This window comes from Neltuma alba, unplaced genomic scaffold (genome assembly GCF_004799145.2).
Source record: "Neltuma alba isolate B1F8T4 unplaced genomic scaffold, ASM479914v2 tig00008021_pilon, whole genome shotgun sequence".
NCBI classification, from domain to species: domain Eukaryota; kingdom Viridiplantae; phylum Streptophyta; class Magnoliopsida; order Fabales; family Fabaceae; genus Neltuma; species Neltuma alba.
Genome location: NW_021634927.1, coordinates 1 through 69,818, shown reverse-complemented (window position 1 = coordinate 69,818; position 69,818 = coordinate 1). Strand labels below are relative to the sequence as shown.

The following is a 69,818-nucleotide window of genomic DNA, read 5'->3' as shown; positions in this document are numbered from 1 at the left end:
GGTCATGAGTCCATATCACAACTAGTTAGGTAGGCATAAAAGCAGAAGAAACAGATTACCTTTTCCCCCTTTAAATACCTCGACCAAAGGGACAAAGAGTTTAAAAAAGTCCGTTAATTATTGATTATTAGCATAACTACCAATCATTGCTTGCATATTAGATATTGTTTTATGTGTCATTGAAACAGAGCACGGATCATCATCATCGTCATATTTTGTATGTATTTGATACTATTAAAATCTTATTTAATTCGATTGAGAGTAGCTTTTTCAATGAGATTTTTTTATCTATAAAGTTTGAAACCGAGACCCTATTTACAAGAATTTGAGTCTTCTTCACTCAATCCAACCATCGTTGGTTTATATATACACAAGTAAGCGTATATCTACTAACTAATTTTTAGCTGATACAATATCCAATCAAGTAGGATTTTTTAACATATCGTGTAATTAATTTTAATTGTGTAGGAGGATTGAGATAGAATTGAATTCGATTAGTTTTCATGGATGCCATTATTGGACATGTAGTTTGTGATTGTGATGGCTCATCAGAATTCTCTTTAGTGACTATTCCAGCCTGGTAGGGCCTATATGTCACGTAATTAATGTTATATACATTATAAATATATATTTATTATTTATAGGTGGCCGTTGATAATTTGATTGGGTCACGAGTAACACAGTGAACTTTTTACGCCCCCAGCTTCATATTATAGCCAACAATAAATTATATAAAAATTTATCCCTTTTGTTGTTTTTTGAAGTTACCGCTAGACATTAACAACTCAAGGTTACAAATGGGATTAAATTTAGGATTTTTCTTTTATAAAAGAGCTTTCACGTCATTAAGTTACGAGACGATTGACCTTGGGATTTAATGATTTTAAGTTGCGTTGATTAAATTTTTACGGTGTGATGGGTTAATAAAATGCAGGAGTATAATGTGAAGGTGATGATGAGTCGCAACGTATTTCTGGTGGACCTGGTTGAGGAAAGTATTGGTCGAGTATTGAAAGTGGATTCCATTGAATCAGGCAATAAAGATTGGAAAGGCATTGATGTTTTGATTTTTGATTCTTGGCATTGGTGGCTTCATACCGGAAGGAAGCAGCCGTAAGTCTATACAAAACCCTATTTTTACTATGGTTGATTTGATTGAAAAAGAAAAAAGAACTCGATACCCTTTTTAAACCTTGTAGATGAAAAGGAAAAATATTAAGATCCGACAATGTTTGAATATAACCTGATAGAATCAAATACCAGATATAGTCACTTGTAACAAAGAGACGATCTCTTCCTTTATTTTATTTTTTTTGGTTTTTTTTTGCTACGTTGGCTTGGCGTAATTATAAATTGTTAATTACTTTTTAAATGTATTTGTGTTGTCATGTGGTGTGTGTGTGTGAAGGTGGGATTTCATTCAAGAGGGGAATAAAACGTACAAGGATATGGATCGGTTGGTGGCATATGAGAAGGCATTGAAAACATGGGCCAATTGGGTCGACAGCAACGTTGATCCTTCAAAAACTAAGGTTTTCTTTCAAGGCGTGTCTCCGGATCATATGAAGTAAGCAAGAAATTATATACTTATTCGGTCCTTAATACATGACCCACTTTATAGTATAAATTGTATTATAAAATGGGTCTTTTATTAAGAACCGGGATGAATACATATGTTTTCTCCTTATTATTATACATGTTATTATGCATCAATCAATTCATTTAATTTACCATTGAATGAGCCTCTGCTAGACTCGTTAAAAATATAAGAACAATTATTATTGGTTTGAGATTACAAGCGAAACCGCTAATTCTTATACAAGAAAGCTAACTTTCATGCCATTAAATAATAAGGACATTTACTTCCGTGATACTACCTCTCATCCTTAATATAAGAGCTGGTTGACTAATTTGAATAGATTAAGAAAATTAGTTAAGCTAGTAATTTATAATAATTAAATAAGTGTTGTTTTTTCTAAAATATTCTTGCTAATCAAGTGTATTGGCTAGAATTACCATTATTATAAGGATTGTCTCGATAAAAAATAGATAAATATGAGAAAAAAAGTAGATTGAAATTTTATAATTAGAATAAAAAAAAAATTAAACTAATTCTCATATTAAAGATAAGAGGTAGCATTATTTAATTACATTCTATGCATGCATTTTACGTTTAGCACGATCAACACTTTAGAATTTTTTTTAACAAAAGAAAAATAAAAATTAAAGAGGGAGTCCCGTGATTATGGCCCAATAAAAATTATGGGCCCCTTATTTGCATGTACATGTGGGGTGCATATATATTCCTTTTGCAAAATAAAATGACATTCACACACACACACACACACACACACAACTTTACCAGGTTCGATTTCTCAAATTATTTTTGTCTAAAGTGAAAAGGGATATAAACATACCTTTGGGCCCCGCTTTTATGAGATTCACTAGGTAAAAAAGTGAGGCCTATTATTATGCTGCGTTTATGTCTCTCTTTTTTGCTTAATTACATTATGATAACGTTGTAATTGAATTTTAGCGGAAAGGAATGGGGAGAAGCAAGAGCAAAGTCATGTGCAAATGAAGAGAGGCCACTGGAAGGACACAAGAAGTATCCAGGAGGAAGCCACCCAGCAGAGTTAGTGGTAGAGAGAGTTCTGAAAGAAATGTCAAACCCTAATTTAGTTTATCTACTCAACATCACCGCTCTCTCTCAGCTCCGAAAAGACGGCCACCCTTCCGTCTATGGCCACGGTGGCCACCGTGACATGGACTGTACCCATTGGTGCCTCCCCGGTGTTCCTGATACTTGGAATCAACTCTTGTATGCTGCTCTCGTCTACCAAAATTATCATTATTTAATATAATTCATTCATATTTCTATCTATATATCAAAAGAAATTTTTACACACATATATTTTTCTGATTGTATTTTTCTCCTTTTTTTTTTTTAATATTCTTCATTGAATTCGTGTGTTTGTCCGACTTAATAATTTAATTCTGAAGGTGAAGTTGCTCGACTTTAATTTTCTTTAATTTCTCTTTGAATAATCCCTTTCTCGTCAAATTAATGTTATTGCCTTTTGAATTTAGTCTTCTAATCAAAATAATCTCTTGAAAGAGAGAATGCATAAATTGTTGATGCTTCGTAATAGAATAATTTCAATCGGAACAAAATGTTGAGATCAAATTGCGACGTTTTATCACAAATGCTTTAATTTGATTTGCTTATTTTTATAATTATTTCTTAATTTTTATAATTAGCGGACATATATTCCATGACATAGACATCTCAGAAGTCAGTTTCAATGCTTTCTTAACTAAATCCAAAACCTTTTTACCTTTATCAAAAGGTGAACGGGACAACTTATCCGATGATCACCGCAAAACTCTGAATAATAGTGCATAATTTTCTTTTATTTATTGTATCAGATCGAATACCATAGATCCAAAAAACAAGTTTAACAAAACCCAGAAAAAGCCCAAAAAAAAAAAACCAAAACAGAACAAACTTGAGGCTTTTTTTTTTTCTTTCCCTTTTTTAACCTTTTCCTTTCCCAGTGATTCTACAGAGCACGCACTTTTGGATCAACCAGTAGAGAAGGAGGAGAATTATGAAGAGACTCACCGCAATATCCTTCAAGTATATCACCTTCTTCATTGGTAAACCCTAGAGAGCTCATAATATTAGGCCAGCAATCCTGCCCTAACACCTTCTTAATGGCTTGGCAGCATCCATGCCCTAAGTACGTCTCACCACTGAGGAAGAACGTTATAACCTCCCCACTACAAGCTTGCAGCTCAAAAAGTGAGTCCCAACAGGTCGACGGCCCGGCCTCCAGCTTCAGCCGTGCGGCAAGGCTAGCCGCTGGGGAGGCAGCCGACGGATCCGAGAGTGTTCGGGCCTCGCCCATTGCTGATGTTATGAGAAGAGCAATGAGGATGAAGAAGCTGTAGGTGGAAGCGGCCATTGGAGAAATTGAAGCTGTAGTGTGTGGATGGTTCTGTGAAACCAGCTAGCTAGGTTTTGGGGCTTATATGTAGCGGACGATAATGAATATAATTAATTTACAGTTACTTAAGATAGAAGAAGAAGGGGCTCCAAGTTAATTGTGATAACTAGTGGTTTCGATGATGGCTAATTATTAGTTACTTTAAATATGGATTGATGTGTTAATGAATAAGGAATGTTAAAAGCCGCTGTGTGTATTTGCAGTGAAGTTAATCTGACATAAATTTTGTTGCTTATGTTAATTTTTTTAAAGTTTTTATTAGGGGACAACGTACCTACACAAGGCGAGGGATATGGTATCATGTATTTGATGATTATTAGAATTATAAAAATAGATAGATTAATTGCTTCATGGCAATTTAGCATAAACAAAATCATAATACTACCTTGGATCCTTAATATAAGGGTTGGTTTGACTTTCAATTTGGAGACTCCAATCCATTTTGTTTATCATATTTATCTATTTTTTTCAAAATAGTTATTGTTGTAGTTGCATATATTAAAAATTTAATGAAATAGTTGTTTTAGCTAATACATGATTAGTAACGATATTTTAAAGAAGACAATACATAACTCAACAAACTTTTTTAATCTACTCAAATTAGTTAATTAGCACTTATATTTAAAAATAATAATAAAATACTATCTCCAGTCCTTAATATATATAAGGTTTAGTTTGATATTTAATTTTGTTCTAAATATAATATCTAATCTATCTATGTCTGAGGTTTGCCCACAAATCCCATATGACAAAGTAGCAGTAAAAATGATATATAGAGACCAAAGGAAAAAAAAAAAAAACAAATAGTATTTCTTGAATTATGAAACTAAGTTTATTGGTGAGTATTTTCTCAGTAAATAAGGTAATATTTTCTCATTTTATAAGAATAATGAAATAAAATATTCAATCATTCAATTCATTCAAGTTTTTATTAGGGGACAACGCATCTACACAAGGCGAGGTATATCGTATCATGCATTTGATGATTATTAGAATTATAAAAATAGATTAATTACTTCATGGCAATCTAGCATAATCAAAATCATAATACTACCTCCAGTTTTTAATATAAGAGCTAGTTTGACTTTCAATTTTGTCTTAAAGATAAGATCCCAATTTATTTTGTTTCTCATATTTATCTATTTTTTTAAGTAGTTATTGTAGTAGTTGTGCATGTTAAAAGTTCAACCAAATAATAATTTTAGCTAATATATGATTAATAAGGATATTTTAGAAAAGATAATACATAATTATTACAAATAATTAACTCAACAAATTTTTTTAATTTAATCAAATTAGTCAATTAGTTCTTATACTAAAGATCAGAGGTAATATTTTATTACCTTTGATCTTTAATATAAGAATTAGTTTGATATTCAATTTGATTCTAAATATAAGACTCTAATATACTTTATCTTTAATATTTATCAAGAAATCTCATATGACAAAGTCGCAGTAAGAATGATATATATATAGACGACAAGGAGAAAAGAAAAAAAGTATTTCTTGAAATGTGAAACTAAGTTCATTGGTGAGTATTTTCTCAGTAAATAAGGTAATATTTTCTCACTTCATAACAATAATAAAATAAAATATTCAATCATTCGACTCATTCAAGTTTCAACGTAAAACTGCATGACCGTAAGCGCACGTAACGGTTTATAACGGTGCAGGTATAGAAAACGAATCTACATCGTCTTCTCTTTTCCTGGTATTTAGGTTAAGACAGAAATTGGACTTGATTACCAAAAGCGGTAAGAATTCTGACTGTTTTATAACCTTACTATTTTTTAAAAGAAAAAGCTATCGTAATTATATATTGATGACTTCATTTACATTTTCTATTTTAAAATAATTGTCACTTTGCATTAAAAAAATAATAGTCACTTTAAAATTTTAGTTTCCTTAAAATAATTTTTACTTTAGAATTTTAGTAAAACACTGATTATTTTTTTAATCACTTTACTACTTCATCAATAAAAGTAATGGTCAGTGAAGTTTAGTAGATAGGTATATACATCAACATTTTAATACAATAACATTTCCTTCATACACTCACACACACACACATATTAGATTTTGGTATAAATAACTTGGGCAATTCATAATGAAAATCCCCGATTGTATATATGATTCAAAGTCATAGAAGGTCAACACCAGTTATAATTATTCAACCAAAAATTGTTGTATTATGAAAAGAGCCAAATAAACGTTTCGTGTTTTGCGCAACGATTGTTTGAATATTGATTATTTTATAGATATATTGCATGTATTGATATTGATTAGTATAAAGTTTTGGGAGAATCCATGAAAAGATACTTAAATATCCCAAATTCTTATTTAGATTATCAAATTTGTCAAACTTCTAATTAAGTCACATAATCTAAAGAAGGATTTTGAAATCTTATGAAATGATTCTAATGCTACTTTCAATAGAAATCAAAAGAAAAAAAGGTTTAAATTAACATATTTTATTTCACAATTAACACGTTTTAGTTTTAAATTAACAATTTTCTCTTTTCATAATACTCTTGCCTAAGTATTTAAATAAAACTTGATTGCAATACAACATTAAGAGTTAATAAGTTTAATTACATGATTAACAAGTTTCATTTATAAACTAACAGCTTTATATCTCTAAAACATTTACAATAAATCTCTAAATAAAACTTAATCATAATACAGTCTTAAAATTTAATATGTTCCAATAATAGTAACACATTTCAATTCTAAATTTACAATTGTTTTGTCTCCATAACACCCTTGTGATAAGTTTTGAATAAAACTTGATCATAATATAATATTAAAGATTAACATATTTTATTTCATATTTAAATACATTTCAATTCTGAATTCACAACTTTTTGTCTCCGTAACACATTTACAATAAATCTTTAAATAAATCTTAATCACAATATAATTTTAAAAATTAATATATTTCATTTTATGGTTAAATACGTTTCAATTCTAAATTAATAATTTTTTATCTCCATAACACTTTTAAACATAAAACTGCATGACCGTAAGCGTACGTAACGGTTTATAACGTTGCAGGTATAGAAAACGAATCTACATTGCCTTCTTTTTTCCTGGTAATTAAGTTAAGACAGAAAATAAACTTGGCTACCAAAAGTGGCTAGAATTCTGGCTATTTTATCAACTTACTTTTTTCTTTTTCAAAAGAAAAATCGATTGTAATTATATATTGACTTCATTTACATTTTCTATTTTAAAATAATTGTCACTTTGCAGGAAAAAAAATTGTCACCTTAAAATTTTAGTTTCCTTAATAATTTTTACTTTAGAATTTTAGTGAAACACTAGAGTAATCGTAAGTGAAGTTTAGTAAATAGGTATATATATATATATATATATATATTACTCCCCCAGTCCTAAATATAAAGGTCTTATATTTAGGACCATTATATATTACTCCTCCAGTCCTAAATATAAGGGTCTTATATTTAGGACCGGAGGAGTAACATTTTAATACAAAAGCATTTCATTCATATATATATATGTATATATATTAGATTTTGGTATAAATAGCTTAGGCAATTCATAATGAAAATCCCGATTGTGGATTCAAAGTCATAGAAGGCCAACACCAGTTATAATTATTCAACCAAAAATTCTTGTATTATAAAAAAAAAATCATATAAACGTTTCGTGTTTTGCACAACGATTGTTTGAATATTGATTATTTTATAGATATATTACATGCATTGATACTGATTAGTACTATAATTTTTTTATATTATATTGTAACACATGCAAATGAAAACATTATAATAGTTTGTTTTCCTTCATTAATTTAATTTTAACAATAATAATTGCAATGGAATCATAACAGTAGTATTTTTTTTTTTTGGTGAGTGGAAATGGTCTAATATTGTTTTTTCTTCACGCGCGGACCTGGCGGGTTCGACGAACTTTCGAAGGTGGTTAAAAACTTAAAACCGGCTCGGTCAAGGCATGCATGTGGTCAAACTTTTCATTTAACGCGTTGACATTCAAACGTCACAATTTTTTTTAATTTGAACTAATACATAATTTTAAGCTAACTATATATTTATTTTTAATGGAATATTTCTGAAAGAAAATTCTATATCTAAAAAATCACATTTTAGATCATAATTGAAAAATGTTTGTGCTAAGTTATTTAAAATTTGAATTTATGTTACAGGTTCAGGGGATAAAATGCTTGTTCACTTTAAACAACGCAAAGTAGAATGCGGTTATGACAGTGGAGATAAATTTTAAACATCTAAAAATATATGAGGTTTTGAACTACAATGGAAAAAATAAATTAGGAGTAAATTAAAATTTTAGATAAAAATAAGTATTTAATTATTTCTTTTAAATTTTACTTGCGAAATGATTTAATTTTTTGAGTACTAAATAAATTTTCATAAATAAAATTACTTAGCTATATCTTTTCTGAATTTCTCAATTAGAATTAGAAAATCTAATTTTTTAATATATGCTAATCAAATTAAGTATTAAAGTAAATTATACATTTGACAAATAATTCTGACCTTTGTTGAATATAATTCGATTCTTTATTCTTAAATTTTGTCCATAATTTTGAATAAAATAAAAACAAAAGTACCGTTTACTTAAAAGTCTCTAAAGTTAAGAGCACTAACGTATGTGTCACTGCTTTACTTGGACCAAAGTCCAACCAAAAAATATAAAGAATAGACTTAGACCAAAGTGACCAATGGCCAATAGTTTAATTTGAAACAATGCCTTGTATGATTGTAACTTTTGACCATTCTTTTAATCCAGCATTTTGTATATGTTCTCTTTAAAATATGAGTTAATTAAGATGTTTGTTTTGATAATAGATATAAAAGTTTAATTTATTTTATCTCTCAAATTTATAATTTTTTTCTTAACTATGCCTAAAAATTACATTTATTAAAGGGATTTCTAAAAATAGAAATAATGATTAAATGAGATATTATAAGTAAACATATACATATTTATTATAAATAAATAATCTAACAAATTTTTTTAATATTTATAAATTAGTTATTTAACTTTTATATTTAAGATCTGAAAATGATGTCTCATCCAAATTTTGTTTACACTAGAGTTAAATTTCTTCTAAAAACATCAATTGTTTTAAGTTGAACTATCCGTTTAGATATAATTTTTATGATATAAACATTTTTGTCTACTACTCTTTCCACCCTAATAATTTTATAATGGCCTCTCAAATTTTAAGTTATCATTTGTCACGTAACAATCATGTTTTTTATGTTAGAAAATAACGTAAAGATATTGACATTTTCAAATGGCTTCAATTAATTAATTAATTAAAAAAAGTTAGAGGAAAGTATGGATTAAAAAAAAATATAAAAAGAAAACGAGTCATTTCATGCGTTCATATTTTTCTTTCGTTAATGTAATTGTAATATAAATAGCCTTCCTCTCTTCGCTCTGCTTTTACAAGAGCTTCCTTAAGCTCAGAAAACTACCTCATGGACCTCAATTTGAGATGTACCAAGCTGTTCGTTATTCTTCTCTTAATGGCTTCCACTTCACAGCTCTTATTCTCATTATTTGCCTTCGCAGACACTGGCATTCACGACAATGAAGAAGGTAAACGCGTATGGATCAGAAAACCAGAGCTTGTTTGTTGTTATGTTTGATCATGCTTGATCAGTTTTTTTTCCCCCTTGACCGTATGGTGGTATGCGTATTGTATCATGTTTAGAACATGTTGAAGCTCACCTGCTTGGTTTTTGGTAACTAACGATAACGAAAGTAAAACTAGAAATTTTGGAATATCTGGTATTAGCAAAACCTGAGAAGATTAGTTTAGCAGTTAGTAAGTTTCTTGGGATCGTTAAAGATACAAAAATGAGGCTGAATAATTGATGTGCCTTGCTTTGAGGTCGAAATATTTGTCAAGATTATATGCTCTGTAATAGTTACTATTCCTTTTTGGGGATTTCTATTTTCATCTTGATGAATTCGTCTGAATTATGCATAATGCAGCCAACACATTGAAAGAGATAGCGAGGAAAATAGGGAAGAATGACTGGAACTTCGAAAAATATGATCCTTGCAGTGGGAAAGGGCAGTGGAATGCGTCTGATGAGAGCGCACATTTTGAGAGCATTGAGGTCTGTAAATGTAACGAGTCTTCTTGCCATGTTGTAAGCATGTACTGTTCTCTTACCATCACACGATCCTTTCTTTCTTCCTTTCTTTCTTTCTGTTTGGACCAATAATTTGAGTTCAGTTCTTTCTGCCACGAGAGAGAAAGTGAAGACAAACTGCGGAGTCTATGAATGCGTGGGAGTTGGGAGGAGAACAGGCCAGAAGGAATCCAAGAAAAATGGAAGGGGAGAGAGAGAAGACAAATGAGTGGCCAAAAGATCATTTTCCTTCCCCTGTTTTGGTGGGGAAATATCTTGATTCTTTTAAATTGAGAGAACTTAAAGTTATAAAAGAGGGAATACTTAGGATGATTTTGGAACTATGAAAGAAAAACTTTCATTATGCTTTTCTCCTGACTGATTCTTTGAAATTATGAAAAGCTTTCAATTAAACTTTCGCTTCTCCTGTACTATCCTCCACCAAACACACTCGAATATCATTGGTATACTTTATAAATTTTTATTTAATTTTAGTACTCTTTTTGGTTATTTACTACCGATGCTTACACTTGAGAATGTACAACTCGGTAAAGTTCAATGTTTGTCAAATATAAGAATATACATTTAAAGCTATCTGGACATATTATAGCAGAATTTAGGTTTAATCTTTTTCTGTTTTCGTCTTCTGTAAATTTTATAAAGCTGTTTGGTTACTAAGATAAAAGGTTGCAAAACGTTCATTTGGAACACATTATGTTATTTTAATATTTTTCTTTGCAATGGTATTTCCCACCGATATAGTTTACCACCTTGACAATAATTTTTATCCCGTCAAAAATATTTCGTAGTCTTATGGAAAGAATACTTATTTCGGTTATTGATAAAAACAACTAATAATGCTTTGTATTCTTCAAAACTTTATACAATCAGCTAATCCTGAACAAAAAATTTGGTCAAATTACCTATAAAGAATCTGGTTAGAACTACACTTTGCCAGATTATTGTTAATTTTTAACATCACTTGACGCTTGAGTTCCATCAGAGCCTAAGGGTGTGTTTGATATGAGGGATTTGGGAGGGATGGGAGGGAATGGGAGGGATTTTAATCATTTTCCCTTGTTTGGCAACACACAAATTTTCCCTCCCCTCCCCTCCTCAACCTCACCTCCAAAATTGGGAGGATTTGGAGGGGAAGGGCAATATTTTGTCATATTGTGACCATTATACTTATATTTTATCATGTTATGATCATTATGTCCATATTTTGTCATGTTGTGACCATTATGCCCATATCTTAAATAAAATAAGAACAAAATTATCCACATTAAAATATTTTTCCCTCCCCTCCCCTCTTGTTTATAAATTCAAACAAAATAATATTAAAATCCTTCCACTCTCCTCCCCTCCCCTTCCTTTCATTAAAACCCCTCCCCTCCCCTTCTCTCACTGAGCCAAACATACCCTAATAGCACAGATACAGAAAATCATAGTCAAGTTCTCTGCATTTTATAAGGTCTATGGAAGCCTCAAGCCTGCTAAATTATCTTGTCTTGTGCTCTAAACAGGACAGAGTCCTAACATTCTCAATGGTTCCATACCTGACCAATGGGCTAGCATGCAATTGGTTGACCTGTGAGAACTTTCTGCCATGCACTCTCTGCTTTCATCAACTCTCCTCTTGAATAGCTCATTTTTCAACTGCATTTATCAATTTTTGTTAATTTAATATGCAGCTCGATTATGGGAAACAGATTGTCAGGCCCTTTCCCTACAGTTCTCACGAACATCACGACTCTCCTGAGCCTGTATGTTGGAATCATTCCAGAATTTCTATGCTCATGTCTATATGCAAACAAATTTATTTAGAATTCTCATGTTTGCGAATCCATTATTGTCAAAAGAAAGTGAACAGAAAACGTATATTTGACTTAGGTTAGTCTTCCCTCTACTATCATTATTAGTATTATCATTAATTTTTTCATAAAATGGGGTACTGTGGGCGTCGGCGTCATCATTATTATTATCTTTTAACTTATTACCATCAAAACAGTATCCCCTAATTTTCTTTATGTCCGGACTTGCAACTTCTATACCTACTTCTATACCTACCTAGAGGCAACTGGGCATGATTTGTCAGCATTGCCAACTAAGACTGACTTCAAATTGGTTTATTTGTCTGATTAAATATTTGCACAAATGTCATAGGACTATTGAAGGAAATCTATTTTCGGGTCTCATTCCACCAGATATTGGAAAGTTGATCAAGTTAGAAAAACTGCAATTTCTCTCACTTATTTTCTTTTCTTTATCCGAATATGTTGACACATATCTGCTGCTGCTGCTTCCCTGATATCCTGCACTGCGCTGTTTAACATGAATAACGTTTTGTGTCTTAGCCATCTGTCGTCAAACGCATTCACTGGAGAATAGCCAGTTGAACTTTCCAAGTTGAAGAATTTGACTGACTTGCAAGCCTTTGCTTCCTTGTCAAGCTAGTTTATTCCTAGTCCATATCAGTTAAACTAGTTTATGAAGGGTGGCAAAGTTATATGAACTCTGGGGGCCAAACGCTAGCAACTAAATTGAAGTTGTCCAGAGGCCATGCAAACCTCATAGAATTAAACTTTAAAACTTGGAAGTGTAAAATTTGTGCAAGACAAAGCTGGAATTTTTGTTTGTCAAAAGAAATATGCAACAGAGTTGCTGAGAAGGTTTAATATGCTTAATTGCACTGTAAAAGCTACTCCAATGAATCTGAAACAAAAGTTGCAGCAAGAAAATGGAGCCGAAAAAGTGAACTAGAAGCTGTACAGAAGCTTAGTTGGTGGTTTAATGTACCTAACACACACAAGACCGGATATATCTTTTTCGGTAGGTGTTGTGTCAAGGTTCATGTGCAATCCATCAAAGGAGCACTATGGTGTGGCAAAACAAATTCTGAGATATATTGCTGGAACAGTAGGCTATGGAATCTAGTACACTCCTGTAACTCATTTTAAGTAGACTGGATTTAGTGACAGTGACTGGGCAAGCTCTTTAGATGACAGGAAGAGCACATATGGAAATATTTTTAACTTGGGTTCAGGAGCAATCACGTGGATGTCAAAAAAACAAGCTACTGTAGCTCTATGAACGGCAGAGGCAGAGTATATATCAGCAACTACCGCGGCAAGTCAATGCATTTGGCTCAGAAAAATGTTAGATGATTTGCAACAAAAGCAAGAAGAAGGAACTGAGTTGTTCTGTGACAACAAATCAGCTATAGCAATGACAAAAAATCCAGTGTTTCATGGAAGAACCAAGCACATAGATCTGAGGTTTCATTACATCCGTGAGTTGGTTGCAAAAGGTGAACTAATTATGAAATATTGCAGCACTGAAGTTCAATTTTCAGATATCCTCACTAAAGCTCTATCGACTCAGAGACATGTGTATCTTAGAAGCTTACTTGGAGTCAGCGATTTTGAATCAAGGAGGAGTGTTGGAGATGTGATTCAAAACGTACTGGAGGGGATTTCAGAAGCAACTCCCACAAATCTCTGAAACTGATTCAACCTCTTGCAAGAGTGGGCCACCGGAAGCCAGGAACGTGATATGCTAAAATCTCGAACTCAACGATCTGAAGGAAAATGGGATTATGGGTAGCTGAAAATTAGGAATGGATTTGATTACTAATTGTTTCTGTTAATTTATTTTTCAGAAAAGCTGGTTATTTTTTTGTCCTTAAATTCCAGTGTAATTAGTATTATTTTCAAGTAATAGAAATTGAAGAAAAGCACATTACCTCTTCACCTTCTCGTCTTCCCTGTTTGCTTTGTATATTTTTACTGTTTCTCACACTTAAACCAGCAGAAACTCCACCAAAAAAATGCTTTTCATAGAAAGCACAATATAATATGAAGTGTTCATTTTCATACATGTAATAAAAGATGAAAGGAGACTAGTCTAATTTCTGTGGTATCAGCATAGGCATTGATTTTTGGGAAAATTACACTCAGGTCCCATAGAGCATAATTAATATCAAAAAGGTCCCTCAAAATCACGAAATGATTCTGAAGTCCCCAGGGACCTATGTGTAATTAATTCTAATTGTGAAATTACGTAGTTACCCCTGTTAATTTGAACCTATTTACAACCTCAACAGTGACTGTTAACAACCCGAGAAGAGGTGGTTAACAACCTCAACAACGCCCCTGGTGTTCTACAGAGTGAGTTGTCATAAGCACTGCCGAGGTTGTCAATCACGTCTTCTTGGGTTGTTAACAGCCACTGTTGAGATTGTAAACGAATTGCTGCAATAAAATTAGAACATATTTACAACATCAATAGTGGCTGTTAACAACCCGAGAAGAGGTGGTTAACAACCTCAACAACGCCCCTGGCATTCCACAAAGTGAGTTGTCATGAGCACTGCCGAGGTTGTCAATCACGTCTTCTCGGGTTGTTAACAGCCACTGTTGAGATTGTAAACGAATTGTTACAATAAAATTAATAGGGGTAAGTAGGTAATTTCACAATTAGAATTAATTACACATAGGTCCCTGGGGACTTCAGAATTATTTTGCGATTTCGTGGGACCTTTTTTATATTAATTGTACTCTGTGGGACCTGGGTGTAATTTTCCCTTGATTTTTCTCCAGAAGTAAAATTGCTTGGATTGGGAGCATTGTGGTAGACGACAGTAGCCACAGGATGTGGTTTGTGAATATTAGGCACTAAACATCTTACATCACCTATTAAAACTCAATCGGTAATCCTAGACAGTTTAAGGAACCTATGCCTCCATTCGACTTTAGATGGATTCACATTAAATTGGTTAAACTACAAAGCATCATTCCCATCCACCGTCACATGATTCTGGTATTTTATTTTCTTTCAGATAAGCAATTTAGAATTTGAAGCCCAGAATAAAAATCAATTTTTCATAGAACTACACAGTTGGAAACCATATGGGCATACGTAAATGGGTCAACTAATTGACAGTGACACTGAACAATGTTTAAATTCACAGTTGGAAACCATATGGGCATACATAAATGGATCAACTAATTGGCAGTAACACTAAACAATGTTTAAATTTACTTTAGAATTAAGAACTCGGCAAAGTTTTGGCTAATCCCAGCATGACAAGAAAGTGCTATTCCTCAAACCACATGGGCCACTAAAATTTCTATCACATAACATGAGTCTAGCTTTTGTATAGAATCAACAACCATTTAGGTGCTAAATGATTGATAGTTTGCCGACAATGTTGTATTTTAGGAATGGTCAGACTTCATAATATAGAATTTAATTTCCTCAATGTATCTTAGAGATGTAATTCCTGTGAAGAGCGCCTATTATATGATCGAAGGGAACAATTCCACTACCTGCAGACATGTGTATAAAGCAATTTGGAAATGGCAAGGAGTTGAGCGCATCAGGATTTTCTTATGGATAGCTTTCCAGAATAAACTTTCGACTAATGAATGGAGGAACAAATGGTTCGCTTGTTCAGCTATTTGTCCCCATTGCAATGCTGATGTGGAGAGCACGTTACATATTTTAAGAGATTGTATCTATGCAAAGCAATTATGGAGGCGGCTTATTAAACCAAGGTACTATGCTCAATTTTTCAGTTCTTCATTGAAAGACTGGTTTGCATTGAATCTGAAAAGAGACTTGGGGTTAAATAGGAAAGATAGTTGGGAATTAAAATGGGCAGTTACTATCTGGAAGCTTTGGCTTTGGAGAAATGAGATGATTTTTAACACTGAATTTCAGAAACCATGTGAACCGTATGCTGTAATTGAGAATGGGTGGAGAAATTATGTAATATTGCAGGATGATAATAAAGTTGCAAAGACTATGGCAACTGCGATTTCTTAGAGTCCCCCAATTGCCGGATGGATAAAGGTTAATGTGGACAGTGCCATGACTGCAAATTTGAGAAAAGCTGGGTGTGGTGGAGTCCTAAGAGATAGTAATGGTACATGGATAGTAGGTTTTACTCATTTCATTGGTTTTTGCACTGCTATGGAGGCTAAACAATGGGCTATCTTTAAGGGGCTTAAATTAGCCTGGGATCTTGGTTTCAAGAAGGTGATTTTGGAATCTGATTCCAAAATATCAATTGATTTGTTGAAGAAAAAAGGCATCAATACGGAGAGCCTACTTTGTCTCCAAATAAGAGAGTTCATGAAGAATGACTGGGATCTGGAAATACGGAACATCCCAAGGGAGCAAAATCAACTTGCAGATTCGTTGGCAAAAGGAGGCTTATCTAACTCCTCTCTTTTTGATTCGTGTCCTCCTCATCTGAGGACCTTGTTTGAAGCTGAGTGTTTGGGATATAATCCCCATTAGTTTGCTGTTTTAGTTTTTGGGCTCCTGCCCTCTTGTTTACCAAAAAAAAATTCCTCGTAACTGAATATTCAATTTTGATCCCTAACATTCACAGAGGTCACAAAAACAGAAAGAACAATTACAAATATCAAAAGACTATAAACTCACCTGCAAGCAAAAGCAAATAGGAGGAGAAAACTTGGAGCAGCAGATTTACACTGCAAGAAAGAAAATAAAATAGAGGTAAATAGAGAGAATAAGGATAGTTACTTCCTCAGGACAAGAAAAGCATAAAGAAAGAAAGAAAATGTAGTCTTCAGTAACAATACAAAATAAAATAGATATTATTTGATGTTTCCCTCCGGATGAACAACAAGAAGAGAAATGTCACTAGCTATTGTAGCAAAAGTGATAGAGATGAAAGCAAGAGAAGCATTACTGAAGTTAATATCCAATGCTATCCCTAGAGCAGTTAGTACAACTGTGAAAGGCAAATTCCATCTGTGGCATTAGTTGATAGAAAAGTCAATAAAGCAAGCGGTTATAAATTTACAACAAAAGTACCGAAACGTGGAGAAGGGGGAAATTTAAAAAAAAAAGTTATACCATTGTCCATAACAAATATTCTTGGACCATTTCATGTTCGAAGCATATGTGTGCATTCAATGAAGAGGATGATAATCTGAAAGGCAAAACAATTACAAGAATCCATTCATGTGTGTGCGCACACACACACACAAAGCAATAAGATTATGATGTGATGTAAATTATGGGGATATTAGGAAAGATGAGCACAAAAGAGATATTGTTGTAGAAAATAGTTGTCAGTATTACCAAAAAAAAAAAAAAGAAACTTCCACCAAAATTCTGTTTAAAATAGGACATTTCCAATAGAATAAAGGTGTGTTTGGATGAAACCAAACCATGGTTTGGAGAATAGCTTCTGGAAAATAGATTCTGGAAAAAATAGATTTTGTGAAGAATAGATTTTATGAAAAAGTGATTCTGAGAAGTGAGAGTGTTTGGATAGTTATTATCAGGAGCACTTTTTATATATGAAAATTACCAAAAAGGGTATAAGTTCATAGAATAATTGTATAAGGGATATTTTTATAATATATTTTGATTTGAAGAAATAAAATTGTTAATGAAATAATTTTGACTCACATAATTAATAATTTATAAGATAATATAATTAATAAATAATTAATATAAAGGTGAATCCCGGTGGTTAACTATTGCAGAAGCATGGGTAATTTGTCCTTTTACCAGCAAAAGGAATATAAAGGCGGCTGCATGCCCATTCGTTTCTCTTTTCAAATCCTCTTTTTGTTTCTTTGGTGATAAAAGTGAGTAACAACCCACACGTGCTTTTACCCTGTCGTCCTCCTTTCTTCGTCCCAACCTGTTAAATGCTAAGCCCTGGTTTGCATCTCCATCACGGAATGAAGTGCCAGAACCAGAAGTCTTTACAGAGCGACAGCGAAATTCCTCGCACCAACGACAAGAGCGAAGCGGTGAGCAGAGAGACGCGAGCTGAGTGACTGAAATGCGCGAGCAGAGTGAAGAGAACCAGTCAAAAGTGTCGGCCAAGAAGGGTATTTTGGGTCAATGCTTTATGCCTTCAATTATTTCTGCCAGAAGCGAAAAATTGTTGCTTCTTATGAAACTATGGTTTCACCGGTGGAAACCATGGTTTCAACCTGGACCAAGGTTTCACCTAAAGCATTGCCTGTTTGGATGATTTTAGGTGCAAACCATGGTTTAACCTTCCAAACCATGGTTTCCCTTGTCATCCAAACAGGCCCTAAGATTAAACGCAATGGCATAGAACAACTGAAAAAGTTCTTGTAGGGCTGTAATAATGACATCAATGGATTGTAATTCATAATAATTCAATTTTCTCAATAAAAATACAATAACTTTAGTAGAGCCAAAAAAGCTTTGAAAGTACAAAGACATGGAGATCAATCATCAAACATAATTCTGGAAGTAGATAGAAGATAATTGAGGATTAATGTGCCAATTTCAGTTAATTCTCTAGTAGGGGTCAAACAAGACATTGGGGATGAACAGAGCATCTTTGTCTTCTCTATCAAAGACCCAGTCAATGCCCAATACAAAGTTATTCGGCTAGAGTTTATTAACTCTATTTTGGCAGAAATATTACCGTCTACTCAAAATCTACAAGTTATCGATTCCAATTTCTGTGATTGTCATCAATTTAAGACAATATTGTTTCAAGTTTTGGATGACATATATTTATACTTGAAGAAAGAAGGCAAAAGAAAAGAATGAATAAAAAATATACCCAAATTACACATTTACCTCGCCACAAGTAATCCCTCCAAGACACAAACACTTATTTGGAATCTATGAGACCAAAACGAAGTGATAAAGTTTGCAAACACAGCGTGCATTGCAAAGTGGATAATATTCATTAGGAAAGGACCTGGAAACTTTCCCATAGTGTCACCTAACAGACTTTTATTGTACTTGTTTACAAGTCCAGCATAAGAAAACTACAAGAAAGTAAAAAAAAAAAAAAAATCAAAAGATGAATTTATACATCGTTTGCTTGCAGAAGGAACTTACAAGGTCAAAAACAGGCTGAAAATGTACCATAAAGATGTTTTAAGAAAATAAATTGCATCTTTTCCCTCTCTCCTCTCATTTTCTCTGTACTAAACTAAACGGACCCTAAATGTCATTTTCATCAGACAAAAAAATTGTCATTTTCCTAGACCTAGGGGGTGTTTGGGTAAACTAATAAGTACTTTTCTGCAAATCGAGACAAACTCCTCCATATATTTACTTTATATGCTGTAAAAATACTTTTGAAACCATAATTTTACTCTTATCTAAACACTCTCTTAATATATTTTTTTGATTCAATTTGCTTGCTATGGCCTACATGCCATTTCTGCAATATCGAGATGTCCAAGCCAAGCGGATTTGAGTTATTTTATTTTATTATTGTTTGGCCATTTCTTTGGTGTACAAGTCTTCGTTAGTCATAAGCAGGGCGATCCGGCCATGTGAATGCGATAAAGAAGAAAATTACGTGTCAAAGAATCATTAACAAATGAAGAATAAGACAAGATGGTCCCTCCTCAACTTGAAGACTCGCTTTTTGTTTACCGGTCTTCACGCGGCTCCACTTTTCTAGCTCTATCTTTTATTGCTAATGGACTCTATCTTCACGCGACTATTTTCTATTGTTATTTTTCCAGGAAGTATCCAAGTCACTTTTCCCCTTCATTTATTGAATAGGACTGAATGGGTATTTCTCTTACGTCTTTTTTCTTTCAAGTCACTTGTGATATGTTTCATCAGAATAAAAAAAAAATCTGGTATATTAAAATTTAACAATTTTGTGATTTTGTTTCTATATTTAATATCCCCCTCCGATCTTTAATTAAAACTTAATTAGAAAGTTAATATTAATCATATATATAAAACTTATTTCATATGTTTATTAATTTTTTTCAAATTAACCTTATTGATATTCCCTCAATAATAATCAAATAGTAAAGGAAATGAGGGAATTAAAAAAAAGACACTTATGGTGTTTTAAAAAAATATATCAGGTTAACTAATTTAATTAATATTCTTAATTCATTCAAATTATTTAATTACATCTTATACTAAGGTCAGAAAAAATATATACTTTTTAAGAAAACAATAATCTAACTATGACAAAAGAATCATTAAAAAAATTAACATGATTAGTCTTTGTTTACTTACCTTCGGTCGTTTGAGCTTTTCTTCTTTCTGGTACAAAAAAAAAAGCGTTTCTTCTTTGAAAGGTCCTTAAATTATTGCTAGGAAACAAACCACAAATATGACAAAATATTTATTATTTAAATATAAAAAAATAACTCATCAGTGACTAGCATGCGGACCGACCATATCAAAATAATCATAACGGCTATTCTATAAATATGACAAGAAAAAAATGTGAATTTGAGTCCATTATTTGGTGCTCCAGAATATCCTCCTCTAAGTTGAAATTGAAAAAAAAAAATCCACCTTAAATTTAATCAAATTTTAAATAAATCTCATGGATTTAAAAATCAACCTCTTAAATTTACAAATAATTCTCCTAAGATATAACTATTTTAATGGTGGCAAAAAAATTTGCTTATTTACAAGTAAACCTCTCACATTGACAAAGTCATCACTTTAACTTATTCTTTTTACTTTTTGGCGTTTACTAAATTAGATTCAGTCCTTTTCTTGTGCTTTGCTTCATTCTTCCACGTCTCGAAAATTTATCGCCATAATTTTCATCACTTATGTATTACAGATAAATAATAGTACTATATAGCATATAAATTATTTATAAAGTTAGTTAGTTAATTAATTAAACTGCGATGTGAACTTTTATAAATTGTTTTAATACAACATGTGAGAAATATATTTATAATTAAAGCGAATGATTTGTTCATTCAATCTCAAATTTATACAGATTGTACGTGCGTGTCATGCTTGCGACATTATTCCGAATTTGGAATTATTCTAAATATAGCTTAATTGTTTTGGTCTTGAATTAAATGTAGCTTACTTTGAACTTTAGAATTGGTGTCTCCATAGTTGAAGAGCTCAAGTCAAGGAGCAGGTGTAGTCATCAACTCTCTGCTATGACGACCTGCCCTTCCTACCCCATTTTACACGACGGCTATCCCCTCTTCCTCTTATCTTATCTTATCTTCTTCGCATAATCCCTTCAAGGTCTCTGCTTCCTCTTTCCAGATCTGCAAGGACCCAACCATTTCCAGACTCAGCTTCGCAAGAGCGCCTGCCACAGCGTTCGCTTCTCGCCTAATCCACTCTGCTCTGACTTCCCACCTTCGATCCATTAAGTCAGCAATCTCCTTCCATAAACAACAGGTAACGCTTCCTTCTTTTTCCTTCCCCCTCAACCTTCTAAGGGCTTCTCTCGCATCAACCTCCAATATCACCTTTTTGATCCCCAAATTCCAAGCTACTTCCAGACCCCTCCTTGTACCCCAAGCTTCTGCCTCTTCTGGTGTGCAGCGCCCCCCTTTCGCTTATCAACTCTCTGCTTGGCTGCCCATTAGTTCTAATTACATTCAATCGTTTTTTCTTTTTTTCACATGACAAAGAAAGTTTTTTGTCTTATATATTTGTTACGTCATTAAGTTAAATTTTTAACATAACTATATTATTTTATTTTTTATTTATTCCTGGGCAGATTGTTATTTTCTTAATAAACGTATATATTAAACAGGAGAAAGTATATACTGAACCGGAAAAAAGTTGTCAAAATTTGAGGTAGATTTAATGAAATGTTGGATGTTATTTTGTATTTTTGTGTATTACATTGAATTTATATTAATTTAAATTTCATACTGAATTTGATGGAATGCCTATTTTCGAAAATATATTTTTGTTAAAGAAGTCAGATTATTTTAAGTCATGTTTTTCATTATATTGAATTTATGTTATCTAAAAAACAACTGATAGTTATTAAAAGCTTAGTTTTGTTTTACATCATGACTAGATGAAAATAAAATTTAAAAATAGAATAAAATTTAATTTGGACGGTTGTTGTTTGATATATATATATATATATATATATATATATATTCATAGTAACTCATGGAAATTTGAAATATTCATCAAAAAAGAAAAAATAAATCGGGAATATCATCAACCTGAATACTCTTTCAATAAATGCCATTTTCTGAATGTACATGAGCTTTTTTTTTTGTCCTTCTTTCGGGTCGTCAATAATTATACAATAATGAATTTCAAGACTTTAAATTCTTTGAAAATTAATATATATATATATATATATATATCTCTTATGTTTGTACTAATTGGGTGAATTAGTGTTTGCTATTTGTGTGTAGTTGGGTATAATCTCTTAATTTGATTTGAGTCACTCCGGAGGACGTTTCTGCGTTATTTGTTTAATTTCATCATCTAACTGATTTATTTATTTATTTACTTTTTTTGTTCTTTTTTTCTTTTTTTACTTAGCTTGATGAAGGACTTCTTTTTTCACTTTTTTTGTGATCCAAGGATACCCTTACCTTCCTTATCATCTCGCTACTTTATATGTCTATCATAGTCTTTGATTATCATTTGAACTCAATATTCAGATTCTTAAATAACGAATAATTTTATTACAAACTCAAGTCTCACCTAATCTTTTTGCATATGCAAAGTATTTGTTTTTCAATCAAAGGAACTAGTATTTGTACATTAAATAATGGATTTCTTAGATGGGTTTCTTATAGTTTTCTGAAATTAACTTGATTTAATTTTTTTATAAGTAATCATATATTTTTAATTTAAGTCAATAAAATTTATTAATATGATTATTAAAAGCTTTAGTATTTCTATTAAAATAAAAGTATATAATGATTTTTAGATATGCGTGTACTTTGGCCAGTCACAAAAAAGGCATTCAATTTTGGCTTGGACGACTTTTTCTCTCCTTGTTGACATTTCTATATAATAGGTAGGGCAAATTAATCTTTTAGTCCCTATAGTTTTTACTCATTTGTAACTCAGTCCCTCTAATTTGATTCGATACAACTCAGTCCTTATAGTTTTGACTCAGTTGTAACTCAGTTCCTGAAATTTGACTCGCTGCAACTCAGTCCCTATAGTTTTAACCATTTTATAATTTAGACCTTATGTTTTTGAAAAATAAAATTATATATCTAATAAAAGGAGGGACTAAATTATAAAATGGTTAAAATTATAGAGACCGAGTTGGAGCAAGTCAAACTTTAGGGACTGAGTTACAACTGAGTCAAAACCATAGGGACTGAGTTGCACCGAGTCAAAGTATAAGGACTGAGTTACCATTTATCAGGATTACTAGGTAATGTTATTATTTGGAAAAATGGTAATTACATATATAAGTTCTAAATGAAGAATTTATTTTAAGTAGTTTTGTGAATTTACTTAAACATTACTCTTAAATAGTTCAAGACTTGCTTATGATTATTTTTTCTTATGAAATGATATAGACGTGAACCAGTCATGAAAATAAATTCTTAAAGATTAATTTTTATTAAATATTTTAATACTTTAATATTTATCAAAATAATGCCATTGTTTTAATTTAGAGACAATCGTTGCTTGTTTCTTTCTTGCATCTGAACATATCGCACAAATCTGAACTTGACAATTCCTATGACAATATTACTTCTTTATCTTACGTGTCCTCAAACGATATATTTCCTACAGCAGGAAATTGTTAGAGACACGTGCTACGAAATTATACTATACGTCGCTTGCTTTAACATAAAAAGATTTATTAGTTTTTAATATTAAAATCCAGAGTCAACGATACATAGATCGATTCTACTATATACGTCTCGCGTTTATTTATCGTTTGGTCATTATTTGAACTCCAAATTTGAGTGTTTTATCAAGGTACTATGTAGCGTTATATAGTTGTTTATTAATAGAAAATCAAAACATTATTGGATTTTAAATTAACTTTTCAAGCATAATAATATTAAAAATTAAACACAATCTGTTAGACACTTCTTTATAATATATTATGCCGAATTTACAATAATTGAATTTTCTATACTTGAATGAATTTTTTTTCCTAGATTTCTTGTCAAGTTTGGCTAAAGAGAAATGCAAAAAAAGAAAAAAAAGTGTATACTCGAACGAATTATGCTGTCTCCATCGAAAAATGAATGAATTATGCTGAATTTACAATAATTGAATTATGTATACTTGTTTTTGTTTCTAATTGTTATTTGCTAATTTCGTGTAGCTGGGCATCTCTTAATTTGATTTGAAGTGGATATTTCTGCATCACTCGTCCAATTCTATTGTGATATTAGAGGTTAGTGACAATTACATTAACTGAATAACCCACGTACCAAAACTCATTATCTATTTATTTACTTATTTTTAGTTTTAATTGTTTAGCATCAGTATAATAAGGAAATAAATTCTCAATCACCATAGGAGATGGTACCTTGATAAAATACTCAAGTAAAGAATAATTTGTTTTTATTTTTAAAATTTGTTTTTTTAATCCAAAAACTATTAGTTTTATTATCATCTCTCTACTTTACTTGACATGTTTGTATCACCCTTTGTTTTTTTGGGTTAAAGCATATATATCATTATATTGAAATCAATCCTATTCGAGTTACTGTTAGACACTAAATGTGGGCACCTCTCCTAGCAAGTATTTGAACCTTGATTCACCACGTTATGAGAAACTAGCTTCTTCCACTAGATCCAACCCCTGTTGGTACATGTCTGTATCATTTTAGATACCACTATATAGAGTGGAACTTTCTTTAGAGACTTGGCCTTTAGGTTAGATTCTTATATAACAAATAATTTTACTATAAACTCAAGTCTCACCGAGAATTTTTTTAACATATAAATATTTGTCTGTCAAACAAAGGATCTAATATTTGTACATTAAACACTGGGTTTATTAGATGTTATTTTATATTATTCTTCATTTAACATAATTTATTTTTATAAATAATTATATTTTTAATTTGAATCAGTTAAATTTATTAATAATATTATTATTAAATGCTTTGGTTTTACTATTAAAATAAAAGTATAGTGTAGTAGTACTTATATTTTGAAAAGAAAAAAAATTCTTTAAATAAAGGGAAAAGTTAGTTTTAGGATCACTGTAACTAATTAATATCAGTCAATCTCTAAACATTTTAAGATTTTAATTTACCCCCTTGGATTAAAATAAAATTAAAATCTAAGAATAAAAATACAATAACACCTCTCTCTTTTTAAAAAAGATAAATATTAATTGTCATCGGAGTTCTGACCACCAGCACTCAAGGTCGGAGTTCCGGTGGCTGGAGGAATTTTTTTAAAATAAGTTGACTAAAAGGATTTGAACTCATGACCCATCAGTACATCAAAAGTAACGTAACAACTAGACTCAAAATATTACTTTGGAGGTAGCTTCAAACTTAGTTTGAATTAATTTTTCTTGTTAAGTGATAGGAATCCCCACATATGATTGATGTTGACTACCGATCAGCTCCAGTCAATCGAGGTAAACCAATCATAAAAATAATTATAAAAAAAATTCTAATATGGAGGTTAACCAACCATAAAAATAATTATTAAAAAAATTCTAATAATAGGTGAGATGGTATCATTTTTACATTATGACTTGTCTTCTCATCAATTCATGTTAACGTTAAATAATAACATCGCATGTCATTGAAAAAGAACGGCATTCAAGCACTCGTATTTTTACATGACTTTTAATAAATTTTTTTAGTAAGGTAAATATGATCGGAATATCATTTCCTTATTTTAGGTATTCTTTGTTCTTTAATTATATTTGTTTTAACTTTAGAAACAAAACAAATTGAATTATATTGCATCTATTTTGTCCAATTCTTAATAAATCCCTTAGCTGTCAAAGATTTAATGTTGAGTTATAATTATTTACCGCAATATCCAACAAATATATTTGTTACAATTCTTAAATGGCAGCATACACTACATTATGAAAAGGATTTGAAGAATTTACGTTTTTCTGTCAAAAAAAATTATTTTTAATCAGTCCATCAAATTTATTGAGTTCTTTATTCTCTTTGTTTCTAATTTATTTTTTGTTCATATTTTACCGGGAAAATTAATCTCGGATAATACTTACATCAAGTTTCTTATTTTTGTTATGTCAAGTTTTCAAATTATATATGAACATGTATTATATGGAATTGAAGAACTGACATAATAGATATAAGAAACTTGAGTTAAGTTTTTTTTCCCCTATTAAAATCCAACTTGTCTCGATATGAAGTGGGGAAAGATTAACTTTTCTTCTGGCGAAAGAATACAAGTGCATCAAAAACACTGAATTTGTTAGACGATTTTCTATATTATTCTGAACTAATGTTAATTGAACCATTTTAGCACCTATATAAATTTTTTTAATTTAATTCACATTAAATTATTAAGAAGATTATTACAATTTTAGTTTCCCTCTGAAAATAATAAATGATTATACTAACACCATTACAAAAAAATGTTTCTAACCAGTTAAAAAGCCGTTTTCTAACCAGCATAAAAAGTCTTTTTTTTTTCCCTTGTGTGAATTCCATTGTTTAGAAAAATCAGTGCATATTTGTTACAAATAGTCAATTTAATTAATTTTTATAATATCTCTACATTAATTATTTAACTGTTTTATTAAGGATCATGTGTATTAACAGCTAACTACCCTTGTTTGAAGGAGTCTCAGTTTCTACTGTTAATTATATCCTCTTATAAATTATTTACTTCTTCTAGCCATAAGTTTGTTGTCTCATGTTTTTATATTATTTGAACATCACTTCAACTTAAAATTGAAATCATTAGATAATTGTATTATAAATTTACGTTTTCACAGCTATTTTCTCCATGTCAAAGTCCCTTAATTCAAAAAGTTTATATTTTACATCAAACGAAAACTTAACTAATTAAACCGTTGTGTGAATTCTAGAAAATTGTTTTAATACAATATAATATCTCCTAAACATATATAAAGTGAATTATTTGTTCATCCAATCTCAAATTTATACATGTTGTCAGCGTGTTATGCTTGCGACATTTTTTTGTATTTGGAATTGTTACAAGTTGGTGTATTTATACATAAGATTTGCTTGTATTGCATTAGATGGAAGAGATTGGGACTTGTCTTGCGACCAAGCTTGCAGAATGTCTATGGGATCCAATTTCACGTCGTGCCCGTTATTTGTTTTGCTTCAACGAATACGGTGGGGTTGTTGAGAAAATAAAAGAAGAGCTGTTGGTGACACTAGCAGATGTGAACATACGCAAGGAAGAAGCTCATCGAAAAACTGAAGAAATAATGCCATCTGTAAAGAAGTGGTTGGATGATGTGAATGCTATCCTAGAGGACGTGCAAAAGCTACAGCAAGAGGTTGGAGAAGGAGGAAAGAAATGTCTTAACGTGTCGCTCAAGTATTCCTTAGCAAAAGAAATGGATGATAAGGCGAAGCAGATGAAGGATCTCAAAAAGAATTCCCGCTTTGAGTCATTTTCCCAGCCGATCCCACCTCCTAATATCAGTGATCAATTTTCTTCCAAGGATGTCATGGACTTCAAATCAAGGGAGTCAATTTTTAATAGCCTTTTCGAGGCTATTAAAGATGGCAAGAATAACATGGTGGGCCTGTGTGGTATTGGGGGCTCAGGTAAAACCACCTTGGCAATCGAAGTGGGTAAGAAAATTGAACGGCTGAAGCTTTTTGACAAAGTGGTCAAGGTGGTTGTCTCTCGGCCTCTTAATGTTAGGAACATCCAAGAAGAAATAAAAGGAAAAACAGGTTTGAAATTTGAGGAAAATACCGAATCAACCATAGCACAGAGGCTATTAATTGGATTGAAAAGTATGAAAATACTTCTAATCTTGGACGATGTTTGGAGCGATCTAAATCTCCAAGAAATTGGTATTCCGATTAATGAAAATTGTCGTGTTTTGTTAACTACTCGTCTTCGAGATGTTTGTGTCTATATGGGTTGTGAGGAAAATTTTGAATTGCCTCTCTTGATTGAGGAGGAAGCATGGGATTTGTTAAAGATGCATGCAAACATAACCCATGACTCATTGAATGAGTTTGTTGGCGTGGGAAAGAAAATTGTTGATGAGTGCAAGGGACTACCTATTGCAATTGTGACAGTGGGAAGGGCATTAAGAGGAAGAGGAATTGTGGAGTGGAAGTCAGCACTATGGAGGCTACGACAATCCCTACCATTGGATATTGAGGAGAGTTCAAAGGGCCCTTATGCATGTCTCAAATTGAGTTATGATTATTTGCCAAGTCTAGCGAAGCAACTCTTCCTATTGTGCTCTATGTTTCCTGAGGATCATCAAATTCATAGGGAGGATCTTATTCGATTTGCCAAAGGGACTTTGGAATTTGAGGGGATTGTTTACACAATAGAGGATGCAAGGAGGGAGATTTTAGTAAGCATCAACAGGCTATTAGATTCTTGTTTATTAATGCATACAAATGAGCAAGCATGTGTAAAAAGGCATGACTTAGTTGGGGATGTAGCTTTGTGGATTGCAAGGAAGCAACATCAAGCAATTTTGGTGGATAGCCATGCAGTTTCAAGAATGTTGGCTGAAAATGGAAGTTTGAAAGAGACAAAGGTAATATCATTATGGAATCTAGAAGGCAATTTTAGGCAGTCTAATCAATTGCATTGTCCAACACTTGAGGTTCTGCTACTTCATCCCGAAGGGTTCATTGAGGATCTTGGAGGGATTGAAGAGCTCAAAATCTTGGTCCTTGTAACGTCTAGCTTTCAATGGGAAGGTTGCCAACTTGGTTGGCATACACAAATTCAATGGTCAATGCCGCAATCAATTGTGTCATCATTAATTAATCTTCATACCTTATGCTTTAAAGGAATTGCATTGGGTGACATCTCTTTTCTAGGTCAACTCAAAGGATTAGAGATTCTTGACTTGCGTGGTTCTCAATTTGGTGAATTACCTATTGGAATTGTAGATATGAAAAAATTGAAGTTGTTGGATGTGTTTAGGTGTGAAATTGAGAGAAGTCCTTTAGAAGTTATTGGAAGATGTGAGCAACTTGAGGAATTATACTTTTGGAATAAGAAATTTGTCATCCCAGAAAATTTCTCTCTTTCAATGTTGAAGAGGTACGTTATCTATGATACCACATCATTAGAGTTTCCTCCTCTTCTAGAATATTTTGATGTTCATTGCATTGAAGAAGTGAGAGCTTTATGCATACAAGGCTTCAAAGTCTCTGTTTCGCATTCATCAATGAAAGATCTTGTTTTTGGAGCAAACTGCCTTTGGCTAGAGAATTGTAGGTGGGATCTTAATGATATAAATTTTGAAATAAAGCACTTAGCAATTTCATGCTGTGTGGAGAAGAGATTCATAGTTGATAACCGGAGCACCAACATTCTTCAACCAGGACAAGTATTCTCTCACCTGATTAGTTTAAGATTGAGGAAAATGAATAATCTTGAACGAGTGTTCCAAGATTCATCGATCACATGTTCTCTCCCGATGTTACAAGAGCTGTTTCTAGAGAGGTGTCCAGAATTGGGAACCTGCATCTTCAGCCATGCCACTGTTACAAGCCTACCAAAATTGAGGAAACTTGAGATTGAGTATTGCGACAAATTGAAATGGCTATTCTCTTATTCTCTGGCTTCTCAGTGTCCTTCGCTAGAGGAATTGCGAATACGGGATTGTCCTAAACTTGAGAGGCTCACTAATGAAGAAGATGAGCATGATGATTGTCCACTGCACCAAAGGGAGTCCCTTCAAGACTACCCCTACGTAAGTGTTATATCCACAAAATTCGTCTTGAATCATTGCACATTTGAAATAATAATCCATGTTGATGCGTTTGCTGAAAAAAATGTTGTAAGCTGAATTTGTTTTTTTTTTCCCTTTTCGTGCTGAATTTTATATCCTTTTCTTAAAATATCATGCGAAATTATTGTGCCTATTTTATCATTCCATTTGTTAGTTTTGACTCCCTAGTCAAATAAATAGTTATGTGTATTAAAATTTCTAACACCATCTATATATTGCGAAAACTAGTTTTTAGAGGCTAGTGTAAATTGGTGCAATTACTAAGAGTTTCACATATTTTTAGGACATTTCGTTTTTGCTTTTAGTGCATTCTACCTCATTTTTTAACTAAAAATTGGCCTGTTTACTTTTAAATTTTATTTGAAAATATCGTGTTTATAAGCAAATAATGTGCGTAAGATGAAAAAAAATACTCCAACATATTCTGAATGAGAGGCAACAGTCAGTTTCTTTAATTCAATGTTTTGCAAATGTATAACTGTATTTTTTATTTCTGAAATTTCAAAGCTCTGTAGCAACACTATACATAGTGTTTGTATATGTGTGTGTGATTGCACTACTATTTGAATTTTACTTTTTATTTCAAGACAAGAAAATACTATTTGTTTTTATGGATTTGTGTCTTTCATATTAAACTTTTTTGTCAAATAATTACCTTCAATTCGCCAAATGCAACACTATATATTTTCCAAATAATTAATTTCATTTTTTGAACAACACTTTATATTTTGATTTCCTATTTTTGTTAAGGAATTAATTCTGTAGTTTGTGCTATTGAATTTGGCCCCAGGTATTTATTGCTGGAAAAATCGTGTTTGTCACTAAACATATAATATGCGGACACACATTATGTAATATAATCATCATGTTTAATCTCTGACTAACACGATGAGAGTAAGAGACAAGTTGTTGTAAGTAATGTGTGCATTTCATAATTATAATTTGAATACATATATGTATATATGTATAGGGGAATCAGATTGTGGTCACCACTGCAGAAAGCTCCCACCATTCACGAAATCAGAAACTCTGGGCCCCTTTTCTTATTAGTCTGAAACGTGTAAGTATTACCAACAGTATGAAAGGTACTTTGTTTGAAGTTCACCAAGTCAGAGGAACAGAATCTATTGAAGCAAGAGACAAACCTTCGACATTGAATTCAGAGTTGTGTTCTTTACTTTTATTAAATCTCAAAGAATTGGGATACATTTGGAAGGGTTCCACACAAACTGTTAGCCTTCACAGACTTGAAAGTATTCGATTGGACAGTTGTCCAAAGTTGAGGAATATTTTCACTCTTGCAGTTGTCACAAGCCTTTCAGAATTGAAGAGATTACAAGTAGATTCTTGTAAGGAATTTCAGGGAATATTTTGTGAAGAATCACTTGAAAATCTTTCTTCTTCTTCTTCTAATGTTTGCTTTCCCCAACTTGAGAGTATTATGATACGGAGATGCAATAAAATGAAAAGGGTGTTCTCATATTCTATGGCTTATCATCATTGTCCTTCACTAGAGAACTTGAAGATAATGTATTGCCCTGGACTAGAGAGGGTTGTTGATAAAGAAGCAGCACATGATGGGGATTGGCGGCTACCTCTTCTCAAACTGAAGGAATTACATCTATGGATGTTACCAAAATTGAGAGAGATATTTGGAGGAGGATTATTGGAATGTTCACAACACGTAAGTATTTTCCATAAACAATCAAATACTCCTCCAATCCTTAATATAAGACCAATTTAACTAATTTGATTAGATTAAGGAAGTTAGGTAAGTTAGTTAATTATAAAAAAAGTGACACATTTTTTCTAAAATACCATAATCATCTTTCTTAATAGCCCCTCCCTCTTCCACTTAATTATGGTTGAAGGAGTATCCATAGGGTTAATTTAGAGAAAATTGATAAGTATGAGAAATTGGTCTTATATTTAGGACCAAAACTAATTCAAAAATTGGGTCCTATATTAAGGATCGGAGGAGTATTATTTTTAGCTCAACATGTTGCTTTTCTCATAATAAATAATAAACATGAATGATAAAATGCTGTTATTTTTAATCTTTTCTTGTTATTTTTTTGTTGGTAAACTCTTTTTTCCCGATAAAACGTACATTAACTCCTTTTGTTCTTTTGCTTTTAAAATTGTTGTCAAAATAATTTCTTTCGCATTGCCAAATAATTTCCTTTGTTGAGTCTACCTCTTTTTTCCTGTTAAAAATTGGCATGTTTATTTTTAAATTTATTTGAAAAAATCGTGTTTACTATCAAAGAATATAGATATATATATATAAATTAGTTTTCAGAATAAATCTTGAATATAATAACAGGATCTAATTATTTCAATCTTTGGTTACTGTTTTGGCGCGAGCTCATTATTGTGGAAATGGAAAGTAATCATCCAAGACCGTTTTATTTGAAACAAATCAGTTTCTACAATATATGAAGGTCTAAATTAATCAAACTTATGTTATTACAATATTAAAATTATGTGAAAAATGGGATTTAATTCGTAACATTAATTTATTGTTTTATTGGCCGTGGTTCATATATATATATATATATATATATATATATATATAATATTGTCCATCTTTCGGATTGTCACCTAACCATGGAATATAATGACTTTACAGAAAAATGAGAATGAGAGAGCCTGGGCTGTGAATTCAGAATTGTGCTCTATATATTTAATAGGTCTACAAGTGTTGGAATATATTTGGAAGGGCTCCACACAAAGTGTGAGCCTCTATAGACTTGAAAGTGTTGAATTGTGGGAATGTTCAAAGTTGAGGAATATTTTCACTCTTGCAATTGTCACAAGCCTTCCAGAACTGAAGACATTAGAAGTAGATTCTTGTGAGGAATTGCAGGGGATATTTTGTGAAGAAACATTTGAAAACCTTTCTTTTTCTTCTAATGTTTGCTTCCCCAAACTTAAGTTTATTAAGATATGGGAATGCAATAAAATGAAAAGGGTGTTCTCATATTCTCTACCTTCTCATCATTGTCCTTCACTAGAGTGTTTGGACATAAGGAATTGCTCTGAACTAGAGAGGGTTGTTGATGAAGAAGCAGCACATGATGGGGATTGGCGGCTACCTCTTCTCAAAGGAATTAGATCTGAGAGAGTTGCCGAAATTGAGAGACATATTTGGAGGAGGATTTTTGGAGTGTCCGCAACACGTAAGTATTTTCCGCAAATAATGAAATGTTATTTTTAGCTCAACTTATTGCATTTCTGATAATAAATAATAAACATGAATGACAACATGCTATTATTTTTAGTCTATATTTGTTATTTTTTATTAATGATTTTTTTCCTGAAAAAACGTTAACTCCTTTTGTTCTTTTATTTTTAAAATTTTTGCCAAAATAATTTGGGAAAATCCTAATTAAATCTACTTATTAAGACTTGCACTTTTAACAAATTCCTAATTAGGCCAAGAGCTCTTATTAGGAATTTTTGAATATAGTTAAAGGACTAAAATAATTTTTTATTATTTAAATAATATTATTTTGAAGACAAAAAATTAAACCATGAAAACTTGAATAGTATTTATTTTAAAAAAATTTTACATAAGAAAATTTGACAATACTAAAGGCAAAAAATTGACAATGCATAATATAATATTTTATACTAACTCTAATGTATTGATAAGAAATTTATGGGAATAGGGACTTTTTTTTTTTGGTAATGGGAACAGGGGCCTTTTAATTACTTGATTCCAACCCCATTAAATTAATAATTTTTCAAAGGAATTTTTTTCTTATAATTAAAAAAAATCATAATCTCAATATATTTGTAGACTTAAGCATCAAATTTGCTATTTTTTTCTTAAGTGCTTTGGTATATCTGTCACATAGAGGTTCTCATCATGTTATATTTTATAATCTCATTACTAATAATTAATATGAAATTGTATTAGAAATCTAAATTATTTTTCCAACGTTTGATAGGACAAATGGAATAATATGACCTACTTAATATAAATTTATGCCCAAAAAAAAAATCATAGAATGCATAAAGCCAATAGATCATCTGGCAGCATCTCAAAAAAAAAAAAAAGAAAAGAAGCTAGGTCATAGATTGATTAGAGCAATTACCAATTTGGTAACTTAAAGGGACATTTTAGTCTTTTAACAATATTAAAAAATTCCTAATAAGGCTCTTTGACTTAATTAGGGATTTGTTAAAAGTGTAAGTCTTAATTTAGATTTTCATATTTCAACCAGGTTTAATTGTGATTCTCACAAATAATTTCTTTCACATCGCCAAATAATTTTTATGTTATTAGAATATTAAAATTATGAGACAAAAAGGATTTAATTCTTAATGTTAATTTATAGTTCTATTTGATGTGGTTCATAGATATTGCCCATCTTTCAGATTGTCATGTAACAATTGAATATAATTACTTTACAGAAAAATGAGAATGAGAGAGCAAGGGTAGTGAATTCAGAATTGTGCTCTATATATTTAGAAGATATAGAAGTGTTGGAATGTATTTGGAAGGGCCCCACACAAAGTGTGAGCCTCCACAAACTTAAAGATGTTACATTGGAGAGTTGCACAAAGTTGAGAAATGTTTTCACTCTTGCTATTGTTACAAGCCTTCTAGAGTTGTGGTCACTTAAAGTTTCTTATTGTGAGGAATGGGAGGGAATATTCTGCAATGAATCACTCAAGCACCTTTCTTCTTCTAATGTTTGCTTCCCCAAACTTGGGAAAATTGAGATAACTGCATGCAACAAAGTAAAATGGTTGTTCTCATCATATTGTCTGGCTTCTCATTGTCCTTCATTAGAGAAAATACACATAAAGGATTGCTCTGAACTTGAGGGGGTTGTTAAGGGATCTAAAGATAAAGTTGATGATCATGAAAACTTGTTCCCCAAATTGAAGGATTTGAGTCTCAATAATTTGCCAAAGTTGAGAGAGATATATGAAGGTTATAAGTTCAATTTCCTATCTGGTACCATACATATACAAGATTGTCCAAATATGCACACTATCCCTCTATTGGAATACAATGCCTCATCAGGTACCTCCCCCACCTACACTTTTTATTTCCACGTGGACACACTCTTCCTTTCAAACTCTATCTTTTGATGCTTTTTTATATTTTAATTTTTTTGAATGGATGAAATAGTTTTGTGTTGTTGCTATTCATGTCACTCTGTCCAATACAGCACTTCATTTCCAATCTGGTCGTCTTATATATCAAACACATGATTTTGTATTTCACTGTTACTATTTAAAATCACTTGTTTAACCCCCCCGGCCCTTCAAAAAGAGATTTTTTTGGGGGCTATTTTATAAGAAATTTGAATTTGAATCTTTTATTCTCCTTAAGGTGTTGGTTTCTACATATATAATTGTCATTTTATAAAAAATATTATATTAAATGAATGACATGTTGCAGTAATAGTAGATTTCAATAAGTACGTAACCCAAACTAATCAATGTTCGCCATGTTCACATTTTTATCACATTATTAGCATCATTATTAATAGTAAGATAATCTAATGACAAATTTACAAAATGCGTAGGAAAAATTAGGCTGTTAGTTTTTATTTTTGTCTTTGTGTCATTTTGACGTAACATTTAAGCTTCTAATTAATTGTCTTCTTTTTCAGAATCAGAGGTCAAATCAGAAAATTAAAACTAAAAGAGTGATGAGGAGCTTTGGATCTTCTAAAGGTTTCTTTATCTGCATTTGTGCTTTACTAAATGCTGTGTGGAAGTGTGTTGAATTTGTGTCAGTGTGTTAAAAATTATACAAATAAGAAAGTAGATATATCTTTGTTTTGAAATTGTGTTTGACTTGAGATGTGTTGGAGTTATGTAATTACATTGAAGGTTGTACACAAAATATAATAATTGTGTGGCTGTGTGGACTTTTTATTTCATCTGTAACATTTATATAGCATTTCACTTTTTTACATGCTGCATTAATTAATGGTTTCTTCTATTGTCTTTTATCTCATCATTGCAATATAATTTATAATTATGATTTGCAAAGAAATACAAACCATATTCATGTTTATTAGGAGAACAATGAGAAAAAGAAAAATTTGCTTGAGAAAAAAAACCTCTATTACAAAGAATATATTAACAATAAAAAGAACAATAAACTATTATTTTATATTACAACTATATTTTCATAGAACTTATAATTAGACCAGACATAATTAAAAAATTGATAACCAATAAGAATCAGTAAATATTCACCCGGCATTTAAAATAAATTGCACACAGCCCAACCAAAATTTCAAGATTATAACACAATAGCAAGTTATTGTTTCGTAACATACAACAGCCTCCATGGAATTATCTTAGAGAGAAGATACATTATATATGCGACCTGATTCCACAACATTTCCATCGTCTGCCACATAATAATTAAGTTATGAAATGTTACGAGGAATCTGAAAATTAGGGAAATTGATTTGGCAGCACTTATAATTTTATTAAATTTTGAATCAGGTCCCTTAACATTTTTTTTCCTCTTGGAAATGCTGTTAGTTTCCTGTGGCGCTACACACCGACAAAGATTGTGCCCAAATTAAAGCAAAGTCCTGAATCTCCTGGTTTATACAGTGGAATGTGCCACAGCCAAACCTTCCAACACAACATATCCATGAATTCTTCTTGCAGAACCACTTGCTATCCCTGTTCTGCTTTAGTGAATCGCTTCACTTCAAGGCATTGAAGTTAAGTTTTAGTAAATCAAATTATTTAAAATCATGAAAATAATTTTGGCAAATAATCAATCCATTTCCCTAATTTGCTTTTAAAACTGAGTTAGTAGAATAGAGAATATGTATCTCATCAATCAATTCATTTTCCTTGTAAGTTATTTCTAAATCCTTACCCTTACATATACAGATTTTTTTCAGTCTTTGTCAGTTCATTTGCTAACTCGTAAGAAATCATGTGTGTGTGTGTGTGTGTGTAACCCAACAATCAATACATCTAAGTTTTTCAAGTGTGGAGGAAGGAGGAGTATGATCCAGTCCTTAAGAGGCTAACGAAGAAAATAGTGATGGCTGGTTGTCGCTGATTATGGTAAACCATGTGCACTTAAGGTAACTAAAGGCAGAGAACAGAGGTAAACGAGGAGGACTTCATGAAAGCTGACTTGTTGGGTTTGGAAGGTTTTGCCATGACTGATTCTATAGGATAAACAACAGCCTCCATGGAATTATTATGTGTGGGAAATTTGTTCTCTCTTCTCTCCGCCCAATCAGCTTCAAAATATACATACGGGGCTGCAATAGAAAAACAGAGTGTCAGTATTAAGCATATTTCAGTGCTTCAAGCAATGTTCTTTCATCAGATAACCAAATTATCATCAAAAAACAACATTCTTTTATTTGGGATTAGATATTATACGTGATGGGATGAAGATCAGAGTATCTCAAGCAACTCTAAAGCTTCTTTCAAGAATCAATCCATCTTTTTCTATACGTAAATCATGCAAGACACAAGATTGTCAATTTATAGGAAGAAAAGCAGAAATTTTTTTGACGCGTCTGTGATGACTCCAGACGTGGCCAAAGAAATTAAGATTCCAATCATCAACATGAATAAATCATGAAGTGACTTACTTTTGAACGGTGGTTTTAAACAATGATTTCATAAATCAGGAACTCTCTTCTTGCTCATCCATCTCATTAGTAGCCGAATCTGTCTTGAAGGTCCCACCCACATCCTCTTCACCTGCTTCACCTTTCTGAGGCTTCCAGTATCTGCCATTCAAAATAAAGAGCATGTCCATCACCATCCTTGAAGTTCAAAGCTCTAAATTAAATTAAGAGGGAAGGGAAGTATGACCAAATACCAAAATAAATTGTTGAGAAGTGCATTAGCTTATGACTTACTTGTACCAATTGAGTAAACTAAGACCAACAATGATAGTGAAGAGACCAAGTCCTTTCAACCAAGTAAATTGATCATGAAAGTACAGGACAACAACCTACACAAACATGAAAATTAAACATATATGACAAAAATTTAACAACTTAAAAAAAATCAAATCTAATTTTGTATCTAAAGTACTTCAATGAGTAGAAAAATAAATAACAGCATGAGCCATTTGTGTGCAGATACGTTGCAGTCGTATAGAAAAACCTGTTAAAACCCACCACACCGACAATTCAGCAAATGCAGAAACAACAACTCAATATTATAGAAAGCTGAATACAACAACCTAAAAACTAATCAAATTATAATGCGCAATCTGTGTCAAGTAATTTGGAAACCTTCTTAAGTAATTTTTTTCATGAGTCATGAATGACATCAGCACAAAAGTGACGACTTAACTAGGTTCTTTAGAAATATGAGACAGACCAAAATAAAGGATGGTAGCCACTGGATGTTCATGTCAACAAACTGGCATAGAAAAGGTAAAAAAATGATACCAATATGGTGACAGCCTCCTTAACAACCCCAGCCATTGTAACTGTGATGGCACTAGTTACTAAGACAAGAACATACTCTGTTCATACCTGCAAAAAAGAGATCCACGTTTGAAAATTGATTTGACAGGAGGAAAAAATTGAAAGTTTAAACATCAAACAACCAGAAAGTCAAATGGCAAATATTGTAGCGTCATGTCCTAGGAAAGGGAACATTTACTCTCACCAAAAGAAAAGCAAGTGCACCACCTAAAAGCATTAGTAAACAGCTCTGAGTAATATGCCATGGACTATTAAAATATTCATTGTGCCTGAATTTTCCCCATGGATCCAATGCAAGAGGGAGAAGAGCAGTTGCCCCTGCCATTACTGGAGTTACATAGCTCATCAAGGTAAGCGGATTATTTATCCCTGAAATTATTTTGGAAAAAGTATCAGCATTTCATTAAAAAGGTATAGATCTTTTAAATCTCTCAATAGAAAATGAACAACGTTAGAGGAAAAACTACAATAAAGAAAGAGTATTCAAAGAAGATAAAAATAGAAAAAAATACTAAAACAGGTCAGAAGCCAGAGATAAGCTCACACATGTCCAAGGTCAGTGCATGGTAAGCTATGTTCTAGAGCATAAAGTATGATGAATGGTTAAATGTTGGTTTAAAAGTAAGAATCTAGCAGTCTGCCTAGATCTAGTCCATAGAGAAAGACCATTAAAGAAACTTTAGTCTCAACAAAACTTCTGACTAATTCAACAACCTCTCTTAACAGGAATACCATCCATAATATCAAATATTATTTTTAACCCATGTTGTAATTATAGGAATTTTCTCAGTTATTGTTTGCATGGGATGACAATCTATATTCAGCAACGGAAGCCTCAATGAATGGGAGCTGTAACTTTAGTGGACCAAATGTTGCGATAATTCTTTGTCAAGTAAGTTCCAACCTACGTGAAATGCGCAACAGTTTGGTCACTGTCCTAGAGGCCGGCTCAGTAAAACAGACATGGCAATGAAGACGCAAACTAACTGCACCTGAACAAGAAGACCTTATGAAGCTTTACTGTTACTTAGGATTGGCTTTAGGCCTTTTCAGCACAACAGGCGAAAAAGGCCTCCTCTCGAAGAGGCTTAAGCCATTAGTGAGATACTACGTTAGAAATCTAGAACTCTAACCTTGTGCTAAGACCTACGACTTAAAGGGTTGTGTTTAGGTACATGGTTTCTATGGGGCAGTGATCTCTCAAATGGTAATGAAGGCATGCAAAGGTCCCACATCATCTTCTAAGAACAATTAAGAAAATAATCAAATCAGAATGACCATTCTTTTTGCTTACATGGCTGGTTTAAGATGTCCACGATTTGTCAGTGATGCCAATCTTCCAAAACAATATTTCTAATTTAAGGGAAGACTTTGGAGGTAAACTTGACTTAATAATACCAAAATTTAATTCAATTTAGTAGAGGGAGCATTTAAATAAGGTAATCAAAGAATAACTAATAAAAGGGAAAACATATGGTTCCACAATTTCACAAGGAGATATAATGGTCATTAGTTTTCAAAAATTGTAATCCTAACAAATAAAGGTACATTTCTGTCAAATTCTATTTCCTCAATTTTACATATTCATCTAGTCATGGGACAAAAAAAATCGTTGCTTCCAAAAACGATAGACAGAGTCTTCAGCAACACTTAAAAACATGGTAGCTAGTTCAGAAAGCATTGAACCTATGTGCCCACCTACAATAGGACAGCAAGGTGCTTTGGGATTGTCGTCATTTATTTTATTTTATTTTATTTTTCCTTTGCATGTGATGTGACTCAGTGGAGCATAGTTGCATAACCGTTTTTAGCCTAAGATTTCTCCCTCACATCGCTTATGGTACAAGAGGGATTTTGTTTCCCCTGTTCCTTGGGATTTGAAATAAAGGGTATCTACTGGCGCTGCTATACAAATTACACAAATGGACTGATTTTCACTCTTGCTATGTACTTCCTATTGTTACGTACTTCCTATCTCTATGAATTAATTTCATAAAAAATGAGAACTTGAACTGGCGCATATTCATGTCAAGTCTCCGAAAATACCAAAAAATATATCATTGAATAAGTTAACAATAGTCATGATGAAGTGAGACTACTCATTTCTCATCAAAATATCACATAAATCTACAAAACTGTTTTCCTTAAAAACTATTACTGCGGAGCTATTCACGACACTTACCATAGGCTTCTTTCTTTAGCATTGGTTTGGTGTCAAATTGCATGATGAAAACAAAGACCAAGTCAGCCCAGCAAAATGGAGTAAGAATATTTGTTAAGGGCAAAAAAATTGAGGGCACAAAATAAGAAAATAGATACTAAAAAGAAATCAGAAACAAAATGTGAACCTGCAGAAGAATCTGAGTCATGCACCAACGAAACCCAGACATAGAAGCAGTAAGCATAACAAGTACAAATCCCCAAAATTCAAATTCTGTCTCTTTTGCAACTACATTTAAAGGGAATTGTATTTCAGATGGACACACAAATTTCTCAGTGTGCAAAAGTTCCCAAGACTTAAAAAACGTACTTAGCAACTAAAGAAAGGAAAAAGGAAAAAGAAAAGAACATTGTGCAGATGTATAAAATATCATTCTTGGTTTCAAATCATTAATTTTGATCCCTCTAGTTTCATAAAAACCAAATCGTGTTAAAGGTATAGAAACCACTCATTAGCCTCAGATTGAAAAATTATAAAACTATAGGGACCAAAACCAACAATTTGAAACTGCAGGGTCCAAAACCAAAATTCAATCAAACTATAAGGACTAACAATGGTATTAACGCCATAAAATAATAACTTTTATGATGGAATAAAACAGAAGCATTCCTCATATGAATGTCAAATAGTTCACTGTCCATATTTGACCACTTGCCCAGGTATTCACTGCCTAAAACCAACATTTAGAACCAATTTGAGCATGACCAAGAACACTTCGACCTTGGAATGATTTCTTTTGACAAGGTATGAAAAGTTTGGTAAATAAAGTAGGGCAAAACACAGGCAATGTACTCCCTTAGTAGTGTTATGGTGTATTTGGTTTGACCAAGATGCACACATTTTCAAGGGCGTTTCATTGTCTGTCCAGTAATGAGAATTACATTGATATTCTTCGTTTTTTATAACAATCAATGCAAATCAAAATCTAAATTAAAAGGCAGGAAAGCTAGAGCTGCCATATATACCTGTTAGTAATATACGAATGGAGATAATTAAGATGATGCCTGACAGTTTATAGCTTGGAGTCTCCATTTGCAATTAAATGACAGTAAACAGGTATTAGTACTGAAAATGCATGTATCTACATACAGACATGCATGAGAAGTTTTAGAAACTCCACCAAAAAAAAATGCGTTTCATAGAAAGCACAATATAATATGAAGTGTTCATTTTCATACATGTAACAAAAAATGAAAGGAGACTAGTCTAATTTCTGTGGTATCAGCATGGACATCGATTTTTTCTCCTAAAGTAAAATTGTTTGGACTGGGAGCATTATGGTAGACAACAGTAGCCAGAGGATGTGGCTTGTGAATATTAGGCACTAAACATCTTACATCACCTATCAAAACTCAGTCGGTAATCCTAGACAGTTTAAGAAATCCATGCCTCCATTCAACTTTAGATGGATTCACATTAAATTAATTAAACTACAAAGCATCATTCCCATCCACTGTCACATGATTCTAGTATTTTATTTTCTTTCAGATAAGCAATTTAGAATGTGAAGCCCTGAATAAAAATCAATTTTTCATAGAACTTCACAGTTGGAAACCATGTGGGCATACATAAATGGATAAACTAATTGACAGTGACATTGAACTGTGTTTAAATTCACAGTTGGAAACCATATGGGCATACATAAATGGATCAACTAATTGACAGTAACACTGAACAATGTTTAAATTTATTTTAAAACTAAGAACTCAGCGAAAGTTTTGGATAATCCCAGCATGGCAAGAAAGTGCTATTCCTCAAAGCTAAAGCTTTCTACAATTTGAAGTCTTCTAGGGCCACTAAATGTTCTGTCACACAAAATAAGTCTACCGTTCGTATGGAATCAATAACCATTTAGGTACTAAATAATTGATAGTTTGCAGACAATGTTGTATTTTAGGAATGGTTAGACTTCATAATATAGAATTTAATTTCCTCAATATATCTTACAAATGTAATTCCTCATAACTGAATGTTCAATTTTGATCCCCAGCATTCACAGAGGTCACAAAAACAGAAAGAACAATTACAAAGATCAAAAGACTATAAACTCACCCGAAAGCAAAAGCAGATAGAAGGAGAAAAATTAGAGCAGTAGATTTACACTACAAGCAAGAAAATAAAATAGAGGTAAATGTAGAAAATAAGGATAGTTACTTCCTCAGGGCAAGAAAAACAGAAAGAAAGAAAGATAACGCGGTCTTCAGTAACAATACAAAATAAAATAGATATTATTAGATGTTTCCCTCCTGATGAACAACAAAAAGAGAAACGTCACTAACCATTGTAGCAAAAGTGACAGAGATGAAAACATGAGAAGCATTGCTTAAGTTGATATCCAATGCTATCCCTAGAGCAGTTGGTACAACTGTGAAAGGCAAATTTCATCTGTGGGATTAGTTGATAGAAAAGTCAATAAAGTAAGCGGTTATAAATTTACAACAAAAGTACCGACACGTGGAGAAGGGGGAAATCTTTTTTTTTTTAAAAAAAAAAGTCATACCATTGTCCATAACAAATATTCTTTGACCATTTCATGTCAAAAGCATGTGTGCATTCAATGAAGGGGATGATAATCTGAAAGGCAAAACAATTACAAGAATCCATTCATGTGTGTGTACACACACACAAAGCAATAAGACTAGGATGTGATGTAAATTATGGGAATATTAGGAAAGATGAGTAGAAAAGAGATGCTGTTGTAGAAAATAGTTGTCAGTATTAAAAAAAAATGAAACTTCCACCAAAATTCTGTTTAAAATAGGACACTCCCAATGGAATAAGATTAAATGCAATGGCATAGAACGTTTGAAAAAGTTCTTGTAGGGTTGTAATAATGACATCAGTGGATTGTAATTCATAATAATTCAATTTTTTCAATAAAAATACAATAACTTTAGTAGAGCCAAAAAAGCTTTGAAAGTACAAAGACATGGAGATCAACCATCAAACATAGTTCCGGAAGTAGATAGAAGATAATTAAGGACTAATTTGCCAACTTCAGTTAATTCTTTGGTAGTGGTCAAGCAAGACATTGGGGATGAACAGAGTATCTTTGTCTTCTCTATCAAAGACCCGGTCAATGCCCAATACAAAGTTATTCGGTTAGAGTTTTTTAACTCTATTCTGGTATAAATATTACTGTCCACTCAAAATCTACAAGTTACTGATTCCAATTACTATGATTGTCATCATTTTAAGACAATATTATTCCAAGTTTTGCATGACATATATTTATACTTGAAGAAAGAAGGCAAAAAAATAAATAAATAAAAATAAAATAAAATATACCCAAATTACACATTTACCTCGCCATAAGTAATCCCTCCAAGACATAGAAACACTAGTTTGGAATCTATGAGACCAAAACCAAGTGATAAAGTTTGAAAACACAGCTTGCGTTGCAAAGTAAATAGTATTCATCAGGAAAGGAGCTGGAAACTTTCCCGTAGTGACACCTAACAGACTTTTATTGTGCCTGTTTACAAGCAAAAGGGGAATTTATACATAGTTTGCTTGTAGAAGGAACTTGCAAGGTTAAAAACAGGCTGAAAGTGTACCATAAAAGTATGAAAAACAATGTCTTTAGAATATCTACAGCAGAAACAAGATTTGCTGAGCTTTCTCTCAATGATCCATGCCTAGCTACTGAATGCTGCTATAATTCCACAATCTTTGTTTTTTTATATTTCTTTTACTTCTCATGTACTTTGATCTCTAAAACTAGGCAGAATGAATAAAAGTTATTGTGGCTAGGATTTGCTAGCTGGTGCTGTGAAGAGTAAGCTCTTGTTTGCACATTACTTTTTTAAACAATTAAGCTGGATGTTAATATGAAAATGTACGCATGAAATAATGCCAACATCCACATCTAATTTGGGGCGAAAAAAGGAGAAGAGAAAAATACAAGATTTCTTGAATATTTGAGTCCCGTTATCTATTTTGAGGCCCCTCCCACATCATCTTTCCTTCTGAAGCTTCCAGTGATAGATATTTCCTTTAATCAAACAGAGCTGAGTTCCAACATAAGACTTTTCCTGGACTTGATCATGCTATGCTATAAAATACTGTAGACTGCTATGAATCCAGAATCCCAGATTATGTGTGGCTCTTTAAGAAATTAGTGTTTCATTTTCCTTTCTCTGGTTTGTGTTGAGCTATGGTTTTTTTTTTGGGGGGGGTACGGAAAAGTCTTGAAAAAAAATGTCCTAGGTTAATATAATTACATGTTTAATTACAATTCACGTTTGATGTTGTAGTATGGGTAGATGGATGGAGGAGGTAGCTATGTTAGTAACTGCGTATTTGTTGAGAACAAATTATTTAATACCATACGTTGAAGTCAATTCATTCCGTGCGTTGCACGGGAACTAAATCCTAGTTACTCAACTTATAAATATGTGAGTTTGACTGGTAAACAATGCAAGTCAATTGTTGGCAAAGTTTAAAAAAAAACAGAGAGAAAAGAAAAGAAGGCAAGTCAAGTTGTAAATATGAAATTTTCGGGACATATCCATATTTAGTTTTCTTATCTAAGACCTAGGAGCAATTCTCCCAACTTCTTGTGTTTTTTTTTAACAACAAATATATTTATTGAAGGGAAACAGCCAGCAAAGAAATAAGGCTGGTAAATACAAATACAAAGTCAAGTCAGCATAATTTTCAACATGTCCAGAATCATACTGACTATAGCAGTATTTTGCCATTCAACATTACTTGAGGATTTAGCCACATTAGCTCTGTAAAGTTCTTGGCAATCAGTGTCAAAATATATCTTTGAATAATAAATTGATCACTGAAAGGAATAGCATCACTGTCAGTGATCTCATTTTTCTGCACAAACTGCCAAGAAACAAACCCTCTTCATTTGTTCAAACAATCCCAATTCCAGCAAACTAAAAGCTCCATCTAAGTTTATTTCAACGGAACCTATTGGAGGAGACTTTCGCCTTGTTTTCCGTTTGAGAACCAAGTTCATTAAAATCACCTGCGCAAAGCCAAGCATCATTGACCCCACGAACTAAAGATTGAAGGTCCGACTTTTCTATAGCAGTCTTTCAAATTTCTAATTGTCAAAGCAACCCCCAAACCTTCACAATTCCATGTTATGATTTTCATGAGATTGATGGGGCTGTTGAAGGCCACCCACCTTTGCCTTTGGAATTTCCATCGAATCAGATATGCCAGATTCCTCATACTACTTGGCTTTCCTCAAAGCAATTCTTGTCATCTTAGCTTTTGTTTCCCTGAAGTCCCCTGCAAACTCAGGGACAGAATTCTTCCTATCAGCATCACCACTGCACACTCCAAATCATCATAAGCTTCCCGTTTCAGGTTCAAATTCCCCAAATTGACAGTGACATTTTCCAAATAAAACCCTTTTTAAACCTACAATTGCTTTAGAACTATTATCACTATCCATATGAACAGAAGGAACTTTCTCAGTTCTCAGTACCAGCATCAGACTTCTTAGTTATGACTCCTACCGCCTCTTCATAATCAGATAACAGCCTTCCTAGGAACTTGGTTCCACTAGTGCTAGCACCATGATCAACATTATTCAAGGAAGAATACAAAGAATTATTGCAAATTTCAGAAACTTCTTGTACTGGATCCAGGAAATTAACTTTCTTTCCTTTAAGAACTTCATTAGATTTAGAATACGAAGCTGACAATTTTCCTTTGTCTTAGTAGCCATAATACTCTGAGAACCATTTTCATCAGCATCATGACCCCCCACCCCCAAACATTCCCTGTTTCATTCGTCAGCCGCAACCACTTCAGATTTACCTCAAACCAACCTTCTTGCAAAATAACCAGAGTTCTGATTTGGTTACAGTATATATAAATTCAAGTAAAGAATAATTTCCTTTTCTTTTCTATTTTAATTTTGTTTATTTATTTAAGGCCTCATTATGTTGTTTACGCTACTGTTTCTTTCATTGCCTTTTTCAGAAGGAGGTGTGATCATCAACTCTCTGCTATTTTTTTGGGCTGACAAAAGAGGGCCCAAGCCCAACGCACTACTCCCGACTCCATTTACACGACAGTTATCCCCTCTTCCTCTCATTTTATATTCTTCGCATAGATCCTTCAAGGTCTACTTCCTCTTTCCAGAACTGCAAGGACCCAACCATTTCCAAAGTCAACTTCGCAAGAGCGTCCGCCACAGCGTTTGCTTCTCGCCTAATCCACTCTGCTCTGACTTCCCACCTTCGATCCATTAAGTCAGCAATCTCCTTCCATAAACCACTGGTAAAGCTTCCTTCGTTTTCCTTCCCCTTCAACCTTCTAACGACTTCTCTCGCATCAAATTCCAATATCACCTTTTGGATCCCCAGATTCCAGACCCCAAGCTTCTGCCTCTTCTGGTGTGCAGCGCCCCACTTTCGCTGATCAGCTCTCTGCTCTGCTTCCCATTAGTTCTTGTTCTGCCTCAAAAAAAAAAAAAAAAAAAAAACAAAGGGAAGGTAAATAACAGAGTATAATTCTTTTTTAATTTTTTTTGGGTGACAATAGACCCTGCGGTTGATGCAATGGATCTTCCAGCAGTTGCGGTTTCTCTGTCCTCCACTAATATGCCCAGACATTCAGTCGTTTGTTTGTTTTTTTTTTTTTCTTCACATGACCATAAAGTAGACAGAAGGTTTTTTGTCTTATATATTTTGTTACATCATTAAGTTAAATTTTTAACTTAATAATATGTTTGCACTAATTGGGTGAATTGTTGTTTGCTATTTGTGTGTAGTGGGGCATAATCTCTTAATTTGATTTGAGAGTCACTCCGGAAGACGTTTCTGCGTTATTTGTCTAATTTCATCATCACATTTAAGGTAAGCAACGATTATATTAGATTAAGTCATTTAACTGATCTATTTATTTATTTATTTTCTTTTTTCCTTTTTATTTAGCTTGATGAAGGACTTCTTTTTTTCACTTTTTTTTATGATCCAAGGATTCTCTTACCTTCATTATCATCTGGCTACTTTACATGTCTATTGTATTGTCTCATCTATTATATTCTTTGATTATCATTTGAACTCAATGTTCAGATTCTTAAATAACGAATAATTTTATTACAAACTTAAGTCTTACCTAATCTTTTTGCATATGTAAAGTATTTGTTTTTCAATCAACGGAACTAGTATTTATACATCAAATAATGGATTTATTAGATGGGTTTCTTATAGTTTTCTGAAATTAACTTGATTTAAGTTTTTTTATAAGTAATCATATATTTTTAATTTAAGTCAATAAAATTTATTAATTGATTATTAAAAGCTTTAGTTTTTCTATTAAAATAAAAGTATATAATGATTTTTAGAGATGCGTGTACTTTGGCCAGTCACAAAAAATGCATTCAATTTTGGCTTGGACAACTTTTTCTCTCCTTGTTGACATTTCTATATAATACGCAATTACCATTTACCAGGATTAATAGGTAATGATATTATTTGAAAAAATGGTAATTACATCTATAAGTTTTAAATAAAGAATTTATTTCTAATTAAGTTTTGTGAAGTTAGTTATGATTATTTTTTCTTATGAAATGATATAGACGTAAAGCAGTTATGAAAACAAATTCTTAAAGATTATTTTTTTATTAAATATGTTAATACTTTAATATTTATCAAAATAATGCCATTGTTTTAATTTAGAGACAATCGTTGCTTGTTTCTTTCTTGCATTTGCATCTGAACATATCGCACAAATCTGAACTTGACAATTCCTAGGACAATATTATTTATTTATCTTACGTGTCCTCAAACGATAGATTTCTTTCAGCAGGAAATTATTAGAAACACGTGTTACGAAATTATACTATATATCGCTTGCTTTAACATAAAAAGATTTATTAGTTTTTAATATTAAAATCCAGAGTCAACGATACATAAGATCAATTCTACTATGTACGTCTCGTGTTTATTTATTGTTTGATCATTATTTGAACTCCAAATTTGAGTTTTTATCAAGGTACTATATATACTACTTGGCGTTATATATTTGTTTATTACTCTTCAGGTTCTAAATATAAGACTCTTTTTATAAAGTACATTATAAAAAAAGGTCTTATATTTAGGACAAGAGGAGTAATAGAAAATCAAAACATTATTGGACTTTAAATTAACTTTTCAGGCATAATAATATTATAAATTAAACACAATCTGTGAGACACTTCTTTATAATATATTATGCTGAATTTACAATAATTGAATTATGTATACTTCTTGTTTCTGTTTCTAATTGTTATTTGCTAACTTCGTGTAGCTGGGCATCTCTTAATTTGATCTGAAGTGGATATTTCTGCATCACTCGTCCAATTCTATTCTGATATTTGAGGTTAGTGACAATTACACTATCTGAATAACCCACATACCAAAACTCATTATCTATTTATTTACTTATTTTCATTTTTAATTGTTTAGCATGAGTATAATAAGGAAATAAATTCTCAATCACCATAGGAGATGGTACCTTGATAAAATACTCAAGTAAAGAATAATTTACTTTTATTTTTACAATTTAATTTTTTTAATCCAAAAACTATTAGTTTTATTATCATCTCTCTACTTTACTTTACATGTCTGTATCTTTTTTTTTTTTTTTGCTAAAGCATAAGTATCCTCCTATTGAAGGTAATCTTATTCGAGGTACTGTTGGACACTAAATGTAAACACCTCTCCTAATAGAGATTCGAATTTTGATTCATTATATTGTAAGGGACTAATCCTTTTTACTAGACCCAATTTTCATTAGTACATGTCTGTATCAATTTAGATGCCACTATATAGAGTGGAGATGCCACTATATAAAGTGGAACTTTCTTTAAAGGCTTAGCCTTTAGGTCAGAAGATTCTTATATAACAAATAATTTTACCATAAACTCAAGTCTCACCTAGAATTTTTTTAACATAAAAATATTTGCCTGTCAAATAAAGAATCTAATATTTGTACATTAAACACTGGGTTTATTAGATGTTATTTTATATTATTCTTCATTTAACATAATTTATTTTTTATAAATAATTATATTTTTAATTTGAATCAGTTAAATTTATTAATAGTATGATTATTAAATGCTTTAGTTTTCCTGTTAAAATAAAAATACAGTGTAGTAGTACTTATATTTTGAAAAGAAAAGAATTCTTTAAATTAAGGGAAAAGTTTATTATAGGATCACTGTAGCTAATTAATATCAGTAAACCTCCAAATCATTTCAAAATTTCAATTAACCCCCTTGAACTAAAATGAAATTAAAACTTAAGAATAAAAATATAATAATACCTCTTTTTAATTTTTTTTTTTAAATTAATTGTCTTCGGAGCTCCGACCACTGGCATTCAAAATCGGGACTCCGGTGGCCAGAAGAATTTTTTTAAAATAAGGTGGCCAAAAGGTTTTGAATTCATAACCACTAAGCCAATCAAATCAAAATACTATTTTGGAGGTAGTTTCAGACTTAGTTTGAATTAATTTTTCTTGTTAAATGATATAAATGTGTTTGAATCCCCGCATTTGATTGATGCCGACTACCAATCAGCCACAGTCAATGGAGGTTAACCAATCATAAAAATAATCATTAAAAAAATTCTAATAGTAGGTGAGTAGGTATCATTTTTACCTTATAACTTGTCTTTTCATCAATTCATGTTAACGTTAAATAATAACATCGCGTGTCATTGAAAAAGAACAGCATTCAAGTACTAGTATTTTTACATGACTTTTAATAAATTTTTTAGTAAGGTAAATATGATCGGAACATCATTTCCTTATTTTAGATATTCTTTGTTCTTGAATTATATTTATTTTAACTTTAGAAACAAAACAAATTGATGAAGTCTATTGCATCTATTTTGTCCAATTCTTGATAAATCCCTTAGCTGTGAAGGATTTAATGTTGAATTATAATTATTTTACGGCAATATCCAACAAATATATTTGTTCCAATTCTTAAATGGTAGCATAACTACATTATGAAAAGGATTTGAAGAATTTACTTTATTTTTGTCAAAAAAATTATTTTTCAATCAGTCCGTCAAATTTATGGAGTTCTTTATTCTCTTTATTTCTAATTTATTTTTTGTTCATATTTTACCGGGGAAATTAATTTCGGATAATACTTACATCAAGTTTTTTATTTTTGTTATGTCAAGTTCTTCAACCACATATGAACATGTATCCTATTCTTAAAATAGTAGCGTTTAATTATAAATTCACATCAAATAAAAAAGGACACGTGATTATATGGAATTGAAGAACTGACATAATAGATATAAGAAATTTGACTTAAATTTTTTTTAATTATTTTTCTATTAAAATCCAACTTGTCTCGATATAGGGGGGGGAATAACTTTTCTTCTGGCGAAAGAATACAACTGCATCAAAAACACTGAATTTGATAGATGATTTTCTGTATTATTCTGAATTTATGTTAATTGAACCATTTTTGCACCTATATAAATTGTTTTAATTTAATTCACTTTAAATTATTAAGAAGATTACTACAATTTTTAGTTTCCATTTGAAAATAATAAATGATCATACTAACACCATTACAAAAAATGTTTCTAACCAGTTAAAATGCCGTTTTCTAACCAGTATAAAAGGTCCTTTTTTTCTTCTTTTTTTTACTTGTGTGAATTCCTGTTTAAAGAAATCAGTGCATATTTGTTACAAATAGTCAATTTAATTAATTTTTATAATATCTCTACGTTAATTATTTAACTGTTATGTTAAGGACCATGTGTATTAACAGTTAACTACCCTTTTTTGAAAGAGTCTCAGTTTCTACTGTTAATTATATCCTCTTATAAATTATTTACTTCTTCTAGCCATAAGTTTGTTGTGTAATTTTTTTATATTATTTGAACATCACTTCAACTCAAAATTGAAATCATTAGATAATTGTATTATAAATTTACGTTTTCACAACTATTTTCTCCAAGTCAAGTCCCTTGATTAAAAAAGTTTATATTATATATCAAACGAAAACTTAACTAATTGAACCGTTGTGTGAATTCTAGAAATTTTTTTTAATACAATATAATATCTCCTAAACATATATAAAGTGAATTATTTCTTCATCCAATCTCAAATTTATACATGTTGTCAGCGTGTTATGCTTGCGACATTATTTTGTATTTGGAATTATTACAAGTTGGTGTATTTATACATAAGATTTACTTGTATTGCATTAGATGGAAGAAATTGGGACTTGTATTGCGACCAAGCTTGCAGAATGTCTATGGGATCCAATTTCACGTCGTGCCCGTTATTTGTTTTGCTTCAACCAATACATTGAGGATGTTGAGAAAATAAAAGAAGGGTTGGAGGTGACACTAGAAGATGTGAAAAAGCGTAAGGAAGAAGCTCATCGAAAAGCTGAAGAAATAATACCATCTGCAAAGAAGTGGTTGGATGATGTGAATGCTCTCCTAGAGGAGGTGCAAAAGCTACAGCAAGAGGTTGGAGGAGGAGGAAAGAAATGTTTTAACATGTCGCTCAAGTATTCCTTAGCAAAAGAAATGGATGATAAGGCGAAGCAGATGAAGGATCTCAAAGACAATCCCCCCTCTGAGCCATTTTCCCTGCCGAAACCACCTCCTAATCTCAGTGATCAATTTTCTTCCAAGGATGTCATGGACTTCAAATCAAGGGAGTCAATTTTTAATAGCCTTTTCGAGGCTATTAAAGATGGCAAGAATAGGATGGTGGGCCTGTATGGTATTGGGGGCTCAGGTAAAACCACCTTGGCAATCGAAGTGGGTAAGAAAGTTGAACGGCTGAAGCTTTTTGACAAAGTGGTCCCGGTAGTTGTCTCTCGGCCTCTTAATGTTAGGAACATCCAAGAACAAATAAAAGGAAAAACGGGTTTGAAATTTGAGGAAAATATTGAAGCAATCATAGCAGCGAGGCTATTAACTGAATTCAAAAGGATGAAAATACTTATAATCTTGGACGATGTTTGGAGCGATCTAAATCTCCAAGAAATTGGTATTCCGATTAATGAAAATTGTCGCGTTTTGTTAACTACTCGTCGTCTAGATGTTTGTCGCTATATGGGTTGTGAGGAAAATTTTGAATTGCCTCTCTTGATTGAGGAGGAAGCATGGGATTTGTTAAAGATGCATGCAAACAGAACCCATGACTCATTGAATGAGTTTGTTGGTGTGGGAAAGAAAATTGTTGATGAGTGCAAGGGACTACCTATTGCAATTGTGACAGTGGGAAGGGCATTAAGAGGAAGAGGAATTCTGGACTGGAAGCGAGCACTATGGAGGCTACAACAAGCCCTACCATTGGATATTGATGAGAGTTCAAAGGGCCCTTATGCATGTCTCAAATTGAGTTATGATTATTTGCCAACAAGTCTAGCAAAGCAACTCTTCCTATTGTGCTCTATGTTTCCTGAAGATCATCAAATTCATAGAGAGGATCTTATTCGATTTGCCAAAGGGACTTTGAAATTTGAGGGGAATATTGTTTATGCAGTGGAGGATGCAAGGAGGGAGATTTTAGTAAGCATCAACAGTCTATTAGATTCTTGTTTATTAATGCATACAAATGAGCAAGCATGTCTAAAAATGCATGATTTAGTTCGGGATGTAGCTTTATGGATTGCAAGGGAGCAACATCAAGCAATTTTGGTGGATAGCGATGCGGTTTCAAAAATGTTGGCTGAAAATGGAAGTTTGAAAGAGACAAAGGTAATATCATTATGGAATCTGGAAGGTAATTGTTGGCAGTCTAATCAATTGCATTGTCCAACACTTGAGGTTCTGCTACTTCATCCCAAAGGGTTCATTGAAGATCTTGGAGGGATTGAAGCACTCAAAATCTTGGTCCTTGCAACATCTAGCTTTCAATGGGAAGGACTTGGTTGGCATACACAAATTCATTGGTCAATGCCGCAATCAATTGTGTCATCATTAATTAATCTTCATACCTTATGCTTAAGAGGAATTGCATTGGGTGACATCTCTTTTCTAGGTCAACTCAAAGGATTAGAGATTCTTGACTTGCGTGGTTCTCAATTTGATGAATTACCTATTGGAATTGTAGGTATGAAAAAATTGAAGCTGTTGGATGTGTTTGGGTGTGAAATTGAGAAAAGTCCTTTTGAAGTTATTGGAAGATGTGAGCAACTTGAAGAATTATACTTTTGGGAAAAGAAATCTGCCATCCCAGAAAATTTCTCTCTTTCAAGGTTGAAGAGGTTGAAGAGGTACGTTATCTATAATGTCGCATCATTGAGTATTTCTAGATATCTACATCCTCTTTTTCTAGAATATTGTGATACTCACTGTATTGAAGAACTGAGAGCTTGGTGCATACAAGGCTTCAAAGTCTCTGTTTCGGATTCATCAATGAAAGATCTCATTCTTAGACCAAACTGCCTTTGGCTAGACAATTGTAGGTGGGATCTTAATGATATAAATTGTGAAATAAAGCACTTAGCAATTTCATGCTGCGTGGAGAAGAGATTCATAGCTGATAACCTTAGTACCAACATTCTTCAAACAGGACAAGTGTTCTCCCACCTGATTAGTTTAAGATTGATAAACATGAATAGTCTTGAAGGAGTGTTCCAAGATTCATCGATCACATGTTCTCTCCTGATGTTACAAGAGTTGTTTCTAGAGAGGTGTCCAGAATTGGGAACCTACATCTTCACCCATGCCACTGTTACAAGCCTACCGAAGCTGAGGAAACTTGAGATTGAGGATTGCAGCAAATTGAAATGGCTATTCTCTTATTCTCTAGCTTCTCAGTGTCCTTCGCTAGAGGAATTGCTAATAAAGGATTGTCCTAAACTTGAGAGGCTCACTGATGAAGAAGATGCGCATGGTGATTGTCTGCTGCAACAAAGGGAGGCCCTTCAAGACTATCCATACGTAAGTGTTATATCCGCAAAATTCGTCTTGAATCATTGCACATTTGAAATAATAATCCATGTTGATGCGTTTGCTGGAAAAAGGTTGCAAGCTGAATTTGTTTCTTTTCTTATGGTGCTGAATTTTATATCCTTTTCTTAAATTATCATGAGAAATTAATGTGCCTACTTTATCACTCTATTTGGTGGTTTTAACTTTCTGGTCAAATAAATAGTTGTGTATTACAATTTCTAACATCATCTATATATTGCGGAAACTAGTTTTTAGAGGCTAGTCTAAATTCGTGCAATTGCTAGTTGCACATATTTTTCGGACATTTCGTTTTTGCTTTTGGTGCATTCTACCTAGTTTTTTTTTTTAATTAAAAATTGGCCTGTTTACTTTTAAACTTTATTTTAAAAAGTCATGTTTATAAGCAAATAATATACGTAAGATTAAAAAAGTACTCCAACACATTCTGAATGAGAGGCAATAGTCATTTTCTTTAATTCAAGTTTTTGCAAATATATAACTTTATTTTTTATTTCTGAAATTTGAAAGCTCTGTAGCAAACGTCATACGTAGTGTTTTTATATGCTTGTAAGTGTGTGTGATTGAGCTACTATTTGAGTTTTACTTTTTATTTCAAGACAAGAAATGCTATTTGTTTTTATCGATTTGTATCTTTCATATTAAAAATCTTTTATCAAATGATTACTTTTAATTTGCCAAATGCAACTGTATATATTTTCCAAATAATTAATTTCATATTTTGAACAACGCTTTATTTTTTTATTTCCTATTTTTGTTAAGAAAATAATTCTGACTAACACGATGAGAGTAAGAGACAAGTTGTAATTAATGTGTGCATTTCTTAATTATAATTTGAATGCATATATATGTATGTACAGGGGAATCAGATTGTGGTCACTACTGCGGAAAGCTCCCACCATTCACGAAATCAGAAACTCTGGACCCCTTTCCTAAGTTTGAAATATGTAGATATTGAAAGAAGCGGAATGAAAGGTACTCTGTTTGAGGTTCACCAAGTCAGAGGAATAGAATCCATTGAAGCAAGCGACGAACCTTTGACATTGAATTCAGAGTTGCGTTCATTACATTTATCAGATCTAGGAGAGTTGGAATATATTTGGAAGGGTCCCACACGAAGTGTGAGCCTTTATAGACTTAAAGATGTTGCATTGTGGGACTGCTCAAAGTTGAGGAATGTTTTCACTCTTGCAATTGTCACAAGCTTTCCAGAATTGAAGACATTACGAGTACAGTCTGGTGAGGAATGGAAGGGAATATTTTGTGAAGAATCACTTGAAAGTCTTTCTTCTTCTTCTAATGTTTGCTTCCCCAAACTTGAGCATATTGACATATGGAGATGTCATAAAATGAAAAGGGTGTTCTCATATTCTATGGCTTCTCATCATTGTCCTTCACTAGAGAAGCTGAACATAAATGATTGCTCTAAACTGGAGAGGGTTCTTGATGAAGAAACGGCACATGATGGGAATTGGTCGCTACCTCTTCTCAAACTAAAGGAATTAGATCTACAAAGGGTGCCGAAATTGAGAGAGATATTTGGAGGAGCATTATTGGAGTGTCCGCAACATGTAAGTATTTTCCGCGAACAATCAAATATTATTTTTAGCTCAACTTGTTGCTTTTCTCATAATAAATAATAACATGAATGATAACACGCTATTAATTTTAATCTGTATTTCTTATTTCTTTTGTTGGTGAACTTTTTTTTTCCCGATAAAACGTACGTAACTCCTTTTGTTCTTTTGCTGTTAAAATTTTTGTCAAAATTTCTTTCACATTGCTAAAAAATTTCTTTTGTTGAGCCTACCTCTTTTCCTGTTAAAAATTGGCATGTTTATTTTTAAATTTATTTGGAAAAATCGTGCTTACTACCAAAGAATATATATATATATTAGTTTTAAGAATATATGTTGAATATAATAACAGGAACTAATTATTTCAATTTTTGGTTAATGTTTTGGCGCCAGCTCATTATTGTGGAAATGAAAAGTAATTATCCCAGACTGTTTTATTTGGAACAAATCAGTGTGGATAATATATGAAGGTCTAAATTAATAAAACTTATGTTATTACAATATTAAAATTATGTGAAAAATGGGGTTTAATTTTTTATTTTTTCTTGATGAATTTTGATAAAACATTAACTTCTTTTGTTCTTTTTTTTTAATTGTCAAATAATATCTTTTACTTTGCTAAATGCATCATTTTGTCAAACGGGCGAAATTGATTGGGTTTATATTGTGAAGAGTGTCGTAAAAATTGGCATGTTTGTTTTGTAAAATTTGTCGATTAGATATTTTAAAGAGACTCAGCTAAAAAAAAAAAAGAAGATATTTTAAAGAGACTTTCTTCCTTTTATTGATTCTCCCTCTTTTTCTTGTTAAAATTTTTTATTTATTTGAAAAAAAATCATGTTTTTATTGTCAAATTTTTGTTTAATAAGAAGCAATAATTATTTCAACTTTTGTTTTAATTAATCTTTTCGCTCCAGCCCATTGTTGTGGAAATGGAAAGTAATTATACATACTAGTATAGGTCTTATATTTAGGACCGGAGGAATACTGTTTTATTTGTAACAAATCAGTGTAGATAATATATGAAGCCCTAAATTAGTAAAATTTGTCTTATTGAGATTACGTTATTACAATAGTAAAAATATACAAACAAAAAAAAAAGGGTTTCATTCATAATGTTAATTTATAGTTTGATTTGTTGTGGTTCATGTATATTGTCCATCTTTCGGATTGTCATGTAATCATTGGATATAATTACTTTACAGAAAAATGAAAACAAGAAAGCAAGGGCCGCGTATTCAGAGTTGTGTTCTATATCTTTAGATGATCTGGAAGAGTTGGAATACATTTGGAAGGGTCCCACACAGAGCGTGAGCCTCCACAGACTTGACAGTGTTCACATGTGGAATTGTTCAAAGTTGAGGAATATTTTCACTCTTACAATTGTCACAAGCCTTCCAGAATTGAAGACATTACTTGTAGATTCCTGTGAGGAATTGGAGGGAATATTTTGTGAAGAATCACTTGAAAATCTTTCTTCTTCTTCTAATGTTTGCTTCCCCAAACTTGAGAATATTCTGATATGGAGATGCAATAAAATGAAAAGGGTGTTCTCATATTCTATGGCTTCTCATCATTGTCCTTCACTAGAGAACTTGGAAATAGAGTATTGCTCTGAACTGGAGGGGGTTGTTGATGAAAAAGAAGCACATGATGGGGATTGGCGGCTACCTCTTCTCAAACTGAAGGAATTACATCTAAGAGAGTTGCCAAAATTGAGAGACATATTTGGAAGAGGATTATTGGAGTGTCCGCAACAACACGTAAGTATTTTCCACAAACAATCAAATATTATTTTTAGCTGAACTTGTTGCTTTTCTCATAATAAATAATAGACATGAATGATAAAATGCTATTATTGTTAATCTGTATTTGTTATTTTTTTTGTTGGTGAAACTTTTTTTCTCTGATAAAACGTACGTTAACCCCTTTTGTTCTTTTGCTTTTAAAATTTTTGTCAAAATAATTTCTTTCATATTGCCAAATAATTTCCTTTGTTTAGTCTACCTCTTTTCCTGTTAAACATTGGCATATTTATTTTTAAATTTATTTGGAAAAACCAAAGAATATAGATATATATATATATTAGTTTTAAGAATATATCTTGAATATAATAAGAGGAAGAGGAACTAATTATTTTAATTTTTGGTTAATGCTTTGGCGCCAGCTCATTATTGTGGAAATGGAAAGTATTTATCCAAGACTGTTTTATTTGGAACAAATCAGTGTGGATAATATATGAAGGTCTAAATTAATAAAACTTATGTTATTACAATATTAAAATTATGTGAAAATGGGGTTTAATTTGTTATTTTTCCTTGATGAATTTTGATAAAACCTTAACTTGTTTTGTTCTTTTTTTTTAACAAAAAATTGTCAAATAATTTCTTTAACTTTGCTAAATGCACCACTTTGTCAAATGTGCGAAATTGATTGGGTTTATATTGTGAAGAGTGTCGTAAAAATTGACATGTTTGCTTTGTCAAATTTGTCGTTTAGACATTTTAAAGAGATTTTTTTTTCCTTTTGTTAATTCTCCCTCTTTTTCTTGTTAAAAAATTTAATTGATTTGAAAAAATCGTGTTCTTACTATCAAATTTTGGGCAATACTTATTTCAATTTTTGTTTTAATTAATGTTTTCGCTCCAGCTCATTGTTGTGGAAATGGAAAGTAATTATTCAATACTGTTTTATTTGTAACAAATCAGTGTGGATAATATATGAAGGCCTAAATTAGTAAAATTTATCTTATTGAGATTACATTATTACAATATTAAAAATATTAGTGTTAATTTACAGTTTGATTTGATATGGCTCATTTATATTGTCAATCTTTCGGATTGTCATGTAATCATTGGATATAATTACTTTACAGAAAAATGAGAATAAGAGAGCAAGGGCCACGAATTCAGAGTTGTGTTCTATAGTTTTACGTGATCTAGAAGAGTTGGAATACATTTGGAAGGGCTCCACACAAAGTGTGAGCCTCTATAGACTTGAAGGTATTGAATTGTGGGAATGCCCAAAATTGAGGAATATTTTCACTGTTGCAATTGTCACAAGCCTTCCAGACTTGAAGACATTAGAAGTATTTTTTTGTGAGGAATGGGAGGGAATATTTTGTGAAGAATCACTTGAAAATCTTTCTTCTTCTTCTAATGTTTGCTTCCCCAAACTTGAGGAAATTAGGATATCGGAATCCCATAAAATGAAAAGGGTGTTCTCATATTCTATGGCTTCTCATCATTGTCCTTCACTAGAGAACTTGGAAATAGATAATTGCTCTAAACTGGAGAAGGTTGTTGATGAAGAAGCAACACATGATGGGGATTGGCCGCTACCTCTTCTCAAACTGAAGCAATTATCTCTAACGGAGTTGCCAAAATTGAGAGAGATATTTGGAGGAGGATTATTGGAGTGTCAGCAACACGTAAGTATTGTCCGTAAACAATCAAATATTATTTTTAGCTCAAATTGTTGCTTTTCTCATAATAAATAATAAACATGAATGATAAAATGCTATTATTTTCAATCTGTATTTGTTATTTTTTTTGTTGGTGAACTTTTTTTTTCCCCTGATAAAACGTACGTTACCTCCTTTTGTTCTTTTGCTTTTAAAATTTTTGTCAAAATAATTTCTTTCACATTGCCAAATAATTTCCTTTGTTGACTCTACCTCTTTTCCTTTTAAAAATTGGCATGTTTATTTTTAAATTTATTTGAAAAAATCGTGTTTACTATCAAAGAATATAGATATATATATATTAGTTTTAAGAATATATCTTGAATATAATAACAGGAACTAATTATTTCAGTTTTTGGTTAATGTTTTGGTGCCAGCTCATTATTGTAGAAATGGAACATAATTATCCAAGACTGTTTTATTTGAGACAATGATGTGTGGATAATATATTGAGGTCTAAATTAATAAAACTTATGTTATTACAATATTAAAATTATGTGAAAAATGGGGTTTAATTGGTTATTTTTTCTTGATAAATTTTGATAAAACGTTAACTTCTTTTGTTCTTTTTTTAAAAAAAAATTGTCAAATAATTTCTTTAACTTTGCTAAATGCACCACTTTGTCAAATGTGCGAAATTGATTGGGTTTATATTGTTAAGAGTGTCGTAAAAATTGACATGTTTGCTTTGTCAAATTTGTCGTTTAGATATTTTAAAGAGATTTTTTTCCTTTTGTTAATTCTCCCCCCTTTTTCTTGTTAAAAATTTTAATTGATTTGAAAAAAATCGTATTTTTACTATCAAATTTTGGGCAATAATTATTTCAATTTTTGTTTTAATTAATGTTTTCGCTCCAGCTCATTGTTGTGGAAATGGAAAGTAATTATTCAATACTGTTTTATTTGTAACAAATCAGTGTGGATAATATATGAAAGCCTAAATTAGTAAAATTTATCTTATTGAGATTACGTTATTATAATATTAAAAATACTAATGTTAATTTACAGTTTGATTTGATATGGTTCATGTATATTGTCCATCTTTTGGATTGTCATGTAATCATTGGATATAATTACTTTACAGAAAAATGAGAATAAGAGAGCAAGGGCTACAAATTCAGAGTTGTGTTATATATTTTTACGTGATCTAAAAGAGTTGGAATACATTTGGAAGGGCCCCACACAGAGCGTGAGCCTCCATAGACTTGGAAGTGTTGACCTGTGGAATTGTCCAAAGTTGAGGAATATTTTCACTCTTGCAATTGTCACAAACCTTCCAGAGTTGGAGAGATTAGAAGTAGGGTCTTGTGAGGAATTGGAAGGAATATTTTGTGAAGAATCACTAGAAAATCTTTCTTCTTCTTCTAATGTTTGCTTCCCCAAACTTGAGACAATTGAAATATGGATGTCCCATAAAATGAAAAGGGTGTTCTCATATTCTATGGCTTCTCATCATTGTCCTTCACTAGAGGGGTTGGGCATAGGTGATTGCTCTGAACTGGAAAGGGTTGTTGATGAAGAAGCAGCACATGATGGGGATTGGCGGCTACCTCTTCTCAAACTGAAGAAATTAGATCTGAGAGAGTTGCCGAAATTGAGAGACATATTTGGAGGAGGATTTTTGGAGTGTCCGCAACACGTAAGTATTTTCTGTGAACAATCAAATATTATTTTTAGCTCAACTTGTTGCTTCTCTATAATAAATAATAAACATGAATGATAAAATGCTATTATTTTTAATCTCTATTTGTTATTTTTATTGATGAATTTTTCTCTGATAAAACGTTAACTCCTTTTGTTCGTTTGCTCTTAAAATTTTTGCCGAAGTAATTTCTTTCACATTGCTAAATAATTTTTATGTTATTACAATATTAAAATTATGTGAAAAAAGGGATTTAATTCGTATTGTTAATTTATAGTTGTATTTGATGTGTGGTTCATAGATATTGCCCATCTTTCAGATTGTCATATAACTATTTAATATAATTACTTTACAGAAAAACGAGAATGAGAGAGCAAGGGGAGTGAATTCAGAATTATGCTTTATATATTTAGAAGATATAAAAGTGTTGGAATGTATTTGGAAGGGTCCCATACAAAGTGTGAGCCTCCATAAACTTGAAGATGTTACATTAACGAGTTGCCCAAAGTTGAGAAATGTTTTCACTGTTGCTATTGTTACAAGCCTTCCAGAGTTACGGTCACTTAAAGTTTCTTATTGTGAGGAATGGGAGGGAATATTCTGCGATGAATCACTCAGGCACCTTTCTTCTTCTAATGTTTGCTTCCCTAAACTTGAGAAAATTGAGATAACCGCATGCAACAAAGTGAAATGGTTGTTCTCATCATATTGTCTGGCTTCTCATTGTCCTTCACTAGAGAGAATACACATAAAGGATTGCTCTGAATTTGAAAGGGTTGTTAAGAGATGTGAAGGTGAAGTTGGTGATCATAAAAACCTGTTCCCCAAATTGAAGAAATTGAGTCTCATTAATTTGCCAAAGTTGAGAGAGATATATGAAGGTTATGAGTTCAACTTCCTATTTGGTACTATGCATATACAACATTGTCCAAATATAATTCTACCAGTGGAATACAATGCCTCATCAGGTACTTGCCTACCTACACTTTTTATTTCCACACGGATACACTCTTCCTTTCAAACTCTCTCTTTTGATGCTTTTTCTATTTTATTTTTTGTAATGAATGAAATAGTTTTGTGCACTTACTATTCATATCACTCCGTCACATGCAGCACCTCATTCCCATCTGGTCGTCTTACATATCAAACATATAATTTTGTATGTCATTGATTCTATTTAAAATCACTTGTTTAACCCCTCTACCCCCCCCCCCAAATTTTTTTTTTTTTGCTACTTTATGAGAAATCTGAATTTGAATCTTTATTCTCCTTAAGATGTTGGTTTCTATATATATAATTGTCATTTTATAAAGGTATTGTATTAAATGAATGACATGTTGCAGTAATATTAGAGTTCAATAAGTACGTAACCCAACCTAATCAATGTTCACCATTTACACATTTTTATCACATTGTTAGCATCTTTATAAAAAGATAGATATCTAACGACAAATTTAAAAAATGTGTAAGATAAATTAGGCTGTTAGTTTTATTTTTGTCTACGTGCCATTTTGACGTAACATTTAAGCTTCTAATGAACTGTTTTCTTTTTCAGAATTGGAAACTGAATCGAAGACTGAATTGAAGACTGAATCATAGACTGAATCGAAGACTGAGTCAGAGACTGAATCGGAAAATTAAAACTAAAAAGGTGATGAGGAGCTTTGGTCTTCTAATGGTTTCTTTATCAGCAATTGTGTTTTACTAAATGCTGTGTGAGAATGTGTTAAATCTGCGTCAGTGTGTTAAAATTAAACAAATAAGAAATTAGATATATCTTTACTTTGAAATTGTGTTTGACTTGAGATGTGTTGGAGTTATGTAATTACATTGAAGGCTGATAAAGCCCAATTTTTATATATTTTATCCCACATTAATTCAGGATTTAAATGATAATTTTGAGCTTAATTAGATTTTTTATGCATAATTGGATTGATTGGTTGATTGTGGGATTTTGCATAAAAATTGCGATTTTGGATTGAAAATATGAATATTTTGTGCTTTCCTATTTTTGACTTGGAATTAATTTTTCCTATTTCTTTGAAAACAAGTCTCATATATTTCTAGAAAGATTATTTTTAGAAAGTTTTACACTTTCTTGCCTAATTTTTGTGCAGATTTAATATTTAATTTCTGATTATATTTGGACATAATCTACATTAATGGATGCACTCAAATTCTTGTAAGTCAAGAAAGGGGCATATAGGAAATCCAATGGTGCAAGATTGTTTCTTGGAATCTAAGCACAATCCGATGGCTAATATCAAAGGACAATTCAACGCCTAATACCCCTTAATCATTGATCCCATATTCACGCCTAAGGATACCTCTTTTCCATTGTCCATTGACTCACGCACGGACATCAATTTTTCAATGCCAACTCTCCTCCCCCTCATTCACGTCAAGCAAACCCACCAATTAAATAACCATCCTCTTTCACCAACATAATCCACGTCCTCTTCTTTCTTAATCCACTTCATCTCCACGAAGCATTATCTTCTCTTCTTCACCCCTCATGGCTAGGCATCTAATGACTTTGGAGGGAAGATAATTTTCATGGAGGCTTAAGCTTGTTAGGGAGGCAACTTGGGAGGAGCATGAAGGAGACTAAAGCCTTGGACTAGCACTTGAAGACCACAAGGGAGTGATATTCCATTTATCTTTTAATTCAAGGACTTGAATTGTTTAGTTTTAAATGAGTTCAAGTTGTAATTTTGTTGAGACAATTTAGTTCTAGATTGTCAATTTTATTCTTGGACTAAATTGATATTTGGATCTTATTTGTGCCAAGATACTTGTTGGAATATATGTTTGGAACCTTTGCATTGTTAATTGAATTTATAATTGAGTTTTCATTATGAGTTTAATTATCAATGTGGTTTGAATTGCAAAATTTGGGTTCTTTCACCTCTTAATTGTTTAATTAAGTTGGTTGATTATCTGATTGTTTAATTGGATAATTTCAAACATAATTTCCAAAATTAAATTGAATTATCTTCATTGGTTTTAATAGGCTTAATTAACCAACCTTATACTGTTATGAGTTCTCTAATGGTTTAAGGGTTTTTAAAGTTAAGGGTTTCCTTTATTTCAAGTAGGTAGTTAAGTTTATTAATTCCACTCTCTTATCATCTCCTTTTGGTCTAATTAACTGATTAAGGTTATGAAGGTTGAATTCATGCGAATCCTAAGTTGTCCCCTCTACCATATCTGAAGAGAAATCTCTGAATTTTTACTTGCTAATTCTTTTTGCTTTCTGATTAATTCTCTTTATTCATTATTTTTATTTTCCTTCAAAAAAACCCCCCAAAAATTGCATTGCATTCATTTAGTTTGATTTAATTTTCATATAGATTTTAGGACATTTGCATTTTGCATTTAGAATTAGAATTTTGCATTTTAGTTTGGGTCCACTTTATTGCATTTTTTTTTATCACCTAAAGAAACCCACAACTTGCTCCTTGAAAATAATGACCTAGGTCGACTCTAAACTACAAATTAATTAGGATCTAGTTTAATTGAATGCTTTGACGACAAAAGCATCATCAAAGGCTGTACACAAAATATAATAATTGCGTGGCTACGTGGACTTCTTATTTCATCTGTAACATTTGTATAGAATTTCACTTTGTTATGTGCTGCATTAACTAATGATTTCTTCCATTGTCCTTTACTTCAACGTCGCAATATAATTTATAATTATTATTTACAAAGAAATACAAAACATATTCATGTTTATTAGGAGAACGATTGAAAAAGAAAATTTTTCTTGAGGAAAAAAAAAACCTCCATTACAAATAATTGTGCATAAATTATATCATTAGAAATGCGTCATTTTACGTTTCTGACAATCATCCAAAAGATCGCATCCCTTAATAAAAGTAGTATCAGAAAGAATATATTAACAAATAAAAAAACAATAAACTATTATTTTATATTATAACTAAATTTTCATAGAATTCATAATTAGACCAGACATAATTAAAAACTCGATAGCCAATAAGAATCCGTAAATATTCATCCGGCATTTAAAATAACTTGTGCACGGTCCAACCAAAATTTCAAGATTATAACACAATAGCAAGTTATTATTCTGTAATATACAACAGCCCCTATGCAATTATCTCATAGAGAATGTCAAATGAATGAAGCAAAATAAAAGACAAAATGTTGTTTATTATATGTGGGAAATTTGTTCTCTCTTCTCTCCACCCAATCAGCTTCAAAATATACCCAAGGGACTGCAATAGAAAAAAGGAGTGTTAGTATTAAGCATATTTCAGTACTGAAAGCAATGTTCTTTCATCAGATAACCAAGCTATCTTCAGAAAAGAACAGTCTTTTATTTGGGATCAGATATTATAGTGCGATGGGATGAAGATCAGAGCATATCAAGCAACTCTAAAGCTTCTTTCAAGAATAAATCCATCTTTTTCTAGATGTATCATAATCATGCAAGACACAAGATTGTCAATTTATAGGAAGAAAAGCAGAAATTTTTTTGAAGCGTCGGTGATGACTTCAGACGTGGCCAAAGAAATTAAGATTCCAATCATCAACATGAATAAATCATGAAGTGACTTACTTTTAAACGGTGGTTTTTAACAATGACTTCATAAATCAGGAACTCTCTTCTTGCTCATCCATCTCATCAAGGATAACATACTTTGTAGCCGAATCTGTTTTGAAGGTCCCACCCACATCCTCTTTACCCGCTTCACCCTTCCGAAGCTTCAAGTATCTGCCATTCAAAATAGAGAGAGCATGACCATCACCATCCTTGAAGTTCGAGGCTCTAAATTAAATTAAGAGGGAAGAAAATTATGACCAAATACCAAAATAAATTGTTGAGAAGTGCATTAGCTTTTGACTTACTTGTACCAATTGAATAAACTGACACCAACAATGATAGTGAAGAGGCCAAGTCCTTTCAACCAAGTAAATTGATCATGAAAGTACAGGACAACAACCTACACAAACATGAAAATTAAACATATATGACAACAATTTAACAACCTAACAAAAATCAAATTTAATTTTGCATATAAAGCACTTCAATGAGTAGAAAAATATATAACAGCATGAAACATTTGTTTTTCCCATCCTCATCAAATTTACTAATTACAACTAGTTACAATTATCAATATTTTCAATGCAGCTAGGGTGCAGTCATATAGAAAAACCTTTTAAACCCCACCACACCGCCAAATCAGCAAATGCAGAGAAACCATCAACTCAATATTATAGAAAGCTGAATACAACAACCTAAAAACTAATCAAATTATAATGCACAATCTGTGTCAAGTAACTTGGAAGCCTTCTTAAGTAATTTTTTTCATGAGTCATGAATGACATCAGCACAAAAGTGACACCTTAACTAGGTTCTTTAGAAATATGAGACAGACCAAAATAAAGGGTGGTAGCCACTGGATGTTCATGTCAACAAACAGGCATAGAAAAGGTAAAAAAATGATACCAATATGGTGACAGCCTCCTTAACAACCCCAGCAATTGTAACGGTGACTGCACTAGTTACTGAGACAAGAACATACCCTGTTAGGACCTGCAAACAGGAGATCCACCTTTGAAAACTGATTTGAGAGGAGGAAAAAATTGAAAGCTTAAATCTCAAAGAAGCAGAAAGTCAAACAATTAATAATGTAATGTCATGTCCGAGGAAAGGGAACATTTACTCTTACCATAAGAAAAGCAAGTGCGCCACCTAAAAGCATTAGTAAACTACTCTGAGTAATATGCCATGGACTATTAAAATATTCGTTTTGCCTGAATTCCCCCCATGGATCCAATGCAAGAGAGAGAAGAGCGGTTGGCCCTGCCATTACTGGAGTTACATAGCTCATCAAGGTAAGCGGATTTTTCATCCCTGAAGTTATATTGGAAAACTTATCAGTATTTCATTAAAAAGGTATAGATCTTTTAAATCTCCCGCTGGAAAGTGAACAATGGTAGAGGAAAAACTTGAATAAAGAAAGAGTATTCAAAGAAGATGAAAATAGAAAAACACTGAAAATGGTCATCGAGTTTTCAGTCAAGGTCAGAAGCCATAGAATAAGCTCACACATGCCTAAAGTCAGTGCATGGTAAGCTATGTTCTAGAGCATAAAGTATGATGAATGGTTAACTCTGGTTTAAAAGCAAGAATCTAGCTTTCTGCCTGGATCTCGTCCATGAAGAAAACACCTTTAAAGAGAATTTAACTCATTATTCAACAACCTCTCTTAACAGGAAACATCATCCATCGTATCAAATATTATATTTTTATATTTGTTTGTAATTATAGGAATTTGCTCAATCGTAGCCGTTCTCGGAATCAAAGGCACCTCCACCGTTCATCGGAGTAGCTTTTGTATTCAAGCTCTGTTCTTCTTCTACCATTCCTGTGGAGATCTCCCTGATTCGCTGATAATGGATGGCTTCTGAATGCCAAGAAGCAAGTTATGTGCAGAAGTTTTGTTGCTTTGCATGGCGTACTCACAAGGCTGCTCCACATGGGATCTTGATGCCAGCTCGGACTGTGGATGCCCACCCCTCTGATTCTGAACCATCAGAATCAGCAACAACTACAATTATCTAACTTCTTATCCGTTAATATATTATCAGTAGACCGATAAATTCCTGAAATATATTAAACTGAAATCCTTTTTCAGCCATGCATTGACATTTAGAAGAGAAGAAAAATAATGTTATTGATGGTTCATACATTATAAGTCTCTGGATGAAGAGAAATGCTACTTAACTTAATTGTCAGTAAGATGCCTCAGATCCAGAAGACTTCTAGGGGATACTTTCCGACCACTGCTCTGTTCTAAATGACCTACATAACTAATATGTTAATATAAGAAAAATAGTTAATTAGTTATGAATGAGTGCTTCCTTTTTAAAAATATCTTTATAATTATGTGTATTGGAATTATCTTTAATGGAAACCCTTTAACATATGTAATCAACATAGGGATTACTTGGAGGCAAAATGAATTAATATGGTAGAAAAATATATATTTAAAGTCTTATATTTAGGACCAAATTGACTATATAATTAGCTTTTTTATTATGGAACGGTAGGTAGTATATATATTATAAAGTTCAACTGTACAATATACCAGATTAACTTGATCAACTTTTAAAGCTGTTTTCAAGGAAAAATCCTGGAATTAAGCTATTTAGTGTAAGATTTCTGTCAATTAAAAAAAAACATTTCCTAGAGTATGTAAGCTCTAAATAAAATACTGAATGCTGCTATAACTGTAGAAGTCTAAATTAATATTTGTTCTTCTTTCTCTGGCTTTATGCTTTCATTCCATTACAATTCTCGCACAACCCATTTGAGATTGGCTGTGATTGCTAGTTCATAGGCGTGAAAAAGGAGATTCAAGATTGAGTACTGATAGTAACTCTCCACTTGGCCCATGACACAGCTGTGTTATTGGCTTGATATTTCTGGTAAACATCTTTTACACATATGTTTTGCCTAAGATTAATATCATAGAGGATTTTGGGTTTTGGTTTTTTTAATATGTCTTTTACTTCTCATGTATTTGATCTCTAAAACTAAGCAGAATGAATAAAAGTTAGTGGCTAGCATTTTCTAGCTGGTGCTGTGAAGAGGTAAGTTTTGTTTGCACCTTACTTTTTCAAACAATAAGTTGGATGTGAATGGGAAAATACATGCATGAAAGAATATCAAAATCCACATCAAATTTGGAAAAAAAAAAAAGATATTGAATATTTGAATCCCGTTATCTGTTTTGAGGCCCTACCCACATTTTTTTTCACCTGCATCACCCTTCTGAAGCTTCTAGTGATAAAAATTTCCTTTAATCGTTCCAACATAAGACTTTTCTTGGACTTGATCATTCTATGCTATAAAATACTGCAGACTGCTATAAATCCAGAATCCCAAATTCCTACAAGTCTTTATTTATCAACAAGTTTAGACTTTATTCTTATATATATTCACTCCAATTCATTATCGTTTGTTCTTGCTTGTGTTGTTGAGCTAATTGTTGCCTCCTTCAAATTTCCAAAAACCATACACGTACCAACAGTGTCAACCATTTTCTTAGCCTTCCTTCACTGCTTGAATTCCCGAAATATCATCAAGGTTGTGTATATATTGGAGGTAAACATTAGTTAGTTCGGAGATTCTTTCGTTCTATTAATATTGATTAAGGAATAATTTTTTCTAGTATACATAACTTTTGTTTTGTTTTTCCAAAGCCTCTTAGGTTGCAGTTTGTTTGTTTCAGTTTAGTTTCATAAGATCAATCATCATCCTTCTGCTGATCATCGATTCATATAAAGGTAAATAAAAGAATATAATTAAGTTGTTTATTTTACATGCCCATAAATTACATTTCCTTTCCCAGAAGAACACTTGATGTGGTTTTTTGGGCAGTATATGGTTGAGGAAAAGAAAAGATGTCTAAGCATTATTTGGCTATTGAGATGATAATGAAAAAAAATGAGTAACTGAATTGTATAATCATCATCTAGAGTTATTATTCTACTCAGATGTTATATTCTAGGTTAAAAAAAAAATACGGACAAGTCTTGAAAAAAAATGTCCTAGGTTAATATAACAACATGTTTACATTCATTCATGTTTGATGTAGTATGAGTAAATGGATGGAGGAGAGGTAGCTATGTCAGTAACCGCGTATTTGTTGAGAAAAAATTATTTAATACTAC

General features: G+C 32.0%; 3 protein-coding genes, 2 long non-coding RNA genes and 1 pseudogene across 5 annotated transcripts; 4 read left to right on the top strand and 2 right to left on the bottom strand.

Moving 5' to 3' along the window:
- The first annotated feature begins 928 nt into the window (after window positions 1–928).
- On the top strand, window positions 929–3,615 carry LOC114753606 (protein trichome birefringence-like 43). The gene is made up of 4 exons (XM_028942297.1): window positions 929–1,113; window positions 1,409–1,567; window positions 2,537–2,821; window positions 3,570–3,615. The coding sequence occupies exons 1-4, from the start codon at window positions 929–931 to the stop codon at window positions 3,613–3,615; spliced, it is 675 nt and encodes a 224-aa protein (XP_028798130.1).
- Window positions 3,616–27,110: 23,495 nt separating this feature from the next.
- Window positions 27,111–29,879, top strand: LOC114753605 (disease resistance protein At4g27190-like). The gene has a single exon (XM_028942296.1). The coding sequence runs from the start codon at window positions 27,111–27,113 to the stop codon at window positions 29,877–29,879; it is 2,769 nt and encodes a 922-aa protein (XP_028798129.1).
- Window positions 29,880–36,914: 7,035 nt separating this feature from the next.
- Window positions 36,915–45,672, bottom strand: LOC114753604 (probable sugar phosphate/phosphate translocator At1g06470; annotated as a pseudogene).
- Window positions 45,673–47,252: 1,580 nt separating this feature from the next.
- Window positions 47,253–51,816, top strand: LOC114753608 (uncharacterized). The gene is made up of 3 exons (XR_003741029.1): window positions 47,253–47,335; window positions 48,771–48,842; window positions 51,701–51,816. It is a non-coding gene; the product is annotated as an uncharacterized LOC114753608 (long non-coding RNA).
- Window positions 51,817–51,997: 181 nt separating this feature from the next.
- LOC114753607 (uncharacterized) lies at window positions 51,998–62,708 on the top strand. The gene is made up of 8 exons (XM_028942298.1): window positions 51,998–54,397; window positions 55,288–55,998; window positions 57,210–57,767; window positions 58,880–59,006; window positions 59,265–59,434; window positions 60,552–61,106; window positions 61,465–62,077; window positions 62,665–62,708. Exons 1-8 carry the CDS (start codon window positions 51,998–52,000, stop codon window positions 62,706–62,708), a joined length of 5,178 nt encoding a protein of 1,725 aa, XP_028798131.1.
- Window positions 62,709–66,014: 3,306 nt separating this feature from the next.
- Window positions 66,015–66,933, bottom strand: LOC114753603 (uncharacterized). The gene is made up of 3 exons (XR_003741027.1): window positions 66,809–66,933; window positions 66,586–66,672; window positions 66,015–66,079 (listed from the first exon to the last, which is right to left on the bottom strand). It is a non-coding gene; the product is annotated as an uncharacterized LOC114753603 (long non-coding RNA).
- Between the last annotated feature and the right edge of the window lie 2,885 nt (window positions 66,934–69,818).

What these genes read in the sequence shown, in the direction of transcription:
- LOC114753607 (XM_028942298.1), top strand. Translation starts at nt 51,998, where the DNA reads ATGTCGCTCAAGTATTCCTTAGCAAAAGAAATGGATGATAAGGCGAAG. An exon ending in CCCTTCAAGACTATCCATAC is followed by an intron (nt 54,398 to 55,287) that starts GTAAGTGTTATA and finishes ATGTATGTACAG; the next exon opens with GGGAATCAGATTGTGGTCAC. An exon ending in TATTGGAGTGTCCGCAACAT is followed by an intron (nt 55,999 to 57,209) that starts GTAAGTATTTTC and finishes ATTACTTTACAG; the next exon opens with AAAAATGAAAACAAGAAAGC.
- LOC114753606 (XM_028942297.1), top strand. Translation starts at nt 929, where the DNA reads ATGCAGGAGTATAATGTGAAGGTGATGATGAGTCGCAACGTATTTCTG. An exon ending in CATACCGGAAGGAAGCAGCC is followed by an intron (nt 1,114 to 1,408) that starts GTAAGTCTATAC and finishes GTGTGTGTGAAG; the next exon opens with GTGGGATTTCATTCAAGAGG. An exon ending in GATACTTGGAATCAACTCTT is followed by an intron (nt 2,822 to 3,569) that starts GTATGCTGCTCT and finishes GTGATTCTACAG; the next exon opens with AGCACGCACTTTTGGATCAA.
- LOC114753605 (XM_028942296.1), top strand. Translation starts at nt 27,111, where the DNA reads ATGGAAGAGATTGGGACTTGTCTTGCGACCAAGCTTGCAGAATGTCTA.